The sequence below is a fragment of the Salarias fasciatus genome, chromosome 19 (genome assembly GCF_902148845.1).
Source record: "Salarias fasciatus chromosome 19, fSalaFa1.1, whole genome shotgun sequence".
NCBI classification, from domain to species: domain Eukaryota; kingdom Metazoa; phylum Chordata; class Actinopteri; order Blenniiformes; family Blenniidae; genus Salarias; species Salarias fasciatus.
Window position 1 is genome coordinate 25,002,815 of NC_043763.1, and position 56,491 is coordinate 25,059,305.

The window sequence follows — 56,491 nt, forward strand, 5'->3', positions numbered from 1 at the left end:
ATTGGTATTTAGTTATTTACCTGACGGTTTCGGCAGCTGTCAGTTTGGAAAAGAACCTTTGTTTTTGGATTATAACTTGGAAGACCAATGAACCTTTTTGGACTAAATAAATATTTAAGGTATAATCATACACAGTGAGGTAAAAAGAGGCCTTCTGCATTTTATCTTCATATGCAAACTGAAATCTGAAAAACTGCTCAGTGGGCAACAAAAAAAATTGTCTCCTCCACTCATCCTTTCTGAGGCACTTCCTGTCAGGTGATGTTACTTTCGTGATATCTTTTCCCTGCACCATTTAAATAATCATTAATTCTTCAAAACCAATATTTTATTTGTAACAAAAGAAGGAGTTTGATAAATAATTGTGTTTTTCTGCTCTCTGAAGTCCCTCTGGCACGCGTTCAAAGCGCGCTCTCGCCGACAGCAACCACCGCTGGCGCGCTTTTCGCCGCTACACCGGCACGCTCCGGTTCGGAGCGCTGTGCCGCCCTCCAGCGGCGGGCTGGCGGAGCTGCGTGGCCGGGCACGGCCCCCTTCTCCCGGCCGCCTCCTCCTCCTCCCCCCGCTGTGTTTGTGTATGTGGAATGCGGGTCAAGCGGAACTCACGGCAGAAACTGCGCTTCGCAACAAACTCAAACAAGCGGCTCGCCTCTGCCTGACGCGCTCCTGTACGTACCGTCCGCTTTCTCCGCGGCGTTCCGCCGCTGTAGCCGCGTTCCAGAAGCTTCTTGACGGGATATATATGCGAGTTTGTGTGTTTGCAGTATGGTCGCACCAGCGGTCCGCTAGGAGAACGCGACATCGTCATTTAAAATGGCGCCAAAGATTAACCTCCGACAGTGGAGCGCTGGTCACTGTGCCACCCTGTGCCCCGCTGCTTAGCCGCACTGCTGCCCGAACTGCACTCTGACATTAAATTACACTTTAATTCACGGCTCCGATTTGTTTTCAGGGAGTTTGCTGGAATCAATAATTGACCCCTCACCTTTGACAGTTAGCTCGGTAGTGACTGAGGCGTGTAAAAACGGGCTACGTTAGCAGAGGTGGCTAATGCTAAACACAAACCCCATGAAACTGGACGTGTAGCCGGTGCTAACGAGCTAACCTGCTGCTAACGAGCTAGCCTGTTGCTAATGAGCAAGCCGCTACTGCTAACGTCAGCCAAATTGAACTGTCGTTATTGTTACCCAGACAAAACCTTCCCGGTACAAACCCGTTAGCTGTGGCTCGATTTTGTTAAACGATGCGATTAATCTCCACCGACTTACACTTATATTTTATGTAAAATTTACGATTGTTATTATAAACAACATCTACAGGGTGGAAGTTAGACTGGATTTGGAGGCTCCCTCGTTAATGGGAAATTTAAGGATTCTTAGTTTTTGTCAGCAGTAAGTGATCCTTTTTTTTCCAGGAACTATTTTAGCGAAGAATATTGACAGACTTTTTTGTTTATCTCTTAATGGCGTTCAATATGCTAGGGAGAGTTCATCTCCAACAAAACACTCAATGTAAATTCTCAGTTCATCAGATCAATTTCACTTAAAGTTCTTTTTTATGGACTAGATCAACCCTGTGAAATGAATGATTACTGTCGAGACAAATTGTAATCAGAAAAAGCTAGTTACCAATCACATTTAGCTATAAGTATTCAATTCAATTTGTTTTTGAAGAAAATTCACTTTTGAAAATGCTTCTACTAGAGGTGAAGTCAGATTTACATTTATTTGAGTTACACTTTTATTACACTCAAGGAAAAATAGATTATATCTGTCTTTGTTTTTTTCCAGCCACAGTGGGCCAGGTCGAGGTAGAAAGCTGTTTAACTTTCTTTATTTCAAGAGTTTTCCCTCAAACCTTGAAGTAACACGTCGAATCGGAGGCTGACTTCAGCGGGTGTGGGTGGGCCCGTGTGTTGCATAACGGCACTGAGGTTAGCATCGATGCTAACCGCCTAACGCTACGTAGCGCCAAGCTGCAGCCTCATTTCAAAAGATGCATCGCTGTGAGGTGTGCTGACAAAATACGGCCACGTTGTTTATACGCGGCAGTCTTGCATGCTGGAGAAGGCTTGTTTAGATGCGGCTAACTCTACTTGGTGCTGGATGAAGGGGCGTCACACACAACCCGGTGCTGGCACCATGCTAGCTTAGCTGCTGAAGTTTGTGTTAGCACGTTTCCATGCAAACGGGACTTTTTCTACCTGCTGTGAGAGTAAACTATGGAGTTTTTCCACCTGCTGTGAGTTGTGTTCGCTCCGTGCTGGAGTTTCTCTGCAGTCTGCTGCACGGTGCTGCTTTCAGGTGCTGTTTTCAGTGTGGGAACTTGTTGTTTTGATGGCTGATTGAGTTGCATGCGCGTATATTTCTGCAGATCTGCGGTGCAGCCTGTGCAGTAGTAACACGGTTTACAGCAAGTGTTAAATATCGAAATGTATTCAGAAATTGTGTGTTCCTGACAGTTTTTATTCGGATTGGATATTATTTTAAATGTAGTTTGTTTTTAAATGAACACTAAGATTCACGTTTGATAATTAAATATGCTTTTTCCACGTGCAACCAACCCTTAACATATTTTGGATGGCTACCAGAGTGTACATTTAGTTTATTCTGATTGCAGTTTCAGTGAGCATGTGCATTATTTACATGCACTCACTTCTTAATTTTCCTTTTCTGAGTGAAACTTTTGTCTCCCTCTCATTAGATCTGACAGCTGTGTATCTCATCCTCACCATCATTATTGTGTGTTTTCTGTGAAGTGTGGAGCTGGGCATACAGACGACATGAAGAGGAGCAGGCACACCAGCAGCAGCGAGGACTCCGACAATGGAAGTAAGCAAAATATCTGTGCTGACTCATTCATCACCGGCTCCAAATATAGACCCGAGCGAGGCTGGAGAAAGTGCCGAGCAGGACTCTTTAAGTTCAGCAAAGCATAAAGACCACGTGATCTTCTCAGCACTTTGTTCTTGCTTCAAAATATCTCCAGGAAGGAAAAGGAGAAAGTGGAGCATCAGATGGAGAAAGTTAAAGGACAGGAGAGAGACAGGCTGCAGTCTGAGGGACAGGGGACAGAGTAGGACCTGGAGAGACGTCCCGGCAGGTCAGACAGGCTCCGATCAGCAGCAGGGTGTGGCTGTTTGTTTTCCTCTGGAGAAACTCTCAGAGGATTCAGAAGGAAGAAAACAGGAGGAAAAAAAGGCAACTTTCACTGAATGTTCAAACACATCATTACTCTGTTTTGAAAGTATTTCTGAGGTCAGTAGGAACAGTTCAGGGAGTGTTCCACCTCCATTCATCTCATCTCTAGGAGTCTGTTTTCCTCCTCTTAGTTTCCAGCTTCATAAATATTTTTTTTTCAAGTTAATTTAGTGTTTCCTATTGTGAAAAGAAGTAACGTTTGAACTTTTTTTTTCTTAAGTTTTGAAGGAATAAACAGGCAACTAATGAAAGGAAATGTTTATCAGTTCATGTGAAAACTGTATATTAGCAGCTTCAGTTTTATACACTTGATGTTTTTTCATCTGTTGACTGGTGACACAGAACATTTTCAGACACTTCTGTTCTGCTGCTCTCAGTGATTTAAGAATGATTCAAATGAGTTTCATTTAGTGAAACAGAAAGTGTCAGGTGCCGGTTTCTCCCTGCAGAGGGGAACTCCAGCCTCTTCTGAAACATGATTTTCATGTGAGAGAAGAAAACGTTCAGGGCAGATCACACACCTGGACGATACTGAAACTGTCCGAAGTCGAACTACGCCGAGGTCTCCAGCGGATTTTTCATCATGTCTTCATTCATCATTGATTTAGACGGGTTAGGAAAGGGTTAATTCTTTTTCTAGCACTCATCGGAATAAAAAAAAAAAGACACACACACAGAGTTCATTTATAGCTCCAGAATCTCTGTCAAACTGACTAAAAGGTTCTGCAGCCTGAGTGAAGTGGAAAACTCCAAAAGGCTCATGAGGATGAAAACGGTTTGAAGTGACTCCAGACTGACGCTCTGACCTCTGACCTCTGAACCGCTCGTCTTGTTCCTCCTGCAGGTAATTCAACCTGCTGGTCTCAACACTCGTCCCACCCGAGGAGGGGGACGGGACAGAAACCCTCCGAGGTACGTGTCACTGTGTGCGTGCGTGCGTGCGTGCGTGTGCGTGCGTGCGTGTGCGTGCGTGCTATCTGTGGCCCACACCGGCCCGTGGGTTTTCAGATGAAATCCTTCCCGTTATCTCGTCTCCACTCTGGACTTGGTCCTCGCAGGCCACTGTAACCCCGCCCCTCCTAAGCTGTGAGCCAATCAGATCAAAGCAAAACAAAGACTCGTGCTGAGGCTGCGTGCTGATTGGCTGGTTCCTCTCAGCTGTTTGTGTAGTGTGTGAGGCTTTTCTTTTTTGGAACCTGTGTCGCCTGACGTCAGATATCAGGATGGAAAAACACACGAAAGACTTCAGTCTCACTTTATGAAGCAGCTTTTTGGAAACTTCAGCTTTAGATTTGGTGGAAATTGTGGATCAGAGTTTAAAGTGAGGACTCTGTTGCTGCCTGCAGGTTTTATTTCACGATGCTTCACACTGGACTGCAGGGCTCAGATCACATCTCTCTGATTAAACTCAAACTTTTCTTTTTAGATCTTCTGGTTTGTTTCTGTGTTTTTTTTTTCCCAGTAAAACTGTGTGTCAGTAAAACTCCTCCTGGTGAATCTCTGCAGGTTTTCAGGACTGACCTGATCACCGCCATGAAGGTGCACGACTCGTACCAGCTGAACCCGGAGGAGTACTACATCCTGGCCGACCCGTGGAGGCAGGAGTGGGAGAAGGGGGTCCAGGTCCCCGTCAGCCCCCAGTCCATCCCGCAGCCCGTGGCTCGGTAGGAAAACCCGCTCGGCCGCAGGCAGAGGGCGCAGCGTTGAGCGTGGCGGTAGTAACGCGAGCGTGTGCTGTTGCAGGGCGCTGGGAGAAAAGGGGAAGGAGCTCATGTTCATCAGGCCAAAGAAGATGATCCGGACGTCGGGGGCCGAGGCGCTCGGCTACGTGGACATCCGCACGCTGGCCGACGGCATGTGTCGCTACGACCTGAACGAGGAGGACGTGGCCTGGCTGCAGATCGTCAACCAGGAGTTCGCGGAGATGGGTGAGCGTCCCGGGGCACCGCCCAGCCGGGGTCTCGGCCTCCTCCCGTCCAGCGTTAGCGTTAGCTTCGGCTCGTCTCTCTGCCTTTTCAGCCTTGCCGCCGCTGGACGAGATCACCATGGAGCGGGCGATGGAGGAGTTCGAGTGCCGTTGCTACGACAACATGACGCACGCCATGGAGACGGAGGAGGGCCTGGGCATCGAGTACGACGAGGACGTGGTGTGCGACGTGTGCCAGTCGCCCGACGGCGAGGACAACAACGAGATGGTGTTCTGCGACAAGTGCAACATCTGCGTGCATCAGGTGAGGAATCCGCCCGACTGGGAGCCGCTCTGAACACGGACCGGAGCCAACGCCAGCGATTGTGTGTTGAACTGTTAAAGGGATACTTCAACATTTTGGCGCAATTCCTTAGTCATTTGGAACAGCATACTTACTTTTTTGTGAGGGCGAGCTGTTGTTTATTCAGAGGTGTGGAACACCAACAAATAATACTGTAGCGTTACGACACTGAAGCAAATACTGGGAACTACTTTTTCTTTTGAAATCACTACGCCCAGACGCCATGTTTAGTAAGTAGTTCCGTTTTAGCAATCTTCGCATAAACAACTCAATCTGGTAATTTTGCATTAATATTTCACAGCGTAGTGAATGTGTGGATTATAACGTGTCCACCAAAGTGTTTTGGGGTTGTTGGATTGTGTATTTGATGAGTTTGACGAGGGGGAACAAAAATACCATCCACTTCCATCGTGTCCGTCCCGAAAACCTTCCCTGACTCACCTCTGGATAAACAACAGCTCGCCCTCACAAAAAAAGTAAGTATGCTGTTCAAATGACTGAGGAATTGCGCTAAATGGGCCAATTTGCCAAAATGTTAAAGTATCGCTTTAAAGATTGAGTTTGCATAAGTAGGTAATGAACCGGTGTTTCAGAAGCTTTAGATTCGACTGGTTTGTAGAGAAACTGCTGAGTTCTGCCTGTTCTGAGGTTCTTCAGAGAATCGATGAGTGTTAGAGGAAGAAACTCTCACACAGTCCGTCCCTCTTTCTGTCTCCCGCCAGGCTTGCTACGGCATCCAAAAAGTCCCGAAGGGCAGCTGGCTGTGCCGGATCTGCGCTCTGGGAATTCTGCCAAAGTGCCAGTTGTGTCCGAAGAAGGGCGGAGCCATGAAGCCCACCCGGAGCGGGACCAAGTGGGTCCACGTCAGCTGTGCCTTGTGGATCCCAGAGGTGACCGCCGACACGTTTCACTGCAGTTTCTCACTAAACTCACGTACTTTCTGAGCCTCTGTAATCCCAGCACTGTCCTGAGGTCTTCATTCATGTTTAGTTTTCACAGAAAAATGAAAGAATTCCTTTACCATTAGGACCTGAAACCGCTTCACCGTCTGAAGCTGTGTTCCGTTTGCGCAACGCGTTTCCTCACGACCCTGTTTGAGGTTCCCGTTGTTGTTGGGTGTGCCGTGCAGGTGAGCATCGGGAACCCGGAGAAGATGGAGCCCATCACCAACGTGTCCCAGATCCCCAGCAACCGATGGGCTCTGATCTGCTGCCTGTGCAAGGAGAAGACGGGAGCCTGCATCCAGGTGACGCCTGCACTCACTCTTCTCACGCTTCGGCCCGAGCCACACACGGCAGCAGGCGTTCACACGTGGAACGCAATCAGACGGATATTTCAGAAGGGAAAAGTCTGTAAAGTGTCCCGAGTCTCTTCCTGCCCCCCATCAGCACACGGACAGCTGAATTCTGCGTCATCTGAAATAATCAGCTGACAGATTCAAACAGGCACAGTCTAACTTCCTGCTGGGACGTTAACCAATTCAAACTCAATGTGTGGGTTCTCTTCTCAAGCTCAATAAACTCAGAAGATACATTTCTGATCAGAATAAATGTCTGGAGTTAAAGTTTTAATAATCCAGAGAGATAAACAAGAAACAAACCCAGTTTCTACCGAGATGTGACATGTTTCTGCTTCATATATACTCCAGGTGGTTCAGGTTCAGCTTGTTCTGTGGAAACGGCATTCTTATTTAAATCTCAAACAAGTCGTAATCAGTTAGCTTTAGCCAGCGGCTACATGGTTAGGTGCTTACATTTACTGTTAGCTGGTTGCTGCTTTTCCTCTCTCTCAATAAGGAGCATGTTAAAGTGACAGTAAATGTACTGAAGCGCCGTTTCGTCCGCAGTGCTCGGCGAAGAACTGCCGGACTGCCTTCCACGTGACGTGCGGCCTCCACGCCGGCCTGGAGATGAACACCATCCTCACCGAGGACGACGAGGTCAAGTTCAAGTCGTACTGCCCCAAACACTCGGGCCTGGAGGGCGGCGAGGCCCGGGACCGAGAGTCCGGAGCGGAGGAGGAAAAGGAGGCCGCCAGAGACAGGAAGTGCAGGAGGAGAGGCCTGGTGAGGGCGGAGGAGGAGGACGAGGCGGCGTCCTCCTCCTCCTCCTCCTTCTCCTGCGCCGCTCCGCCGCTGCCGGACAGAACGGCCGCCGACGCCGAGACGCTGAGCAGCCGCCAGCAGGAGAAGCGGGTCAACCTCCGCAAGATGAAGCTGCAGGAGATGGAGGAGGAGTTCTTCCAGTTCGTGGAGGTGGAGGAGGTGGCGGCGCAGCTCAAGCTGCCGCCGGAGGTGGTGGACTTCGTCTTCCAGTACTGGAAGCTCAAACGCAAAGCCAACTTCAACCAGCCGCTGCTCACGCCCAAGAAGGACGAGGAGGAGAGCCTGGCCCGCCGCGAGCAGGAGGTGCTGCTGCGCCGCCTGCAGCTCTTCACGCACCTCCGCCAGGACCTGGAGAGGGTACGTAGCTCCGCCCCCGTCGGTCCCGGCGAGGCGCGAGGCAGCGTTCGCTTTTTAACCTCTGCCTCTATGTTATTACTGTTAAAAGACTCGAGATCTGAGGCTTAAATTCTAGATTTAATTACAATAACAGTTTCTTAATCTTTTACAGCTTGGCTAAACTCGCTCAGTGAAGGAAATAAGATTAAAAAGTCTGATTGTGGTTTTTATTTAATGATCCTGTGGAGCAGAGCCGACCCTCTGGAACGGTGCAGTGGTTTGCACTGCTGCCTCCTCGGGTTTGAGTCCCTGCAGATGTGCACAGCTGATGTGTGTGTGTCTCTCTCTCTCTCTCTCTCTCTCTCTCTCTCTCTCTCTCAGGTGAGGAATCTGACCTACATGGTGACCCGCAGGGAGAAGATGAAGCGCTCGCTGTGGAGAGTCCAGGAGCAGATCTTCCAGCACCAGGTCCGCCTGGTGGACCAGCAGCTGCTCAGCGGTGAGTCGAGGCTGGGTCCCTCGGCTCCGCCCCCCACAAACTGCACCCTTGACTCATCCTTGGTGTTAACCTGTCCTCCTCCTCCGCAGACGATCCGTCCTCGAAGGACCTGGAGGAGTTCTTCTCTCTCGGCTGGCTCTCCTCTCCTTCTCCGTCTTCTCAGACCAAACGAGGTTCGAAGCAGGAGAAGAGGAGGAGCGGCGAGAGGAGTCGTCTGCCGGAAACTCCCAGCATGCCTCTGGAGAGCAGGGACAGCAGGAGCTCCCGACCCAAAGAGGCGGGGCTTGCAGAGGCCTCGCCCACCGCCCTCCACTCCGCCGTCAGCCTGGAGCCGGACGGCAGGAAAACCCCGCGGCAGACGGTGGCGGCGGCGGGGGCGGGGCCCGAGCAGGAGGCGAGGAGGCGGCGGGAGGACGAGGCGGAGCTGGAGGAGCGGCGCCGCAAGAGGAGGAGCGAGCTGACGGAGCGCAGCGCCTTCAGACAGCTGGAGAAGACGGTCTCCATCCGCCTGGTCGACATCCGCAACTCCGACTCCGACGACTACTTCATCGACGAGGGCGGGACCAGGCGAGGCCCCGCCCCCTCCAACGCCAAGCCGCACCGGGCCGCCGTGTCGGACGCCAAAGCCAACGGCTGGCTGCGCAGGACGCCGGCCAACGGCGCGCACGGCCCGGCGGGGCAGCTGAAGAGCTGGGGCAAGTTCCGCATCCCCAAGAAGGGCGAGAAGCCTTCCACCAGGGGGCCGGACCAGGAGGAGGGGGCGGAGCCTCGCAAGCCTCTGCTCCGCCCGCTCACCGACACGCCCGAGCCGTCGGCCTACCCGAGGACTCGACTCCGCACGGGCGCGGAGAACGAGGAGTTCTCCTCGTCCTCGTCCTCCCGAGGCGGCGGCGGCGACGGCGAGCTGGAGCCCTGCCTGAAGCGCTGCCACTCCCACCAGCTGCGGGGCGACGCCCCCCTGGGCCGCCGCTACGGCTCCGACATCATCCGCAGGGGCGTGCTGGCTTCCTGATGGCGGAGGGGAGGAGCGGCGGCGAGGGGGAGGAGGAGCAGGGAGGCGGCGGCGTGAAACCCAGAATGAAGTCAGAATGTCAGGAAACAAAGTTCCTCTAAAATATTTCGACTTTTCTTTTTTTTTTTTTCTTTTTCTCTTATAAAACTTTTACTTTTTGAACGCCGTTTATTTTCTTTCAGCTTCTCTTTTTGGGCTGAAAGTTCAACTTTTCCCACTTTTTCTTTCATTTTCGTCAGTTTCATTTTCACCAGAAGAAATTATTCTTTTTCAAACTTTTTTTTTAACTTTTCCTCTTTAAGATTTAGATTTAGATTTTTTGTTTTACCTCCAAAGTTTTTTTCATCTTTTTTTTTTTCGCCTTCTTCAGTTTTTTTACTTAATTATTTAGAGAAAATGTGTTTTCTCTTCTGTCCTCTGCTCTTTTTTTAAATGATTTTAATTATGTTTAGTTTATTTTCATGTTTAATTATTGCTTTTCGGCACAATCTGTGGAACATATTTTGCCTTTTCAATATCCTTAAAGAAATAATTTACATTTCTACATTTCTTCTGTATTTTTTAGTATCCTCTTTAAATTTGGATTTTTTTTTTTAACTAATGCATCGTCTTCTTTTCTCCACAGTTTCACTTTATTCTGTTTCTCTTTTTTGTAGTTTCTTTATATTGAAGCCTAAATTGTCCGTTATTATATATTTTTTCGGTGCCACTTTATTTATATAGCGCCAAGTACAACACATTTCTCTGCAGTTTTTCCTTCGTCGTGAACATTTTTCTCCTCATTTTGACTTTATTGCTGAGCAGAATGAAGCCCCTGGCTGGTGTCGGTGTTCGATTCCCTGAAGCCTCCTCCCCTGGCCGCTCGCCGTCTCTGCCTTTTATTTTTCTCAATAAATCCGAGCATAAAAAGCTAGATTACGAAACAGAGCTGATATTTATTTTTTATTTGTAACATATGTAAAACTGGGAAATATTTGACTTTATTTTGAGCTAGTTTGTACGTTTCGTTTTTGTTTTGTTTTTTTTCCTCATGGTAGAAAGATGTCAAGATGCCACTTAAAAAGCTCGCTCAGATATTTTACAAGCAAAAGCATCAACGAGGGAAGAGTTGTGATCGTTGCTTGGGACCATAAGCTTGCATTCTTCTTATTTTTTATAAATAGTATTAAACTCGGCCATGGGTCAGTTGCACTTAGTCAAAGAAGCTGAAGCGGGTGAAGTTTATTTTCCTCTTGAATCGAACTTCATCGGACGTAAACGGCTCCGAAACACCAAGAACTCTGAAGGTTCCCGGAACGAACTCCTTCGTCAGCACTTAAGTGTAATTGAACTGCGATCGTATCGTATCCATCATGTGCCTAACTTTGATTTGAAGCGTTTGCACTACGAGAGGACGGCACAGTGAGGTTTGAGTAGAGTTATTTTTACACTGAAAACTAAGAGTCCAGCGTTTTGTACCCTCGGCCGCTGCTGTACTACTGTTATGCAAAATGAACCTTGTTTTCTTTCTGTTGTTTTCTTCAAGAGGAATAAAAACTCTTAAAGGACTCAAATCTGCGCCTCTTTTTCGATCCACACACTCCAGAAAAACACATTTCTGTATTTAGATTGATGAACAAGGCTGAGGCAGTCTTCATGTGATCAACCCCGCCTCTTTTTGAATCTACACTAAAATACTTGATACCTGACTGCAACACGAACCTGGTTCACTGTGAACAGTTTTCAAATCCTTGAAACTGTGGTGACGGCCATGGTGAGACCGTCTGATGGGAGTCAAATCAGTGACTTCTTGAATCACAGGTTGCTGCTCGACCAAGTGAGCGACAGCCAAACAATGACATCTGCTGCAAAACCACTGCAAGACCATCAATTACTGAAAAATGGAAAAACAGAAAAAAAATTGTTGATGTCAACATGAAAAGGCTATTAATTAGTGAAAAAACAAAAAACATTTTTCTTAATTTTGACTTTAAAAAAGTGGTTAGGCTATAGTAAGACCATTTTTTAGTGAAAAAATGAAAAAAAAAATCATAATTTTGACCATAAAAAAGTGATAAGGCTATTGTGAGACCATTTTTTAGTGAAAAACAAAAGAATTCTTAATTTCGGCCATAAAAAAGTGGTAAGACCATTTTTAGTAAAAAAAAACAAAACAAAACTTTTTTCTTAATTTCGACTTTGAAAAAGTGGTAAGACCATTTATTTGTAAAAAAAAAAAAAAAAAAAAAAATTCTTAATTTCAGCCATAAAAAAGTGGTAAGACCATTTTTTAGTGAAAAAAATTTAAAAAATGTTTTTCTTAATTTCGACCATAAAAAAGTGGTAAGGCTATAGTAAGACTAGTTTTTAGTGAAAAGACAATATTTTTTTTTCTTAATTTCGACCATAAAAAAGTGGTAAGGCTACAGCAAGACCATTTATTTGTTTAAAAAAAAAAAAAAAAAAAATCTAATTTCGGCCATAAAACAGTGGTAAGGTTATAGTAAGACCACTTTTAATGAAAAAATAAAGACTTTTTTTCTTAATTTCGACCTTAAAGAAGTGGTAAGGCTATTGTAAGACAATTTTTTAGTGAAAAAACAAAAAAACATTTTTCTTAATTTCAACCATAAAAAAGTGGTAAGGCTATGGTAAGACTATATTTAGTGAAAAAAACAACAAAAAATGTTTTTTCTTAATTTCGACTTCAAAAAAATGGTAAGGCTATAGTAAGACCATTTTTTAGTGAAAAAACAACAAAATTTTTCTTAATTTCGACCATAAAAAAGTGGTAATGCTATAGTATGACTATTTTTAGTAAAAAAACAAAAAACATTTTTCTTAATTGCGACCATAAAAAAGTGGTAAGGCTATAGTAAGACCATTTTTTTGTGAAAAAAACAAACCAAATTTTTTTTTTTAATAATCTTGACTTTCAAAATTTGGAAAGGCTATAGTAAGACATTTTTTTGTCTGCTTTTTTGTTTGCTTTCGTAAGCCTAAAACTCTAAAAGGGGCAACCCTAAATAAATAAATAAATAAATAAATAAATAAATAAATAAATAAATAATAAATAAACAAACAACAACAAAAAGAACAGTAACCATTATCAGTGAATGACTGAGCTCAGATTGAAAGTGAGATGAGGGATATTTCAATGTTCCTCTGCCGTAAAGACAACACATCCAAACAGAGACACACTATGCCACAGGGATGAAGCGTTGAGAGGATACTGATCATTTGTTTGAGAAAGAAATGTAGTTTTGCCTCCTGAGTGAACTGCTTCAGAAGAGATGTGATCTTTGAGAGGTGAACCGCGGTGCTGAGCTGAACAAGAGAAGCAAGAGCGTTGAGAACATCTGGTCTGTTTGGAGAAATGAGCCAAAGCCGTTCAGAAGGATCTTCACATTTTGGAGGCTCCGACTGGCGACTGTTCATGTGAGCAAGAAACTTAGATTTGAAACCTGAGAGAACAGAAGAGCTTCAGGAGGTGAACGATGGTGTTGAGCTGAACTGAAACGGTTTAGAAAATGTAATTATTTTCAAGAACTGAGACAAACTAAAAGAGCTCCCACAGACCACGGGCGGAACTTTTTAACCAGACCAGTTTGAAATAAAGGGATTAATAGATGGTTTTGGTTGTTTTGGTGTCAACCAGAAATTGAAATAATCAAAACAAAATATTGATTTATTATATTGTGAAACTGTTGAGAAAATGGTAAAATTCATACATTTAACAGTGAATTTACTCTAAAACAGAATGGAGATTAAACTGAAAGCATTTTCAACAACTAGACTTTACTTTGAAAAGGTTTTAGTTATTTCTCTCCTCCCTTCAGGGTTAAAACATTCTCAATATCTTGAAAATGTCACGAAAGATGGAAATAAAACTCCTGAGGCGAGCAGCAGCTGCTTGTTGGAACACTTTTTATTGCACGACTCAGCCGACGTGAAATCCTGCACAAGTGTTTGTATCGCACTGCTTCGAGGGGGGACAACAAAAAAAAACCGAAACAAAAACCACAGACACTGAAGGAACCGGATGATATTTACAATAGATGCATCACTATGACCACTTATACATTATGTACACATTAGCCTCTGCTTTTACTATGACAGTAGTTACAGGATCAAACACTTCAGCTCTACAGGGACCAACAGTGCTGATACACACACACTCTCACACACACACACACACACACACAACTGGCTGGACTACATTCGCTCAGACTCAGGAGAGGTTGGGATGAAGGCGTCGCGACGCTGCTGCTCCACATGTTCTGAGGAGAGACGGACAAATCAGAGGAAGGTGCAGATGTGTGTAGAATTAATAAAATAAAATAAAATAAAAAACATGAGGGACGCCAGCAAGAAAGCAAAGGGGGTCTAAAAGTCAAATGTCTGCCGCCTCGATCTGCAAAATGAAGACGTTCTGGGCGGTTTTTGTAACCGTTGCTCCTGCAGCGATGAAGAGACGGACCGACTGTCTCCAGATCAGCCCAGAGGGCGACGGGGTCGCCGCAGGCTGACCTTTCACCTCCAGACGGGAGGGACAAAACCGGAGAGGCGTCAGCAGCAAGTCCAGAGACCCGACCCGAGTCTCAGGACAAACAACAAAGTTCAGTTGTGGAACAGTCTAGTGGAGGATTCTGGGACTTCCTGTTGGCGACGCTCAGTTTCTGGAAACAAACGGAATCTTTTCACTGCAGCAGATTGAAAGATGAAGAAAGAAACCGGAGATGAGACATGAGAGGAGTGAGAAGACGAAAATAAACCTTCGAACCATCAGTCACACTAAAAGAAAGAGTCTGGACCTCCAGGATCCGGATCCAGTCGAAGGGTCACGAGCCGACACTCATTTAAGACATTTCAGACTTTAAAAAGTCAGAAAAATAGATAAAAACCAAGAATAATTGTAAATTTTCCATTTTGATGAAAGTGAGATTATTAATCCTGTAAATAAGAAAAAAAGGGGAAAAAAATTCCTCTTTAAATTCCAAGATCTGAACATCAACAGGTTTGAAAAAAAAAAAATCTCCATTTGCTTTAAATATTTTCAGTCAGTTTCAACCGTCCTCCTCGTTTCCTGAATATAAACTGACTTCAGTCGGCAAAAAGTTTTGAACTTAACGAGTCCGTAAAATGTCTGACCTTTTGTTTAAGTAACGTCTTTAGAAATAAAGTTCAGTTTGAAGAACCAGGTCGGAATGTTGAGGAATGGAAAAGACAAAAAAAAACTTTTTTAAAATTTTGCTTCAAGTTCAACTGAGACTTTATGAATTCGTCATTCTTGATCGTTTTCTTTAACTTCAAATAAAAAAAATAACTTTCCTTAACGAAGGACTGAGATGAACATTTTAATGCTTCATCATAAGTTTATTCTGAAAATGTCAACTTCCTCTTAGGGTTTCATTTGTTTTGCTTTCTGGAGTGAAAAAGTGAAGCTGTGATTTATTTTTAAGCTTGACGTAGAAAAAACACGAAGCAGAGCTGAAGACGGAAGCGCGAGGGAGGCGGGAAGCGTCGGAGTGTTTGGATTAAAGCACCGTGAGCTCGGCGGCGTTCCTTCAGCGGCCCGGAAAGCCCCGTAGTGTTTTCAGCCGTCGTCTTCTTCAGAGAAACTGGCCTACAGGTCGGTCTGAGCTACACTCTCAGAGGCTAATCTACAGCGTAACGTGATCTAAGGCTAGAAAAACAAGGAGGCCGTCCGTAGTGTCTCAACACTCTACTACAAAATAAAAGCTCGGCTTGGCGGCGGCGTCTCACTCTTCCAGTCATCATAGTTTTGGTCTTTCATATACACATATATAGATATAGCTCTGAGAAGCGGCGCCGCCCCTCAGTGGATCCGGCTACAAAAGTACAAAGTGAGTCGGGCAGTGGGGTCAGAGGTCGAGTTCGGATCCAGTGGATGAAGATCGCTGAGCTGCTCTGCTGGTTGTGCTTCAACACACGATCACCTCAGTGCAGACGAGACCAGAGAAAGAGAGAGCTGGGGGGGCGGGGGCAGGGGCGGGGCTTCAGTCTGGTTTGGTGTCAGTCGGGTCAAAGGTCAGGTCAGGCCTCGGCCGCTTTCCTCTTGGAGCCCTTCATGCGGGCCTTCCTGGAGCCTTTTGGGGCGGCGGCGGCGGCGGGCTGCGAGGCGGCGGTCTGCCCGTCCAGCTCCTCGTGCTCCGAGCAGCAGAGCTGGCCGGTGGGCTTCCAGGCCCGCAGCGCCCCCTCCTGGTGGGCCTTGCAGAAGGAGTTGGGGCACAGCTGGCAGAAGGCCACCGAGTTCTTCCCACAGACGTCACAGTGATGCCACGGGCAGTCCCAGCGACCTGCAGGGGGCAGACAGGCGGCACAGGGTCAGGGGGCGGGGCATCTGGTCGGGGGCGGGGTCAGCTGGTCGGGGTTGGGTGATCCAAGGCTACAGAGATGACACACTTCCACAATTTCACCTCAAACTGATCCCAAGGTGGTGACTGGTTATTAATTAATTGGTGATTAATCTCGTTGACAGATTTAGGGATAATCTCCAGACCAAGACTCGGACTCAAACACTCAGCCGCCCCGTTTACACAACCTTCCAAGTGAAAACCTGCTTTTTGTTTAAAAAGTTCCATGTTCGTATTTTGAAAACAAAATATGACGGGCCACTAGGTGGTGCTGCGGTTTGTTTCTGTCATGATGCCACACATGTTGCAGGACCAGGACCAGTGTTTGCGTCTCCCCTGTTTCCATTGGGGGTTTTCTTCAGATATTCGACGATTCCATGATTTGTTCAAAGAGGCCTGATTCGAAGGTCAATCATACAGTCGAAGCATCGCAAAATGTGGTTATTAAACCAGGAACATTCCATTCCAGCTGTATGGGGGTGCTGAAGGACTGATTTTACATAGAATTGCTTGTTTTTTTTTTTTCCAAATAAACATGACATAAAGCCTATTTGATATACATGTTAGCCTATCAAATATACTGGAAAAATGTACTTAACTTGTACTTTTATTCAATATTCCATCTATTTAGTGTTTGTGAATGAACCACCGTGGTGAGTGGCACAATCCCATTTTGCGCAGAGCTCCGTCACAGAGCAGCGTCTCGGTGGTGATTTGGCTGAACTTTAAAAGGCTCAAAATGTCGGAAAAAACTTCAGAACAAGTCAAAGATGATCCAAAAAAAGTCAAATGCAAGTTGTGTCAGCAGCTCCTTTCATCTCGCTCCACAGCAACATGGCTTTCCACCTTAAACGGGTCAGTAGCCAGATAACTGGGCTAATAACAGACGGTTCTGTCACTCACTTCTCAGTTTTAATGCTGACTTTTATTTCGTTTAATTGCAATATTTTAGGTTATATTTTTTTTTTTTATTTATCTAAAAGGTTTATTCTATTTAGTGTTTTTTTTTTTTGCATGGATTTTGCGCTGCGCCGACCCGACACAGCGCAATTAAACCTATTTCATTTAATTTGAGATAATGTAATAAAGTGAGAAATTGTTTAGCCAAAAATTGTGAGCTTATCTGCAGAGCTTTTAGATATAAATAAATGACATGCTTGAGCCCGTGTGTTAGAAGAGGGTTTGGTTCTGGTCATTTGACCTGCTTCATTTGTTTGTTGTTTAGAGTCACCGACACTTTGTTCCAGTCAGTGTTTCAGTGTGTAGGAAAAAAGTAAAACTGTTGTTTTACCTGCCTGCGCTGTTTTTGTTTTTATTACTGCAACATTCTGCTGTAGCCTATATTCAAATGATTCTACAAAAAAAAAAAAATAAAAAAAATAAAAAAAGATGAAAGATTCGACTATCGGTGGACGATCAGCAGGATCGGACGAATCAGATGCGACTATGTAAATTCTTAGTTTCCACAGAGCATTTTCAAAACGCTGTGTTTTCAGAGTCCCTGAGAGCCGTCGTTCTATAATCTGACACCCAAAATGCTCCCAAGAGTTCCTGTTTCACTTGTAAACGTTGTGTAAAGAGACACCGACGCTGGGAAGCTCCCTCATGCATCCGGGTCAACGGGTAAAAGGTGCGAGTCAATACTGAAATAACTCCAGAGAACCGACAAACAGTCAATCGATATGCTAGATGGAGTGTTACGGTGTCCCCCCTCCCCCGTCCAACCCGGCCGCCGTCTCACCGAAGGGCCTCTTGGTGAGGTTGAGGCAGGACAGGTGGTAGGCCTTGGCGCAGGTCTTCTTGCAGCACAGCACCAGCTGGCCTCCGTCACCGCAGCGGAAACACTCGTCGTCCGACTTCTTCCCCTCCGTTTTCCTCCTCTTTTGTTTCCTCTTCGTCCTCTTGGCTTTGGGCTCGGCCGCCTGGCCGTTGGAGTTCTGTGGAGGACAGGGTGTGAGCGCCCGGCGGGTCTCGAACGGGGCGGCGGACAGACGGACTCACTTTGGGCCGGTCTCCCAGGAAGCCGCTGCAGTTGGGCGCGCCGCAGCGGCACACCGTCTTCTCGTTGCCGAGGCAGTCCAGGTTGTAGTTGAAGGTCAGCTCCGTTCCTACGAGACAAGGCAGACGCCCGATCAGATCCTGGGACGGCCTCAGCGTGACGGGCGGCCGGAGTCCGGACCGGGTCCCACCTGCCGGGATGTCGCAGACGGCGAACAGACCCACTCGAGTGTCTCCGTTCACCGTCCACTTCTGCGTCTCGCAGTTGGGCTGACAGCTGTGGTTCATGAAGCGGGAGTAGTTTCCTTTTGGCCCGGCGTCGATGATCCGGTCCTGAAAGAGTCCAGAACGGCTCCTGAGACACCTGCACCCCACCATGCCTTCGTCCTGAATAACGCTCCGACACTGGCCCCGTTTACATGGCCGTCTTTTCAATCCGATTGCAAACAATCATATTAAACACATTTGTATCCATGGACGGCATAGAAACCGATCCACGAGCGGTCCTGGTTCACCAGGGCCCTGGGTGAAGCGGATTATACGGGTCCTGTGCCATGAGCACCAAGTCTCTCGTGCGATGTTCAGGTTCTGATCTCTGGCTCTGCAGCCAGCCGTCCTCACAGTGTTTCCATCTGCTGGATCTCTGATCAATAATGTTCCATCATGTCGGTGAGACGCTGCTCAGAGAGTGAGCGCTCCCCCGGCTGAAGTTCCCTCCCGCCCAGCGCCACGTCCCCCGGGGCTCTGCTCTGCCTGCCGATGTTACACATTAACTGGAGTCCGTGTTAACTTGTGACCAACTGATGTTGAAAACCCGACTGAGACTTGCAGTCGATCTGGCGAACGTCGGTTTTCTAGTTACAAAAGACTCTAAACGTATAAATTTACTGTAAGTCTGACTTTAACTTCTGCTGTTACCAGCATTTGTTTACAGGAATCCGTCACTCGTTACCATGGGAACCAGTTAATCCTTAACACCAGTGGTCGTCTACCACCGAGCTCTTTGAACAACTCGCAGTTGAGCGATTTGCGGCCGTCTCTCCTCTCCAGTGTTTGTGCTCTCTGGGTTTTTATTGAAGTGTTTCTCAACCACTGTCAAGTTCTTTGCTTCTGGCTTTCCTGCTTCCTGTTTCGTCACGTCATCGCGTCACTACGTACGAGGGAACGCATGTGTGGAACGAATAATCCCCCGTTTAATCCGCTCCGCTGTCAATCGAGGTTTATATGAGACACGGAGCGGATTATCGATGACGACCTCGTACAATTGGATCTGAAATACAATCCGCTTCACCTTTCAATCCCATTATACGGAGGGTTTTGGGCCCATGTAAACGCGGCCACTGTGTAACGGTGCGGCGGCTCGGATCTCAGCTCTGGGTTCATCTGGAGGTCGTCTGTCAGGACGGAGCAGACTGAGGGCTGGTTTGTAGTATTGACTCCTGTAACGCTGCACCCAGCTGCTGTGCAACATTCCCAATGCAATACGGTGATGCTGTAGCTCCCAGTGGAAATGGAGCTGCTGAGGAAACAGGCCCCGGGTCCACCGAGGAGCAGGAACAGGCCCCGGATGCTCTGAGGAGCAGGAACAGGCCCCGGATGCTCTGAGGAGCAGGAACGGCCCCCCCCCCGGCGCTCTGCCCTCACCCACCTTGTCGATGGTCAGCATGTAGAAGTCGGTGATGTTGTTCTCGTGAGCGAACTTGATCCTGGCCCGACACTCCTCCTCGTCGATCAGCTCTCCGATGTACTCATTGACGAACTCGCCCTGTTTGAGAAGCATGGCGGGTGTTTTTCAGAGCAGAGATGATGGATTTACACTTCTGACGGTTCATCTGTGAGATTTCAGAAAACTGATCGCGCAAATCAGGAGACATGAAGCCTCTGAATATCAAGACTGTTTCAGGAAGATCTGGAGGATTTTCAACAACACAAGTCCATCCTGAAATAGTGGCCTCCACTCCGTGGAGGAGGAGAACTTAAGAGGAAACCATCACAGATCATTTCCAGTCTCCAGCCCGGGCCCTGCAGGTGAGCGTGGCGTTCTGACCTTCTTGATGTCCCTCAGCGAGACGAGGCCCCAGCCTTTGCCGGGCGTCTTGATGATCTTGGCCTCGGGGTAGAGGCGTTTGGTGAAGTCCTGGTTGCAGCAGCGCTCGCCGCTGGGACACACCTCGGGGTGGCACTCGTACTGCAGCATGCGGTTCAGGCACTCCGACTCGAAGCCGCACGGCCGCTCCACCGACGGCTTGCAGTTGCACTTGGGGATCTCGGAGATGTCGGCGGTGTAGACCTGAACCCCGCCGAACGGCTTGTTGACCTGCGGGGAGGAGAAGACGCTGCAGGCCGGCTGGAGATCGACGGGAAACGCTTCACGTGCAGGCGTTCGTCTCCAAACCTTGATGGATTTATACGGAGGAGGCTTCCTGCTGTTCTCTTTTGCTTCTATCGCTTCCCGTTTCATCTTCACCTCCTTAAATCGAGCTTCGGCTTCCAAAACAGCTGAAAAAGCACAAAACCAGCAGATTTACTTAAAAAAAAAAAAAGAAAAAAGAACATTGATCCTTTTTTTTCGATATATTTTGTACGTTAGGAAAACTATGGAGCTACGAGGAAACCCATTTTCAGCTCTCTCCAAGTGCAGGAAACAGAATCAGACGGTTACCGTTCTTGAAGAGCTTTCCCAGGACGCTCCGCTGGCTCTTGCTGCCCCGGTCGCCCTCCATGTAGGGAAACACTCGGCCCTGGTGCGTCCAGAAGTAATCCTTGGACCCGAAGAAGAAGACGGGGAACTCTCCGATCTCGTGCCGGAGGTGCTGGATGTTCGTGGGGATGTTCCTGGGATGATGGATTTCTGCCGGCCACCACCTGGACAGTGAGGGCAGCGGTGAGCTCCGGTTCGAACACTCCGGACGGCGACCGGCGGCTGGGCTGCGTCACCTGTACGTCCCCAGCTTGACCCAGATGATGTCTCTGTATTTGGGTTTCTTTCCAGCTCGGCAGTCGTTGCAGAACCAGCTCCCGTCGGGCATGGCGATGTTCAGGCAGTCGGGGTGAAAGGCGGCGGGGCACGACTCGCAGCACAGCAGCTGCCCTCCTGCAACACAGCAGCACGATCCCCCATGCTCAACTGGCAAAGGACGGCGGCAACCAGACAACTCGACCAGAACTGAGACGCTCCAGAAAGCTGAAGGCCTCCTGCTGCCGTCTATCTGGAAAACTTTCATCTTTAAGAAGTTCATGGAGTCTAACATGGATTTTTTCTGAGATGTAAAAAGTGTTTCCATCCGTGACGATTTCATGACGTTTACAAAGCCAGTCTGAACTTTTGTGGTGGTTTTAACCATTATAGCTATTTCTGATATTTTAGCTCCCCCTCTTTTAAAAAGTAACTATTTAAACATTTCAGTTGTTTTGGCGTTATTCCTTCTTATGTTCAAGTGATTTTAAGCATTTTAGAAGTAAAATTTTTTTTTTGTCAGTGAAAGAGCTAATAATCCTGATTCACATGTTATTTTCAGAGGAGCTGAAGAGCTTCGTGTTGATGCTGCGACTCCAGAGCAGCAGGGGGCAGACCCTCGGTCCGAGGCAAACGGGGACGAACGGACTTTTCAAACATCTGTGGCCTGAACTTCTTCTGAAGACAGTAGAAATGTGATCGATCCGGCCCGTTCCTCGTGTGTGACAATGAGGCAGAAGTCGACAGAAGAGGAGTCAGATCACATCTGAAGAAAGCAACAACCTCCTGAACCCTCTGTACAGACACAGGTAAACTCAGGAGCACCGACTGTCTGATGGCAGCAGCAGTGATGAATAGATACAAATACTAGACACCAGCAAAGAGGTCAGGAATAATCACCAAGACCTGCAGTTTGAACAGAACTTCAGCCGTGTGCAAACTCAGATCACACAGAAACTCAGCGGCAGTGAAACCCGAGCTTCCTTTCTGTGTTCCAGTCTCGTCTCACACTCATCATTTTCAAAAACGTCTCCACCAAACTGTCTGATTTCACGGTGACCACAGTCACAGCTGCTGCCGATCAGCGCTTCCTCTGCCGCGGCGGCGCCCTGTGAGGACCGCCGCCTTCGCCCGAGGCCTGGTCTCATTGAGAAGAGAGTGAGCGGAGGGACTCGAACCTTTGGAGCAGACGAAGCACCAGCTGACGTTGACGTGGCTGTGGTGCCTGTAGCCCTTCTTGGCGTGGAAGTGGTTGGTGCAGATGAAGGCGGTGTTGGTGATCATCTCGCTGCCGGCGGCCACGCACAGGTCGCCCACGTGGTACGCCACGGGGCAGCGCAGGCAGCGCATCAGCCTGGCTGCGGGGCAGAGAGGGGGCGGGGTCACACACGTGACGGGGACGGGGACGGGGACGGGGACGGGTGTGGGAGGGGACTCTTACTCTTGCTGGACTTGTGGGACCCGTAGTGGCAGCTCAGGCAGGTGTGCAGCGGGCAGCGGAAGCCGCGGTTGTCGAAGACGGTGAGCGGGTTGAGGCGGACGCACGCCTCGTGGTAGAACTTTCCGCAGTGCGGGACGTGGCAGCGGCGAGCTTTCCCTTCGGACTTCTTACAGATGAAGCAAGCGTGAATTCCTGAGGAGAGGGAGAGAAAAACCGAATCATATCCGTACGAGTCGGGGTAAAGCCACGTGATCCGGACCGGGACCAGATCCCCTCCGGCCTCACCTGAGCTGCACTCCTCACACATCAGCTTGTCTTCAGGTTTGAAGGACTGACCCATGCAGTGGAGGTGAAACATCCCACAGCACTGGCCCTCACAGGGAACCAGCTCCTCACCGGCCTGCTCACACACCTGCACACACACACACCGGTTTCAAACCAGGCTCGACTGACTTCATGCGTCACACTGTTCTTCACCTGACGGCTGGAGGAAGTCAAACTCACCTGACAGACGAACTCTTTCTGTTTCCGTTCGCCTTTCTTCGTCCCGTCTAAGCTGTCGCTCGGGGAGTCGGGACGTCCTTCACTGCCAGAGCCCTGGAGTGCACAAACACACACACACACGCAGACGCACACGCCTGATCAACCTTCAGCTGTCCTCACCTTTTCTTGGCTGCTTTCTGTCTGTTATTTCTAAAGCCTGAGATTTTATTTCAGCATTACTGAAACAAAAAGTCGACTCAGGCACGAAAACGGGTTTGAAAGCCTGAAAGTGTCGGACTGCACGCAGAGAGGGAGGCTTCATGTGATTTGTCCTGCCTGGTAACGAGCGGCGTGACTGTGTGAGGGACGGAGGAGAGAGCAGAGACGTACCTGTTTCTCAGCAGCCTTGCTGGCTCGGCGTCTCTTTTTCGGCTGCTGATCCTTGTCTGTCGCAGAGTCTGTCGCAGAGTCTGTCCGCGGCCTTTTCAGCCTCCTCCTCCGTTCCCTTTTAACTGACAGACGAAAACAAGTCGATGCACGGCTGTCAGACTCGCTAATGTCAAACATTCACAAAAAGACAGACTCCTGGTGTTCTCCGTTCTAATGCAAATGAAAACATAAATCTGCAAAATGTGCAAAACTAGTCAGAAATGGTGAAAAACAGCAGATGCAAACTACAACATGAAGCCAATTCTAACGATGCTCCTCTGTCTTCGGGCCTCTCGCCGTGTTTTGCACCATGTTGCAGCTGCTAACGTCACTTCACCAGCTGTAAACTCGCTTCAGTGAATAACTCACCAACAGCAGCTTTTATTTCTATTGAAAACTCAACCTTGTGAATTTGACACTTGAGATGAGCTGGAAACGTGTGTGTGTGTGTGTGTGTGTGTGTGTGTGTGTGTGTGTGTGTGTGTGTGTGTGTTTTGATATTTCATCCCACTCTGAACCCATTAACTCAACTCACGTGCGTGAAAACATGCCACACAGAAGTTACACTGACGCTGGGACGGACTCATCACGGCTGCTCCAGGATTAGAGAACCTGAAGGTTTAATCGGTGGAAGAATCTTCTTCGCCGTCTGTTCAAACTGAACCAACCTGGAGCGGCTCTGGAGGCGTCGCCGGCTGAGGGGGGCAGCTTGGGTTTCCTCTTCCTCGCGGGGACTCGGCCGCTGTCCTCTGCAGGCGTGGCCTTCCTCCTCTTCCTCACGGTCTTGGGGAGGGGCTGCAGCTGATTCTTCCTCCTCCTCTTCTTCGGCTGGACGTCGGCCGCCGAGGCCGGAGGATTCTGCAAGAAGCGACGCCACACAAAGATCAACGCACTGAAAACGTTCTGAGCTCCGCCGACCAGCGGAGGGAGTTCCAGCGTTCCCTCTCTGGGGAGGCCGTCTGGACGGATCGCAGACTGCCTGCGGGACCCACCGGTTCGGGGACCCGGGCCGGGCCCAGCCGGGACTCCGTCTCCGGACTCTGCTTGGGCTGCAGCTGCTCCAGGACCCGGGGGTTCAGGCGGGGCTCGTCCCCGTCGTACAGGAAGCCGAATTTCTCCAGGCGGCTGTCCGGCGACGCGCCCAGCGCCTCCTTGGCCTGAACGATGCCGGCGTTCCACTGAGCCTGGAGTTTACGGGGTTTGGGAGGAGCCGTCTGCACGACGCACACAGACAAAACCACCAGTTACACAATCTGCTGACACACACAAAACACACACTGACATTTTAAAGTCAATTAATCGAAAAATGGGTGAAAAAAAGACTGATTTGAAAATATTGGCCATGATTTCAGCAGCATGTTGGACATGAGCGATCCCGACGTGTGAAAGAGGTCGAGTCACTTCTTCTTCATAGCGGGTCTCAAACTCCTGACTCAATATTGAAGATATTTTCTTATCAAGTTCTACCCCACAATAAAAGTTTCTTCTGCAATCTAAATCGTTAGAAAAAGTCAAACCTGTGGGAAAAGAAGCAGCAGAAGACAAGTAGTAAAAATGATTAATGACTAGTATAAGAAGAAACTCTGAGCAGAAGAGTGTCGGTGTCCATTAGTTTACTGAAAGGCTTCATTCAGGTACTGAATACTGAAGATTTAGGGATGAATAAATGAGCTTTTTTCTTTTGAGAGACTCAAACAGTGAAGTGGTCCTTTGATGAGACGCCGCGCCCCCGTGGCCCCCCAGCCTGAGGCCGCTGCTCCACACGGCTTCGTTACCTTCCTGTGGACGAGCCGGGACGCCCGCCGTTTGTTCAGCTGGCTCAGCTCCTGGTACTGATCCACACCGGTGAAGAACACCATGTTCTTCTCGAACACGTAGCCTCTCTCCGGGGCGTCTCCGAAATACTGGACGTGGTAGAGGACGCCCAGCCTGCTCCTGGGGGCTGAGGACAGAACCGGGAAAGGTCAAACCCCAAAATACTGCAAGCGTTCATGTTTTATAACACTGGAATTCTTATCAACCGGGAACTTCAGCAGTTAGTTAAAACATGTGGAGTTGTCGCTCACATTTCTGTCTCTGCTTGAAGTGGTTGTTGGATTCGGGGTCTGTGGTCACCATGCAGGGCCACCAGGGGTATCCGGTCACCTTGGTCCAGACCAGGTCTCCCACAGAGAAACGGTTCAGTGCTGGAGACTCTTCTGCTGCTTCCTCTGCGTCTGACCGGAGTTCAGGCTGAAGAGGCAAAACTCCATTAAATAACACGTAAAAACCGGAGAAGAGCAGCATGAAGGCTTCCAGTCGTCATACTAGTCAGAAAAACACACCATTCTAAATAAGAGCGGCACTGAGCTCAACTGTCTAAGGCCGTGCACGGGAATTCTGTTTGTTAAAGGTCTCAACACACATCAACACATCAACACACACGATGTGAATATCAGAAAAGATGGACCGCCATTAACCACTTCACCATGCACGGTGCAGAACACACTTCGGATGTCAGCCGACATCCTGCAGCCCTCGTGTGTTAAACACTTCCCCTGAACGGAAACTTCGCTTAAATTTGGGAAAGATACACAAAAAACAGCATTGCCTCTGCTGGTCTGTATTTACAGGGCACAGAACTGCTGACGTGGGCCAGCAATGCATCTCGAGACCAGCAGAAGAAACTGAAGCACTTTAAATTCCCACTAATGATTATATTTACGTGACATTCACGGAGGAGTTAAGGAATGTCACTCCGGAGGGTTCGGTGATCAGCTACTGTCTTCACAAAAACTCCCAACAGCTTCTGTTCATCAGTTAATCTGCCGGATCTTCTAGTTCAGTTAACACTGATTTCTAAAGTGACTCACTGCACCACCTTGTGGTATACAGTGGTATTACATAGAGGCAGATGGAGCCACTTCATTAACTAACTTTAACACAGACATGGAGACGATCCTGAACTCTGTCCAGCCTGTAAACAACAGCAAAAAATAAGAGTGAAACCTCTTTAGCAGGTCCAGGTTCCTCAGCGGCATCTGTGTGGTCGAGCGGCTCCACGGGGACGACGGACGCACTGAAGTCTGCACGTGGCTTTGGTTTATCAGGTCTCCCCCTCCGGCTCTTCTTACTCTGCGTGTCGTCGGGTCCGGACAGCGAGCCTTCGCTGGGGGCGTCCAAGCTGGTGCCATTAGCGCGGCACGGCTCAAACAGCGGCTGCTGGACCACCTGGGGTACCGTCGCCTTGAGTTCGGGCTCGCCATGCGGAGTGCAGCTGTGCTGATGGGTGCCATTCGTAGTGGGCACCTCGGCGCCCTTCAGCATGGGGGGCTCCGGCGCACAAAGCTTGGGCAGCGTGTCCTGGTCGCCGTTCAGCACCAGGGAGGTGAGGTCCTTGAGTCTCTCATGGTTGTTGTGATTATGGCCAGCCATCTTCTGGAGAACACTGTCCTGTAGTGTGGCGGCCACCTGCGCCGCGGCCTTATCCATGAGCAGAGCCGGGTCGCTCAGCATATCGCCCCGACCCTTCTGTATGCTCAGGGACTCTGGCGGCTGCTTCATGCTGATCGGGTTGGCTGGCTCGGGCATCGAAGGCAGGGAGCTACCAATGCTGTCCATCCCATCTAACCCCCTCCAGGCTCACTGAGCTGCAACACACACACACACACACACACACACACACACACACACACACACACACACACACACACACACACACTTCATGAGGCACATACAGAAAATATCAACGCTGTGCAGGATCTTCAGGATGAGAACTGGCATCAGGGATATGAATCCTGGGAGCATAACGGTGTACAACTTACAAAATGGCCCTCATGAATAGAGGGCTTGTAGGCGATACTGAATACTGCACCTGTCGCAGAAAGAGCAGTCCGGCTAGATTTTTACTGGGTGTGCAAGTTAGGTAGAGCACCCCTGCAAATAATCCCAATCCCGCCGTGAAATCCGGACCTGGCCGGTGCTGTGAGGGGGATCAGGTCAGATACAGTCCGGTCTGCGTTACATCCATGCAGGCGAAAAAACCCTCCGAGCGGCAGTGGACGCTGCTCACCGCGGAGCTGCCCGACTTCCACCCGGGGAGAGGAGCCGCACGCTGCGGTGTGGAGGGAGCAGCCTGCCGGCTCCCGCATGAACTCAGTGCCCGGCGAGTGGGAGGCGATGCGCCGCGTAACCACCGCGTTATTACCGGCTGGAAAAGCCGCGGAAATGGAAGCAGCTGACAAGTCGGAGCAATGCGACCGGGCAGCAGATAATTGCTGGAAGACAACGTAATCCCAGCCGGGTGATGAACCACAAGGCTTGCCGGATCATCACACGACAGAAATGTCATAACGGCGACACGAGCAAAGAAATAGTTAAATCAAGGTTAGCGTGCATAATGTCAACTCCATCTTTAATACCCAGAGGCGAACAACTTTAGCCGCGGGACACTATAGTGTCAGTCAACACACAGGATGCGTCTATTTTCTGGAGCTGAAGCCACGATGTGGAGAATGTCGTGGAATCAAACTGAGCACAAACGGAGAAGCTTTATTCCCCCAAACCACGTCTGTATCATGGCTGGAGTCAGCCATTACATTACATTACATCACATTGCATTAGCCCAGAATCCAGCAAATAGACAAAGCCACCGCACAGTACGCAAAATGTACTCTACCTACCTTCTAACAAATCACAGCAAATACACGATTAAACAAGCGGGCGAACCACTGAACCGTCGCGGGAGCCTGTTTGAACTGTTTGTCTATTGTTTCACAGAAAAACTGAATTTGTAGGCGCCATGACAGCTCCTTTCAAAAAGGCTAGCAGCGTTAGCCGAAGCTAACTCGCTTCCTATTCACTGTGGACGGTGGTGCTAGCACAGCTGGCTAGCTAGCTGCTAGCAAGCGAGTCCTGCTAAAATGGAAGGTCGGCCCCGAACAACGGCACTTTCCGTTAAAATCCCCGCACTGACAATACCATGAAAGAGCGCTTCTGTCCGGTCACCTGTTCGGTCTCCTGTCCGTGTTTAAAGGGAGCAAACGTTCGTATTCATCCTGCAAAGCGGAGGATTTCATTCAAGTCGAACCAAAAGCTTGCGGGAAACTCAAACTCTCCGGCCGACCAGCGCGAAAAATGCTCACTCCTGATTGGTCGAGAGGGCTGAGAAGATCCGACCGGTCCTTTCAAAAAACCAACCGTAGGAAGCGCGTGAGACCGCGGGTCGAGTCATTCACTCTCGCGGCTCTGCACACTCACCACTGCATGGAGGTCTGTCCGCAAACTCCACTGCACGAAGGTCCACTGCATGGAGAATGGCCGCACTGAGATGTAAACTGTGTTTGGGTAATTCGCTGCGCAAATAATGGATCCTTTGTTTGTGCTGTGATTTGCTGATTGCACTGTGCATTTTACTGACACAGTCTAACATGCTGTGGTCTCAGTCTATTGACCTTTTGCATTTTATTAATTTTGAGTTGGGTTTATCAAAAACCCTAATTAAAGATCCATTATTTTCCCAGATATTCACTGGACAATCTGCAAACACCACAGAGGCCCACTGCATGGTCTGCATGCCTCAACACGGAGCCCTGCAAACTCCACTGCAGGGAGCACCACTGCACGGAGAAAGAGCTCCAAACCACCGAGAACAGAACAGAGTCTGAGACGATGCTCTTTATTTCTACATCCTGCTTTTATAAGTTGAAATCATGAGGTTAAAACCAAAGAAACAGTGCTTCAAGTCTAAAATAACTGATCTAGAAAAACACATGGGCTTTCAGATAAAAGAGGAAAATTTCTCTTTCTATTTCTTAAAATTAAAAATGTGATTCCAAACTGTAGATTTACATTGTTGAATAAAAGTTGAATTTTTAAGAATGAAATTCAAATGAAAAGTGATCTTTCAAATTCCAATTGAGAAACAAAACATGGTTGAACTACATTTAAAGATCAGCATGGTAAATCTTAATACAGATTACAGGTAAAAGTTAAAATGTCAACACACTGAGATAAAACTAAAAAAAAAAGATAAAAGGAATAAGATTTCAAAATAGATTTGAAGATGCCCAGACTGAAGTTTGAAAGAAGTCAGACATTAAAATAAATAAATAAATAAATAAATAAATAAATAAATAAATAAATAAATAAATAAATAAATAAATAAAATAAAAATGTTATAATTGAAATTGTGGGAAAAATATTCGGATTTCAAAACATCAGAACTGAGCAAAAACAACTAGTAGCTAGCTGTTAGTTACTACTTGTAATAACTACACACTTTTCAAATCAGTGTCAATAGTTTATAATATAGTTCGAGTTATGATTGTAAGTCAGCTACAAAGTTAAAATATCGATTGAAGTGAACAATTGAAAAGAACTTTTAAAGCTGTCTTTTCTCCAGTAGTCTTACTTTTATAACACATAACTTGCAGCTGTCTAACAACTTCTGTTGAAGAGTTTGCAGGCCTTCTGAACAGCGCCGCTGCAGTACCACATTCTGACAGCAGGCGGCGGTACCATTCTTAAACATTCACGTCTCGTCATAAAGCTAAATACAACTTACAATTTAAGAAAGCTAAATATTGTTCATTTTTTAATGGGATGCACTCATAAAACGGCATCATTCTATTTAAAATGGGCCAACATGAAAACAGCCAGAGCACCAATGACTGCAAAATGTCAAGGTAATGTTCAGATGATGTAAGATGAAATTTATACTCTTGTTGTCAAATGTGATGGTTGTGAAAATGATGATAATGATAAAGATCTAACAGCTACACAAAACAACCACAGACACACAATCACAAAAACTGATGATACTCATAAACAGATGGTAAATATTAAGAAATACACCAGACACTCAACAAAAGAAACTAAAAGAAGCACTGAATACAAACAACTCCACTAACTACTGGAATGTAGACAGATGTTAAATACCAAAAACATTACAATGGGACTACAAATGAACTGAAAACAGACATAAAATGTTGGCATTTTCTCTGCTTCTGATTTTAATTTTGTGCTGCTGTTTCATCTGGGTTTGAATACGATTCTCTCTCTTTGTCACTTTTAGTTTTAGTCATTTATTTAGTCATCTGTTAATATAACTCTGATGACTGTTTTCATTTCATGGATCCGCTTTCTGTCTTTTGTTTTTACACCTGAGATTGTATATTTTTGTTATTTTCTTTGTGTATTTTATGTCTGGATCTCTGTAAGAGAAGCTGACTAATTTTATTTTTCCAATAAAGTATTTCTTTTTCTTTCAGGATGGATGAAACATTCATCTTTGAAAGGCTATAAGTCCAGGATTCTAAACTGATACTTGACCAACGATTTGGGGATTTGGGATCTTGAGGACACCAAATAGAGTTAAAAACAAATGAAGAAAAAAAACAAGAAAAAAACAATAAAACGATCATACAGAATCCAATTAAAAAACATTAATATATAACCCAACACAATTTGATATAGTCTAACAGTTTTGTCACATTTCAAACAGTAACACATTGCCCACAGTTTTTTTAAACAATATTATAATATAAACCCAAATCAAAATAAAAACACATAAATATTATTGGAACATAATCCCACAGTTATTTTACTAAAAACATGATTATAATCGTGGTTCCACGAGCTTTTGTTTTGGAAGCCTCCCGGAAGTCGTCACCGCCTCTCGCAGCACGAGCCGCCTCTCGGTGCGCTGACGTCACGGGGAGCCCGGCTCGCTCGCGCTGGGGAGGAGGAAGGACATGACACGGACACCTTTTCTCCCAGGACTTGACATGGACTCGCTTTACTCCAGAAACACTGAGAAATGCGGCGCAGCTTGTTGACAGACTTCTAGAATCGGAGGATTTCTATGCGCCGCGGTAGTTTGGAGCACTTTGAGGCAGCAGGAGGAGGCCAGCGGGCGAACCCAGCCGCGACTCACTGTTTACTGTTCGAGAAATCATCGACTTCGGAGAAATGGCGTTAATCCTGTTTACGAGGTCCCGGGCACCTTTAATGAAAACCTCCCGGTCTTTAAAGAATGAGTTCCGAAAAGGTAAAGGTAAGACCTCTGTGGCGAACGTGTCTGTTGTTCCTGTTGGTTTTAATGTTTACATTGAAGCTAAATTTTTAGCTAGCAGGGCTGGTGGTCCCAGTTCGACCCCGTTTGTTTTCACGAACCGTCAGATCACAGCAGTTCCGTCTGAAAACTCTCCCCGTGTCACGGTTTCAAACTGATGGTCAGCAGTTGCTTTGTGTGAAGCCACGGCGGACTGTAAAGCATCAATGAGAAAGGCACAACAGAATGAAGCAGCGAGGTTATCCGAGGACAGGCTGGCGAGCGCCCCCATCTCTCCTGCAGGAGGAGGAGGAGGAGGTGGAGGAGGGGAGGATGACAGGGTGAGGGGATGAGAGGATGCTGTTGCTATGGCATGCAGGCTCCTCCGATCATCCAGCATCCTGTGTGTCCTCATGTCACCCCAGCCAGGTGGGAAAACAACAGAAACATGTTTCTGAGGCTCTGCGATGAGCTCGTGGTCATTCAGGGATTCGGATGCACCGTTATACCTTTTCTAAAGGAGCAGTCTCTCCTCGTGCTGCTGCTCATTTGCTGTTGTTGACATTCTGATGCAGAGGAACAGTGATGCTGCAAAATGCATCGGTGCTGCGTTCATAGTGGCTGATATGAAAAATACATGTTTGGCATGCTTTTCTTCTAGCCAAAATACAGTAAAGGTGGTTGTATTTTTCAGCATAACACGTTTTTCAGGCATTAATGGGTAATTAAACATACGTGTACATTTGATTTTCCATATGAAGCTCAGAGCCATCACGTCTACTCATCTCTCCTCAATGAGAATATAGATCACAATAAAAGGCAGTGTGTGAGACGGCTTGTGTCGCTCCCCTCTGGTCCAGCATCGGTTTGGGGATGCAGGCTTGTTTTCTGACTGCAGAAGAAGCGTCTGGCGTCAGAACTGGTCTGCTGTTGAAGCTGCCGTTTCTGCTGCACGTCTGTCAGCTGCTTCTGTTTGTTTTGACGCTCTGTCACGTTTCACACTCACTGGGAAGGAAACACCCAAAAGCTCAAACCCTGCACACTGGCTAAAGCACTAGTCACATGAGCTTCCCTCGGCTCATGACATCTCAGTGCCCTGCAGGTGTGTGTGTGTGTGTGTGGTCTGCGAGTTGAAACGAAGCCCGGGTCTGATTTAAACTGTTGACTGAATATGGAGTTTTGCCAGTTTTCTCTTAATGGATTCTTCTTTTTACTTCCGATGTAACTAAACAGTAACGACCACACTGCTCTTCCACACACTGTCGTGTGTGTGTTTCAGGTTTCTGATAACGGCTGGGTCAGTTTTTAAAATCCATTCAGAGCGTTTTGTAAACCTCCAAATACGATTTATCTAAAATTAGAATTAGAAAACTGGCAAACTGCACACAGAATTAAGCAGATTAATTACTGTGAGATGAGGCTGCTACCCGCTGACTGCACCACCGTGTGCAGTCTCAGCTGATGTTCGAACTGCGCTGTGTGAATGGTGTCCAGTTTTTCTCTTTGGGATGTTATGAATCGTCAACACTGTAAGAGAAGATTCATGGCTTCTTTTGCGTAATAAGGCATGAGAAATTGAAACGACTGTCTCCTTTCTGACTAAAGCAACATGGAAAATGTAGCAAACAACAGCGATGGTGCAGAGCTGTGGCGAAGTTTTAAATGTTCTTTGGCATCACCTTTGAGGCACCTTCATTGTTCTGATGTTGAACACTTTCAAGCAGAACATGAAGCAACATTATTCAGCCAATCTGGTCAGTTTATCACAAAGTGAACGTGTGGTGAAAGAGTTTCTGAACTGCGAACTGAAACCAGAAGCACAAAATCAAGGAAGAAAAGGTCAAAAATAACAAAAAAAAAAAAACCCCAGCAAACTGCTTCTCTATTCAAACTCTGCAGACACAGATCATAATAATTAACTTTATCTCCCATTCATTCTGTCACATCTGGCTGGATTTGATACGATGGTGCCTGTTCTTGATGTTTTTACTTGCATCAGCCCTTCCAATGAGAAACACATCCAGAGTAATCTATAGCGCAGCCTTAATCTGATTCAGATTAGTTTTCCTGGGTAATCTGCCTTCATCTATAATAAGCTGAGTTGGACTCCAGCCCCCCACCAGCCTCCTACTGTATAGGTGCATAATATCAGATTAACTTGGTGTTGGGGGCGACATGTCCCTCATGTCGTATTGAGGTTTACAGCGGCCACAGCGGCGGAGACCTGACGGGATCCATGGAGCCGCAGACACCAACAGCCGGAGCGCCGTGCTTCCTTAATGCATCCGCGCTGCGCTTATAAATAGATAGATGGGGATTTGTCTGTCTGGAGTGGAGAGCGCGCTCCTGGCTCCAGGCCCAGATTATCAGACGAATCGCAGAAGGTCAGCGCCTGGTGTAACGCCACCTGAGACCTGAGGCTGGCCGGCGGAGAGGCGCACTGCTTACACTGCGATGGAATTGGAGCGTTTTCAAGAAGTTCCACCTTGGGAGCCGTTTTTAAAAAAAGCTCTGTTGTCAGTAGCTCTCAGCACCGTTGTCGTGTAAACACACCCTTAAACCCAATGAAGATTTTGTGTTTTCACTTGAAGTCGTGGTGAAAACAAGGCCTCAGGCTGTTGACTCTGAAATCACCACCTTCTTCTCGTCTCGTGCTGTGAAACAAACTTTGGTTGTCAAACTTCTAAATAACTTTGACAATAAGATCCAGTGAAGCAATAAAAACCTGCTCATCGTTCCTGTGTCTTCAGGCTTCCAGTTCAGGGAAGCCTTGACTCTATATTGGAATGATTTTCCTTCACTGGTCCACGTTGTCTCCTCCAAATCAAGCTTTTTAGTCCAGTATTTTTCTGAAACTTCCTCCGATAAGAACAGTAGAACGATGTGTGTGGAGGTTTTCAGGCCAGATGTCTCAACAGAGGGCAGGAAGGTCACTGGTGCTGAAGATTAGAGCTTTATCTAACACAGAGTCAACATGCGGAGGACACGCCATAAAGCTGTGATAAGGTGACGTCTGTGCGCCGCGGCGCTCTAAATGCCTGAGAAGCCTTGAAACGGGAGTCCAGCTGGTTCTCTGTCTGCAGTCGGACGGGAAATGACCCAGAAACGCCATGTTTTATGGCGATGGTGAAACCAGACCCCCAACGCTAAAGACTCCATAAACCTACATACTGTGCACGGCGGACTCACGTGCATGGCAGAGTGACGTGCGCTCGGCTTCTTCCCTCAACTTGAACCGATTTCCCACCACAGCCGCTTGTTTTCAGGTTCTGTCGGATTCTCAGACGACTCGAGTGACGTGTGACATCCCAGTCTCGTCACAGGAGTGGATAAAAGCTGCCGCGGGGCTCGTGAGGACTTTTAATTAGACAGCAGTGTTTGCAGACAGCTGCAGGCTGTGGGTCAAACAGTCAAACGGGAAGATCAGCTCCTCCCCTTCACTCACATCAGGAAACTCCAGATCAAATCGAGAAGCACTGCTGGAGTGTGAAGCTTTCCCCGGTTAGTGTGAACTGTCGAGGACCCGAGCATGAGTCAGAGAGTTCAACACACACACACACACACACACACACACACACAGTCAGCAGAGCTTCTTCTTCCACCTACTGCTAATCATTAACTCGCCATTCATGAAAACGTGAAAACAAACGGCGGCTGCGCCGCGGCAGAGGAAGCTCGCCACACCTGATTCCTGTCGTCACATCAGAGTCTGATGTTTCACCACCAACCTTCAACCTGACAGGAAGTGGAAAGCTCCCGGCTCAGTCGAGTCAATGTTTCACTTCAGTTTGAGCAGCGTTTCTGCACGGCCTCGAGGAGGTCAGGGTTCAGCGGTGCGGCGGCCCGAGGCCCCGCTCTCGTTGCGATGAGATGCCGCCGCGCCCTGCTAATACGTTACCTATGACTGTTTGGCCAACAGCACCTCCGCAGAGGCTTCCTTCATCCTCTCCTCTTCACATTTGATGAACTAGGCTTCCTTTCTTTGATCAAAGATCAGGTTTGGGTTGTGGGGTAAAAAAAAAAAGGCATCTTTGAAAACTTTAGAATTTGGTGCATTTTTTTGATTAAACTTGCGGGATTGTGACTCCTCTCCTGTACATATGCAGACTTACTGCGCTCATCCGTTAATCTTATAGATGACTTTATTCACAGCTGATCCCTGACCAGCTGGCAACGTCATACACACTCCAGCGCTTTCTCCCACTCTTTGGTAATAAATGTGTGAATAAATACACAGAGTAAATTAAGATGGCCTGTATTTACATTACTATCTCATAATCTGTTTGGCATGTTGACAGGAGGCGGTGATGAACATAAACCTGTCCTCCAGGGATGGTTAATCAGTGACGTTAGCCGTTAGTCATTACAGACAATCCAGTGAGAGACAAGGTGGAACATGCACAGAAAAAAAACACCTCATGGATCAGAGGGTGAAGTTTTCTTGGAAAAACTCACTCATTGCTCATTTCTAATCAAAATCAATCCAGCCAGAAGGAGGTTCCTCCCTCTCACAGCTCCGTAGGAAACTGCAGGGTTTTTTTTTGGATGTGTTGAGATTTTGCCTTTGAATTTCTGCTTCCATGTGTGAAATGTTGGAGTTGTGGTGCAGAGTCGTTATTTCCAGAGGGTGGAGGAGTTGAAGGGGGGCCGGGGGCTTTATGAGGTGGAATAACCCACAGAGGAGACGCTCTCCTTTCCCCCGCCCCTTCCAGCGGTTTCTCTCTGTGCTACAGTCGCTGACGCTGTTCCAGTAAATGCTGTAGGTCCCGGCCTGGTCCTGGATCCGCTCCAGCGGGCCATGTGAGAGCTGCTGGAAGGGGGCGGGGCCACGCCCACCGCCTGCCTCCGATTGGCCGAGAGCGCCCCGGGGGCCCGCCTCCCCCCTTCTGAGCCCCGCGCTGGGCCTCTGAGGGTGTGAACCACAGATGAGAGCTCAGATATTCAGAGGAGAGCTTCTCCATTTTACTGCCCCGCAGGCCTCGCCCGTTTCGAAGACCCGAGAGGAAAAACAGCCTCTTCTCCTCAGAACGGGCTCAAATTTATGGAAGAAAAAAAAACTGTGTAGATATTCAGCATTTTCAAACTCTTCACTGCATTTAAAGTGAAAATTGAAGTTGGAGAAAGTGCAGGTTTCTCCATTTGAGGTGTCACAGCCTGCAGCAGCAGTTCCCTGATGATGCCTCCTCCATGCTGCTGGAGCACCGTGCTCCCTGACGGATGACCTGAGGCCTGTGCTGCTCATCCAGAGCTCGATGACTGGAGGCCTGGACTGCTCATCCAGAGCTCGATGACTGGAGGCCTGGGCTGCTCCCTGTACCATTCAGTTCTGCAGACTCACCTCCAGCCGCACTGTCAGGCCTCCACCTCGAAGGACGTTCATTGATCCAGTCCTGGATCAAACACAAATTGCAAATCTTTCCATAGTACTCCTTGTTAGAAAACAAACAGGAAGTTGTGCGAAAAACACTGAAACAGTTGGACATTCAGACATAAATAGAAGGTCACATTAAGGTCACCTGGAAAGGTCAGAGTGCATTTTAGGTTCAGCCTGAAATTTCATCTGAAAGCCCGTTATCACGAACTGTTAATGAGTATTGTTAGTTACCTTTCAGACAGTACAAAGACAAATGACACACACACACACACACACACACACACACACACACACACACCATATCCAGTCTCATATACAAACTGTTACGTAAAAGAGTAACAGCCTGCTGCGTTATTACATAACATGACTTCAGTGCATGTGACTGCAGGCTGGAGTATGATACAGCTGCATATACTCTGTCAGTGTGTGTGTGTGTGTGTGTGTGTGTGTGTGTGTGTGTGTGTGTGTGTCCTGTCTGGAGCTCATGTTTTTTTTTTTCATCTTTCAGGGAAACTGCAGGACGGTTCCTGTTTCAAATGCACGAGCCTCAGACTCTCCAGTCAGAAGTGAGTCTGTCAACAAAACCTGCAGCTTTAATAAACGATTCTCTGAACTTTATTTAATTCAGTTACATTTTCTAAACACATTTTTCATTTTATTCATTACATTTTCCTTCCAAGTTGTTGTTTGTTGAACTTTTTTATTTTCTTTTTCTTCTGTGAGAATACCCTTATTTTATGCTTTTTAAAACCTGTACAGTCATATCAGTCTTTAGGGCCGTGTTATTCTCTGGTTTTAGTATTCCTGTGAACTGTAATTAATTTCTTTTTTCAATTTTTGGGTCCATTTCTGCTTCAACTTATATTCTTTGCACTTTGTATAATTACATCTTTAAACGTTTCAGCTATTTTGGTGCCTTGTTGGTTAGTAGAACATTTGTTTGAATGTATTTTATCAGTTTTTTTTCTAAATCTTACTTAAAATTCAGGTTAACCGACCTGATCTTTGCTTTAGCATTTAAATGTATTCAATGTAAAGTAATTTATTTGTTTTTTTAAGTATATTTATAGAAATATCCCGCTTCATTTCATAATACTGAGTTTGGATAATCTCTGTGTTTTCCCCCCCAGCAGCGCCCCCTAGTGGCCTGACGCGCTAATGTCTTCCATGTTAGCGTTTCTGCCATTTCCGTGTGAACAGACATCATTTTCGAAACGTTGCGTGTGTGTGTGTGTGTGTGTGTGTGTGTGTGTGTGTGTGTGTGTGTGTCTTCAGGTGTGACGGCCTCCGGCTCAGCGGTCTGTCCCAGCTCTCCTCGTTCGGTCCGTCCCTCCCGCCGCCGGACGAGTCCGCCGCTCCCTGCCTGAGCTCGGACTCTCAGCGCCTCTACTGCGCCCTGGTGGCGGTGCCGTCCCCGTCCTCCTCCTCGTCCTCGTACCCCGGCATCGCGGCGGGGGCGCGGTGGACGATAGCGCGACCGCAGGACGTCCGCGGCGTCCGGTGGATCCACGCCTCCGGCAGGAGGTGGGACGACTCCAAGGTGGAGAAGTCTCTGCGCTCGTTGAAGGACAAGAAGAAGAAGCTGGAGGAGGGGGGGCCGGTGTACAGCCCCACGCTGGACGCCGAGCCGGCCCGGCGGACGCTGCGGCAGCGCGTCCTGGACGAGGTCAAGCACTACTACCACGGCTTCCGGCTGCTGTGGATCGACACCACCATCGCAGGGCGCATGCTGTGGAGGGTCCTGAACGGACACCCGCTGTCCCGCCGCGAGAGGAGACAGGTGAGGGGGGGGGGCGGGGGGACACGCACGGTCATTATGGCCACTGCTCTCAGTGAAACGAAGCGTCTCCCCTGCGCGGCGGAGGACGGCGAGGAGCTGAAACATCAGAGCAAACAGCTCAGACGTCTTGCTCCTTAATGTTTAATCCACCGCCTCTAACTGGATCAATTATGGGAATTGGCTGAACGCTGAGTTGTTTACTCACCAGACGCTCAGCAGGTTGAGCCGCCTGATTGAAGCTTGAGCTGCTGACGGGAGAAGCTGTTGTTTAACGTTCGCTTCACGCTGCGTTTATTTTCTCAGCTTAAACCGCGGGAAGAGATAAAGAGCAAAAAGTGAGACGGAGTCCAAAACTTCAACACCTCCTCAGTTCCTGTGGTTCACAGTTCAGCATAACCTGAGTCTGACTGAACTTCAGCTCATACCGACTGTGGGTTCTAGTTTTAACTTCACATTATCTTGTAATTTACTGTTAAATACAGAGTGGAAACCGGTCGATTTCACTTATATGCGATCCTTGCGGTAACTGGATACGCCGGGTTTTCACCGGTGGGGGTGTGTGTGACGTGCAGAGCAGCTGAGGGAGGCCCGCTGCTCTGCAGTAATCTGATCAAGGTTCTGGCACGGAGGCGTCGTTTCAGGCAAGGTGAGCAGGTCGGCCGTGCTGCTCGCCACACGGGGAACATTCAGACGACACGCGAACAAACCGTGATCATCTGGAAGGTGTGAGGGGTCGATCGGCCCCCTGCCGATCCCGGCAAGCAGGTCATTTACATCGACTTCAATGAATGAATGACAAGGAGCAGTTGGAGCACATTTTCCTCGACTTAAATCACAAAAAACATCCTGAAGGGACTTTTTAATTCTTAATTTGATGGTCTTAACTGATCAAATCACTTAAAAGTTCCAATCTGTGGAAAAAAGAAACATCTCAAGAGGTTTACATGATGCCGTTTTGAAGTGATAATGTAAAACCTTTGTGGTGTTTCGTTGTCTGTTTACATGACAACAGCAGTCAGAGTCTGAAAACAGCTGCCAAGATAGAATTAAAACTCTCCGTCTCTGGAAAATGATGAAAATGCAACTTTTATAAAGTTCTCCAAGTCTGTTCACACTGTTTTCAGTGTTTCTGCCGTTTCAATCGATGGACAAAGTTTTCAAAAAGTTTCCCCGTAAACACTAAACTTTTCTAAAAACACATAAACGACGTGTTTTCGCCTGAAACGTCGTCGTTTAGCCTGAACCTTGGACTTTACAGTCATTCAGTACGTTTACGTTTACCACAAGTAATCCCATCACTGGCTGATCTGATTACAGCGGCGCCATGTAAACACTGCAGTCTGACTGGACTGGACCCGTCGATCCCAGTGAAATCGTGACGGGATCAGAGGAGAATGTTTAAGATCTTCAGAGGCCTCGGAGCCTGGCGGTGGTGCTGATGATGATTAAACCCCCCCTGACCCCGCTGACCCCCCCCGACCCCCCCACCCCTCCTGCACCTTTTGAGATGCAGCAGCCTCCCTGTGAGCTTCCTGAACCCCTCCACACCTCATTCATCTGACCCAAACCTGCTTCTCCTCCTTAATCTGCTCCTTTCATATTCACTCCCAACACTCAGGCCTCCGTTTAAAGCCGCTCCTCCTTTAACCCCCCGTCCCCCCGATGGGACACTCTGGGAGACGATATACATGTCAATGGGCCGTGGACAAAGGCCTTTTCACTCCGGCCGGCCCCAATCCTTCACCCCACCGGCCTAGAAAGGACCCGTGTTGTGGCCTCCTGTGTCCCGGGCCGGTCCGTTCAGCCGCCGCCGGGCGCTACAGCGACGCCTTGAGGCCGACCGCCGTCGAACCGCTGCTTCTGTTCACGTCTCGGCAGACTAAAACGCTTCCTGTTGGATCGAATGCGCTGATTTTTTTTTAAACTTTGTGAGGCAGATTGTTCACTTTGGTCAAATCGTGGCCGCAGGGTCAGAAGTGCTGAGTAGAGGAGGGTGATTGGAGCAGGAGACAAAGGAAGAGCGGATCAACACGTCCAGCGTTTCAACCTGTTGCTGCCCTCTGCTGGAGGAACACACACATTACAGCCCAAAGCATGAAAAGTACCCCAAAGAAATGACCCCGGTTTCTGTTTTCTGCTCAGTTCCTCAGAACGTGTGCGGACGTCTTCCGGCTTCTCCCCTTCCTCGTCTTCATCATCGTCCCCTTCATGGAGTTCCTGCTTCCCGTCGCGCTCAAGCTTTTCCCCAACATGCTGCCGTCCACCTTCGAGACGCAGTCCAAGAAGGTGAGCCCGAGCTTTGGGATCCGGTCTGGATCCGATCCGTGGCCTGGACGGGTGTGTTCACTCTCCGGTCATCTCCGTCATCCCGCCGCCGGACGGGAACCGGAGGAGCGGTTTCCCCTCAGCCGCCCTCAAACCTTCCCTTTTCTTTTCTCTTTTGAAGGAGGAGCGGCTGAAAAAGGAGCTGAGGGTCAAACTGGAGATGGCCAAGTTCTTACAGGACACCATCGAGGAGATCGCTCTGAGGAACAAGGTGGCGCAGGACACCGTGACCGAGGAGTTCTCCACCTTCTTCCAGAAGGTCAGTGTGGCTCCAGGAGGCAAACACACACTCATACTCACTGCTGCCACCTGGTGGTCAATACAAGAACTACAGTCTGTTTATTTCATCCACATTGAAGCATTTCTTTACTCTATCTGCACACATTAGTTCAATATAGATTTGATTGATTTCTGATGCATTTAGATAATTATTTAATGTACATTTTGTATAAAAAATATTTTAAAATGATAATTTATTCTATTATATAATTACATTTGTGTTACAATAAACATATTCTGGAACTGGATCTGATCCCATCTGACGATGCAGGTGGTTGAATAACATAATAATAAGAAATGTAAGTAACTAAGAAGATTTAGGTGAAAACTATCCGCCTGAACTCATGTTGAATGTCTTTCAAGTTACTTTTGCATTAAAATCTGACTTTGAGGGTTTCTGCACTGTAACGTCTCCGTCGCTGCAGATCCGTGACTCCGGCGAGCGTCCCAGCAACGAGCAGATCATCAAGTTCTCCAAGCTGTTCGAGGACGAGCTGACCCTGGACAACCTGACCCGGCCTCAGCTGGTGGCGCTGTGCCGCCTGCTGGAGCTGCAGTCCATCGGCACCAACAACTTCCTGCGCTTCCAGCTCATCATGAAGCTGCGGGCCATCAAGGCCGACGACAAGGTGCCGGCGCCTCCCGTCTTCACTCTGCCAGAGGAGGGTAGCTCCCAGAATGCCTCATTAACACAGCTCTGTGCTGTCGCTGCAGCTGATCGCGGAGGAAGGAGTGGAGAGCCTGAACGTCAACGAGGTGCAGGCGGCCTGCCGAGTCCGGGGGATGAGAGCTCTGGGAGTCACCGAGGAGCGTCTGAGGGAGCAGCTCAGCCAGGTGGGAGGACACACAGCTGGATGGCCAGAAGGGGGACACACAGCTGGATGGCCAGAAGGGGGACACACAGCTGGATGGCCAGAAGGGGGACACACAGCTGGATGGCCAGAAGGGGGACACACAGCTGGATGGCCAGAAGGGGGGACACACAGCTGGATGGCCAGAAGGGGGACACACAGCTGGATGGCCAGAAGGGGGACACACAGCTGGATGGCCAGTGTTAGAGTTCACATCTGGACACACATCTGGATTCACATCAAACTCAACTCAAACACATACTTATGTAAACACTACATTTCCTTTTTAGGTTATCGTTGATTGTAGTGATTTCATTTCTCCTCTGGTGTTTTTGTGTCTGCAGTGCTCCAGCTGGACTGCTGGGTTCGGTTTCATTGACTTTTCATAAATGAAGCTGAAGCGATCTGAGTGAGATTAAACAGTAACTTGTGATGGAGCAGACCTCAGAGATCCCTCCAATCCCTCATAAAGCAAACGGCTGTGCAGAAGCCACTCCAGCTCTATGTTTATGCTCAACAACCTTAGAATTAGTTAAAAAAAAAAAATCCAAGCAAGAACTTGTCCAATTTGTAACTATTTTATCGTCAAAGCACATGAAAGAAAAAGAAAAAACATGGAAGTTCTTGCTGTTTGGACTCATTGGATCTTTTTATCTGAAGTTGTTTGGCTAAATTTGAGCGGTTATTTAAAGTTTTAACACAGATGGATGTCAGGAAGTGTGTATTTAAGAGTGTAAAGTGACTGTGCGGCTCTCCCTCTTTGCAGTGGCTGGAGCTGCACCTGAACCAGCAGATCCCCACCTCGCTGCTGCTCCTGTCCCGCGCCATGTTCCTGCCCGACACGCTGTCGCCTGCAGACCAGCTGAAAACCACGCTGCAGACGCTTCCTGAGATGGTGGTACGTCACCGCGGCAGGGAGTCCGCCGCGTCCGGCGCCGTGAGCCGAAGGCGAGGACAATGAAAAGGCCGTTTCTCCTCCCTTTCCAGACCAAAGAGGCTCAGATGATGGTGGCGGAGATGGAGCTGTCCAAGGTGGACAACAAGACCAAAGTGGAGACGACGCTGCAGGAGGAGGCGGCCATACGCCAGGACAACAAGGACCGGGAGATGGAGAGGCTGGCCGACGCCGCCGAGAAGGCTGCCAAGGTAACGGCTCTGCGGGGCGTCCGGGAGGCGAGGGCCCTCCTCCCTGCTTCTGACTGGAGGAGGATGGATTCTCTCATCTCCTCTGCTTTTATGGTGTCGTGTCGACTGGCTTTGGTCTTTTCCTTTTTGCCCCCCGAAGTTTTCCCTAAAGCAGATCCCAAAGTGTCGTCCACAGAAGACCGTAAGCGGGCACTTACTGTTAATATATAAAGTTTTATTGTTTTTCTTTTTACTGTATAAAATACACAGATGCATATTTCTATGGACAAAGATTAAATCAGAGGATCCAGGTGATTAAACTCCATAATTCCTCATTTATCTGACTGATAATCACCAGTTTACTGTTGGAGTTGGTTTCTCATTAGGTCTGTCTCCCCTAGACCGTAAACTACAGTGGTGTGAAACCAACTTCAATACAAGATTAAAGCTACATGACTTTCCCTGATCATGTTCATTCAAAGAGAAACTTGAACCTTTTTCTACGCGTCTGTGAAATCACTGACCACAATAAGTGTTTTCTGATCTGTCTTGAACAGTTTGCAGTGAATTCCTGGCGTGTGTTACTTCAGTATGTTTTGTGGAGGAGATATAATAGACATTCATTGAGTCTGCTTTCTGAATTTAGCTCTTAGATTCTTTATAAATACATATTTAACGCACACTTTATAGTCATTAGCTGCTGTTCTGCAGTAAATGTTTCAAGGAAATCCATTCTGGTGTCATAATGTAATCAGATTGTGGGGTTTGTTTGGGCTTCAGAGGAGTCTGTAAGGGTGATGTTAAGTGATGTTTATCACCCATGTTGTGGATGTTTGATCCGCTGCGCTGTGTCCTGCAGGGGGAGGAGGTGGGGCTGGAAGCCGACAGGATGAAGCGGAACGGGGCCGCGGCGGCGCTGTCCAAGACCGAGACGAGCTCAGAGACGCTGAGGGACGTGGCGCCGGTCATAGAGAGCATGAAGGTGAGAAACACACATCCGGCAGCAACGCGGCTACTTCCTGTACGAGCAGATGTGATTCCGGGATATTTACAAGTCAGAATGTTCCTGGTTTTATAACTTTTGACTCCTACTTTAAAGCCATCACCAATAATATGCAATGATTCTGAACAACATTCATATTTAAAATGAGCACAAAAAAGTGAGAAAATCTGATGAAATAAATAGTGGAATTGCAGAAATATATCAATGCATTTTGCATCTCAGCACATCAGCCGAAGCAAATTAACACTTTTTGTGGCGTTTTTTATGCAGATCTCACATCGTACTGTGGAAAAGTAGCACCTGGTAGTTTATAAACTGGAACAGAAGAACCTTTCCCTCATATCAAAAAAGAAATAAATCCTATTTGAAGAATATTTTAATCTAGAATTTGTGATATTTATCTGATTTTAGTCTGTTGTGCATCATACAAGAGATTTTATTTAATTGTTTTTATTGCGACTGACTTGAAAAACCTTTAAAATCCACCAGTGATTGGACTATTCGGTTTCTCTGTAAACTAAACTCCTGAAACATCCGTTTCCACACAATGCAGACTCATAAATTCAACATTTCCTCAGTGATGGTGCTGTTTTCTCTGTTGGATGATAACGTGTTGTGACTGAGTGAGTTCGTGAAAAGCTGAATATTGACGTTTTGTGTCGTCTCTCGCTGTTTTTTTGACCTCGTCACGCAGTTTGAACAGTGGCAGGCGTTCCTGCGCTTCCAGGTTTGGTTTTATTGAACTCCCTGAGTGTCTCCTCCCCGACGGACCCCGTTCATAACGCCGGTTCCTCTGAGCCTCGCAGACGTGGGTCAAACCGCCCGGGAGTCCGCCTCGTTCAGACACCAGAGAAGAAGAGAGTAAAAACCACACGCTCCACTGGGTTTGATGAAAAGCAGGCGGAGGGAGTTAGAGGCGAGCTGTGATGGCTGGGATCTGATTATGGTTGTTTTCTATTTAGTTGTCAACATTCAGGCCAAACCTCCAGACGTCACAGCAGAAAGGACGAGGACAGATCTGGAACGAATAGAATGGAAAAGATCAGAACGTCGAGGAAAGTAGAGCAGAGTAGAATAGATGGAATAGAGTCATGAGAACACAGAACAGAATCAAACTGTGACTGAATGGATAAGAATAAATCTAATACTACTGATCAGAATTAGAGCAAACAGTTTGATTCTATTCCAGGATGTTTTATTCTATTATTCTAGTTGAATAGAATCTGAATTCAATTAATTTGAATCATATTAAATTACATAACATGGATAAAATAGAACTAATTAGATTAGAATGATATAATTTAATACACTATAATAGAATTAAAGGGAACAGATTCAAATCGAATTGGAGGATAGAACTGAATAGAAATCAGAATGTAACTAAGTGGAATAGTTTTGATCTGAATAACGTGGGCAGAACTGAAGCCAGTAGATTAGAGAGAGTTACAGTTGAAGAGTAGAATCTAATGAACTGGAATCGGTTGAATTAGAAGAATAATATAAAGTGGACCAGAAGGGAAAGAACTGATATGAAATGAACAGAAAGCCGAATAGACTTAAATAGAATAGAATGAAATAATAGAACAGAACTGACCTAATAAAGTGAAATAAACTGGAGAAACAGGATGGAATAGACCAGAATAAAAAGTGACAGAACTGAAATCTGCTTCATTTGATGCATTAAAGCCTCATTGAACTCTTTCACCCAGACGTTTATTATTAATGTAAACCGATCCCACACGTCTGTGAAGAAGCGCTCAGCTGGCGGCTGTCACTGGATCTCAGGTCAGAGTTTCCAGAATAGATTCGCTCTGCTGACGTCGTTTCCTGCTGCAGCTTTAAATACTTCAGACCTGGATCAGCAGAGGTGCAGGGTCTGTTTGACCCCCGTCTGCGTGGACTGACCCTCCCTCCTCCGTCCTGGGGCCGGTGATCCTCCCACTACCCTCCCTCTGTAGCCCCTCATGTCCTCCACCCGGTGCTGGTGTGTGTGTGTGTGTGTTCTGAACTGGATTTAGTGTTAGATTTAGAAAGTTGGAAATCCTAATTCTCATTTTACAGTGTAGAATGAAACTAGAGAGCGACGCGTCTCAATGGAGACAAATTAATAAATGGATCTCAAGTAGCAGCACACTGAATATTCTCTCAGTATTTGATACAACAAGCTTCATTTCCAGCTGTGAGCAGGTCTTCTGTTTGTTGAATCAGCAGATAAACAGTCTTAGTGTTCTCTGGACTGTTAGTGGAGCTTGTTTTGGTAGTTTTACTGGTCATGTGAGACAGAAGTCCGGTTAGTTCAGCTTCACGGTGTGTTTCAGGGCGAGGAGATCACCAAGGAGGAGATCGACATGCTGAGCGACGCCTGCTCCAAACTGAAGGAGCAGAAGAAGCTGCTGACGCTGGAGAAGGAGGAGCTGGAGGAGCTGAAGGACGACGTGCAGGAGTACAACGAGGTGAGTCCGCAGCCCGCAGCAGGCTGCAGATAGGCTTCAGCTCGCTGTGCACCTGGAACTTGATGAGTGTGTGCGTCGGTCCTTCGTGCACGTGGGGCCTCATGCTCGTGTGTTTCAGGACCTGGAGGAGATCAAGAAGGAGCTGTCCAAGACCGGCCAGGAGAAGGCTCTGGAGGAGTCCAAGGCCAGCAAGCGTCTCTCCAAGAGGGTGAACCGAATGATCGGCCGGATCGATAAGATCATCGGGGAGCTGGAGAAGGACAAGGTCATCCTGGACGGCCAGGTGGACAGCGGTTCCACGCCGCCCGTAGGGTGAGTGGCTCCTCTTCGCTCCCAGCAAAGCTTCGCCTCTCAAAAATCCACTGTTGACTCTGATTCTGGAAAGTCGCTTTTCGCCGTTCTGCAAGCTGCCGTTAGGAGGCTGTGCCGCTTCGCTCAGGTGGAAATCATCTCTTTATCCCACATGACTTCCTGCTCGTTATTAAATTACCTGAGATTTCATATAATCAAGCTGTCGGCTCCGGTACAACCGGAGGAATCACCAAACCTCCAGGAACTAAACAGACCTCTCTGAGTATCATAGCATATCATAACTTCATTTTTCATATTGACTTATTAGACTGTTTCAGGTGAAGTGAAGCTTCATAAAATCTAAATCTTACACAGTATGTTTCCCACAATATCTTGTAGCTACTAAAATTTTTATAATTTTGACGGATCTGAAATCATACAAACTGCAAAAACAAAATCTTACCAAGATGTCTGTTAAAATATCGACTGTAATGTGAGAATTCTGACCATTTCAAGTGTGATAAAGCCAACGAACATGATAAAAATGGTGACTTATGGTCCAGAATATACAGTAATTCCTTCACTTCACCAACAGCAGCTTTAATCTCCTGATAACTGAACATTTACTGGAACATAATCTTACTTTTTGTGAGCATTTTCGCTTCAGTTAACCAGAGCAACACCTGCAGGCAGCGTTACAGTTTTCAGAAGCCTGTACTTGGTAAGAATTGTCCCTAAATCAGCCGCCTCGGCCGCTCGGCCGTCTCCATCTCCATGGCTTTACCGCTCGCCGTCCCCGCCGCCCGTTTCCACGGCGGCCTGCTCGTCATGTCGAGCATCAGAACTGAAATCCAGCCGATTCCAGGTTCTGGGGAACGGCGGCTTCATCCCAGCGGCTCGGAGAAGTGTCTGGTGTTCTCAGTGGATTGTTTGTTACTGCAGCTCTCATGGCAGCTTCGCCCTGTTTCCTTCACCTTCACCTTCATCATCCTCATCCTCATCTTTCATCTCCTTTCATTGTAAAATGGTGGTGGAGATCAAACGTGAACAAAAAGAGAGATTCCCCCTGAAAAGCAAACAAATTTTAAATCAATTCTTTTATTTTTTTTAAATTTCCAAATTCTAACAGATGTGAAATTTTGCAGATTATTCTTTGCTAAATATCGCGATGGCTCGAGGTAAGCCCCGCCGCGGCGAACGCCCGCCTGCTCGTCACACTTTCTAACATCACATCCTGACTGATTGGAGATCAGCGTTTTACTAAGCCGTCTGTAAACGACTGAAATCACCTCAATCTGCTTGACGAGACACGTTTTTTTGAAAAACGTGCTGTTAGACGTCAGATTTTGATTGCTAGACGCACTAAATGTCGCTAACAGGACCCTCGACTCATAAGACTAATGGATCCGGTTGTTGAAACCCGTCTGGTGCAGCTGTGAGTGTGAAGACGAGCGTTCTGCATTCAGCTGCAGCTGAATCCACGTTCCAAACCCGGCGCCGTGCGCCCAAACGAGGCGGCCCCAATCAGACCTTGAATGCAGCATGCTGGCCTCAGGCCTTCTCCACCGCATTTTACCCCCTTTTCCCGGGTTGGTAACCGCTTCCTGTATGCAGTCTGTTCTACACCTTCAGGGAGAACCTGATCAGCATCGACGAGCTCATCGCCGTCATGCGGCAGATCCAGAACATCCCCGAGCACAAGCTGCAGAGCATCGCCGAGGCGCTGGACGACAACAAGGACGGCAAGATCGACATCGACGACGTCATCAAGGTGCGTCTCCACGGGGGGGGCGGCGGGCTTTAAACAGTGGAGACACTGGAAGGGGACAGTTTCTGTCTCCGTGTCTCCTTAAGGACACTTTGACACATGGAGAATCAAACCTACAACCTTCAGTCTGCTCTAACTACACAACCACAGCTGCTGCTGGCTCAAGGCCAGATATAGGTTCCAGGTTCACAGACTGAAGGTTCCAGGTATTTCAGCTGATGTTTGTGTGTGTGGTGAAGCCGTTGCGTCGATCGCCGGGCGGATCTGATGGGTGTGGTTCTCCGTCCAGGTGGTGGAGCTGATCGACAAGGAGGACATCGACATCTCCACCTCGCAGGTGGCCGACATCATGGTGATGCTGCAGAAGGAGGAGAAGCTGATGGAGAAGGAGAAGGCCAAAGAGAAGGCGGAGAAGGAGCAGGCCGCCACGCTCAACAGCTAACTCCACCAGCTCTGCTTTCTGTCCTCGCATGCAGAACAAACAAACAAACAAAAAAACAAGAAGCCAGGTGTGGCTGCTACCTGGTAGGTGGAGGACGAGCCGCTGCCTTCACACAGAGACGACGCCTCCCTGGAAAAATAACTTCTGAAATAGGTTTAATAATAGATTATAAAAAAAAAACAAACAAAGGCTTTTTGCTCTAAAATGCACAATATGGAGGAGAATATAATGCTATATGTTCATATTTAGTTTTGTGTAAATCTACACAGTGATTTATGGAAGCGCTGCCTGAAGGCGTCCAGCCGGGAGATGAGGGTCGCAGGTCAGACCGCCTTGCCTTTTCACCTCATTCACGCCGTCATCTCAGAGAAATGAGCGATCATTTCTGGACTTTTGCACAGTGAACATCGCCACCGCCATTCCACCCTCTTTTCTTTCATGGTGTTTGTCCGTCCTGTGTGTTTTTCTGGGCCGTCCTCAGACGGTGTAGCTGGTTAGCGGCTAGACGAGGTCGACACGCTTCCTCCAACCAAAGACGTGGGTCCAGCTCCGCCGCTGGAGCTGGACTCACTCTGAAGACACATTTCTTATCATTCCTTCACACATCCAGTCCCGGTGAGGTGGAAACCAGCTTCTCCTCCTTCAGTATTAAAGAGAAATACTGTAATTAACGTTGAATATTGGATATTTCGGGTGAATCCGTCACCCGGGCGACGTGCAGCTCTTCAGCATCCTCTTGTAAAGTAGTCCAGTTGCACAGTATCGAGCAGATTGTGGTTATTTTCTATCCTGACGGAGATAAAAGAATAAAATGAGCTGAATGTGTGTCAGAAGCTGCCGGGAAGCTCGTCTCTCACGTCTGAGCTCAGGAGTGGAGGACTGATTGCGCTAAAGTGGCCTTCTCACATATACTTTGGTTTATTTATTTAGTTTTTTAGTATTTCCAGGATATATTTACGCTCTGACCTAACCGTGAGTTAGTTTGAGGAGTTCGTCTGTATATGATGGAGAGTTTGAATTGATCCGCTCCTCTTTTTTTCTTTTCCTTTTTTGTTCTTTGCACTGAATGTTTGTAGATTCCTCAGGATGAATTCAGATTAAACGGCAGAGCAGCTGCTTCTTTTCTAATCCACAACTTTCACAGTTCATCCCCATAAAATACAGTAAAATACTGCGCCGAAGAGTGGAGACGGAAACCAGCCGGTCAGGAATCGTTTCAGCGGCTCAGTAACCATCAAAACACACAAACAAAACGTATACGCACATTAATAAGCATGCCGATTTACAAATTTGTGTAACGTAACAAAAAACACAAAGAAATGAATGCAAGACAAACAAACATGCAGATAAACATATAAACAAAATAATTACGCAAATAAACATACAAACATTTGAGCACACAAAATATCTACATACAAAAACAGGCAGGCAAACATACATAAAAACAAAAAACATGCAAATGAACAAATAAACACCAGGTATCGACATGCAAAACACAGACACACACCTGTTTTATTTTGAAAATCTTGTTTTTCAGACTAAATCAGGCAACATAACGATCAAAACCTTGATTGGCTTCGGAGTGTAAACATTACAACGCAGAGAAAATCTCATTTATTCCATCAATTCACAACGGATTAACTAATCTGACGCTTCAGCTGCAAAGTTCAAATTATTCATGGTGAAGATTTTATGTTAAACATTTTCCCTTAAAATGGAGAAAGAATAGAATTCGAGTCATTTTATTGATCTTCAGTAGTTCAGCTAATAGTGTTTAGTTTGTTTTATCATTTATGATGAATAAATTCAGTTTGTGACACGGTATTCACATTTTCCACATTTATAGTGGATTAAAAACACGGTCTGACATTTAAATGGTTTTGAAATAATCATTTAAGAGAGACTTTAGTTATAAAAAAAACCAGAAATGCTGAAATTCTGATTTAAAAATGAGCTTTAAGTGAGCGAGCGTGTGGGGAAAGATGCCTTTTTCATCAAGTCTTCAAAGAAATCGTGATGGAAACAAATAAATGGGCAAAAACACGACTTTAACACCAAACCATAACGAACAAAAATTAGTTGGTTTTTTTTAAGTTGTAGATTAAAATCCTATCTAGGTGCTGATTTAAGACGTGCTGCTCTGAGTTGGATCTGCGTTAAAGAAGACGGCATTCTGCTGCCATTTTTTTTTTTTTTGGAGTAGAGAGTCTAATTGTTAAACGAGGAACATGCAGGGATCTGGAACTTGAACGTCTCGCGGTGCGTTCAGGGACACACCAAAGTTCGTCCCGGACGGAGCTTCTGTTGCTTTTTTTCCACTTTGCATCCTTGTCTTCACGACACGCCGTCGTCTCTGCTTCAGCTCACAGGAGATTAACACACACACACACACACACCACACACACACACACACACACACACACACACACACACACACACACACACACACACACACACACACACAGACTTCTGGGAATAAAAACACACTTTTCTACTAAAACAAACTCAATCAAAATCTAAAAAAACACACAAACAAAAGGCTATAATCATATCCTACTGGACGTTTTGGTCATTTTAATATGAGGTTAATTTATTCGTCAGGGACTCGTCTGACAGTTTTCTCTTATTTATTTATTTATTGGATCAGGTTTTTTTCCCGTTTTCCTCTCGACACTCGGAGTCATGCAGGGCAAACAGACGAGCGGCTCTTTGGTTTTACTTCATCTTCAATTGAATGTATCCGTTTGTTTTTTTTTCTTTTCTTTTTCACACAAATTTTGTGTTAAAAAAATCATAGTTTTGAATAAATTGTGAATAATCTTGTGTTACTTTTGGTTTGATTTTTTTTTATTCTTGTTTCTTTTCTTCAGAAGAAAAACAGTCACATTTTCAGAATTGATTGCTTTTTATTAAAAGGTAGGAATCGCAGAGAAGATATATTTGTTTAAATCAAGGGGAAAAAACACATCTAAACCTTATTTTTAAAAGAAAGACTTGATTAAAATGAACAGTAAGAGATAAAATCTAAAAGATTCAGCTGGAAAAAGTGTTCATACATGTTTTATAAATGTTTTTGGATGTTTGTGAAAGAGTAAAAAAGGAATCAAAATTATTTATGGAGAGCAATAATGAAAATTTAAATATAAATAACAATTGTTTGCTATTACAAAGAAGATATTCTTAAAAAGATTTTAGCTTTTTGTTTCTTGTTTTTCCGTCGTCTCCACCTCCATGCTGCCTTTTCTCACGGTTGATTTCAGACTGTTAAATGTCCGCTGTCCCTTCACCCCGTCTCCATCCTCCACGCATCCCAGCATGCATTTCACCCGGGAGCGGGGGGGGGGGGGGGGGGGGGGGGGGGGGGGGTCTCAGATTGAAGGGTCTCTGGGCTCCAGAGGTAAACAGGGTTCCGAGGTTCTTCAGTGTGAAGAAGACAAGCCGCCTGTTTCAGAGCCGCGCGAGGAAACGTGAATTTTGGAGAAGTTTTAACGTTTGTATGACTTTTGTAAATACGACACGCAGCCGTTCAGCAGACATGGGACAGGAAGTCCGTCCTCTCGGTTCCATCCTTCACTGCTTCAGAGCCTCAGTTCATCTGTGAAGCGGCTCTAGAGCAGGACGATCGATTATCAGAGCGCAGAAGACTCCGGCTGTGGATCCTCTCATCATGTTCTTTAAACAAATGTAAAAATAAACTGATCTGTTTTAGATCAGGCTAATGCTAACGCTAAGGGAGACAGCAGCTCTGCAGCTCGTTTCATTAAAGCAACGGTTTGATCAGACGCTCGGCATCAATCAGCGACAGTGATTAAAACGTTTCTAATGTGAGGAAAGAACGTTCAGCTGTCAGGATCTCACGCGGAGTCTTTTGGACGACAGTTCCACTTTACTCAACATTTAGTGTGCAACATTTTTTTCAGATTATCAAGGGTAATTTGATCGTTTTCGATAATATCTATCAATCGTTTGCATGTTTTTTTCGGAAAAACCAAGTCGATCAGGTGTTTTCCAGAACTGGTGGAGATTCTCAGTATCTGGTGAAGGTCTGCTGCTGGAGCCGCTGTGGATCAGAGAAGACCTGCGAAACTGCACTGGAGTGGGCGGGGCTTAGATAGTGAACAAGCTGTTTTGATTGGCTGCAGATTAAGGACACGCCCACTACTGCAGAGAGAGTTTAAAGTTCTGCATTTTTCTTAATTACTTTGTAAAGATCAAGAAATAATTATCTAAAAAACAAAATTAAAAACTGGGAACATTAACAATAAAAAAAAATAACGGTTTGACTGCTTCATGAACCGTTTCCCTGAGAATCAGCTGTAAATCAGACACTGCTGGGGACGTGCACGCCTCACATGCACTGTCGTCACGTTGCCGGCGTTCTCTCAGATCTGTGGACTGAATGTGAGGATGGGACTGCTCAGACCGGATCTTCACGGCCGTCAGAGCCAGAGGACGACAGGAAGAGAGCTTCTCTCCGGCGCCGTCACTTCCTGTTTGTTCCCAAACAGTCTGATTTTGAAATTCGTCTCTGTTTTTATTTAGTGCTTTCAGGACTGCAGTCCTGTGCTTTTTGATTGAACACACTGATTGTTCTCTTCTTGATGTTTCTCCTTAATTTCTTGTTTCCGGTCCATCTGGGAAACCAAGTGGGACATTCCCAGATCAGCTGGGAGCCTTGATGGGAAACAAGTCCTCCTTTTAGAAAAGTGACATAAGACTGTTATCGCCTGGAAAATCCCACCTGATGGAGGAAGAACTCTCTTCATGTTCATGGAAATCCCTCTTTGTCCCTCAGATCGTCTTCACGCGTCGTCACAGGTGCCTCGTTTTACTGTCACGTTCGAAGTCCTTACATTGTGTAAAATCTGCACTTTAGCTTCACTTCTCCAAGCCTCCCTGTTTTTCTGCTCTCAAAAAGAAAGAACTGCGAACATCTTGAAGGCGACTGAGGTTACAGTGAATTCTTACGACGCTGATTTCATTTGAAGCACAGATGGAAACTCTGCTTGTTTGTTTGCTGGAGGGAGGAAAATAAATCAAGAGCTGTGATTCCGCATTAAAACACAACAAAAGCCTGTAAAGAGCGTGAAAACGGCGGATCGGTGTCGTCACGCCTCCCAGAGCTTAAAGAGCCGCTTTGAACTCCTTTTACTGCAAAAACAAAAGTTTCATTTATGATTTCTTGGAAGAATAAAAGCATCATCTGTCTTTCCGCTCAACTGCTGTTCCCACGGCGACGAAGCGGGAGGCGGGCGAGGCCCGAGCCACCAGGCGGCGAGCAGAGAACACCAGAACCACTGCTGGACACGGCACTTCAGTCAGGCTGGACGGAGACGGGATTACAGGGTTTATGGGGATCGCAGGAATCGCAGTGATCGCCAGGTTTACAGGGATCTTGGGATTACAGGGGTTGCAGCAATCACCAGGTTTACAGCTACTGTGTGATAGCAGGGATTACGGGATCGCAAGTTTTACAGGGATCTCGGGGATTACAAGGATCATGGCGATCACTGGGATCGGGGGAATCACGGGGATTATGTGCATTACAGGGTGGACAGGGATTACAGGGATCGTAGACATAACAAGGATTACAAGGTCTGAGTCACATGACTGGATCTTCTTCTTCTTCTTTGTCAGAATTCAGCAATTTGACTCCAGATTTTCTTCATTTTTGAAGTGATTCTTAAGGCTGTGAGTCTCTAAATGTGAAAAACAGACAAGTAATCGCCCAGTTTAGATCCGGAGCATCGAGCACTGTTGTGTCTGCTACTATAAAGACATTTATTTAATAAAATAAATTACTGTTTCATGTTTTTTTTGTTGTTTTTTTTACCATTGGCGTAATGGTTTGGCTGGTTTGGAGAGTCTTACGGGCCAATTTCAGCCCACGAGCCTCATGTTTGACACCCCTGATCATCACCAGTCAGACTTCCAGTGATCTGTTTTGGATCAAGAAGCTGGGACTTTTATGCAAAATGTCTCCAGAGTTAGAAGATGCACAGAGAGACGATGTGACCGACTGAGTTCTCGCAACCAAAACTCGGGTTGAACCAGACTAACCGACCCGTCTGGTTCAACCGAGAATCTTCTTCTTCTTCTTCTTCTTCTTCTTTCTTCTTCTTCTTCTTCTTTCTCTTCTTCTTCTTCTTCTTCTTCTTCTTCTTCTTCTTCTTCTTCTTCTTCTTCTTCTTCTTCTTCTTCTTCTTCTTCTTCTTCTTCTTCTCCTCCTCCTCCTCCTCCTCCTCCTCCTCCTCCTCCTCCTCCTCCTCCTCCAGGGTTAAAAGGTGCAATCTGTAAAAATAAAACAGTTAATTAACTGAACCTGAGAACACACACACTTGTCATCATGCAAATAATTAACCACTGATAAACTTTAGCGGCCCCTACACTGAAATCTGTTTATCTTTAATAAAAACAGTTTCTGATTTTTATTAAATACATTGCATTGATTTGGGGATCTGATCCCTGTTTTTTTTTTTAACTCAGAACTTTTAAAACTGATTTTTTAAATTTGTGCACAAAACAGAATTAAGTCCAAAAAAGTTTACAGGAACAAAACATGTCGTTTACAGCAGTAGTCGATAAAGGTGATAAAGAAAAGTAAAAGTGACAAATAAAGTAAAAATGTTCATTTATGAAAACAGAACGGTGTTTTTGGGACTGAATGCTGGGCTGTGCTGCCTTGCTCAGGAGCAACTCAACAGGGCTTTCCTGCAGTCTGCAGGCTGGCCACTAGATGTCAGAGTCTGCCTGTTCAGATGAGTGAATCCTGGTGAACTGGAGGAATGTGATGAGGAGGGAGAAACTTCTCCTTCTGCTGGATTTCAACTCTGGAACTGAAGCGCTTCCACTGTGAAGGAATGTGAGGAATCGAACCAGCCACCCTGCTCATCGCCATGTTTCGTGACTCCACCGCTTCGCTGCTTTGAACCATTAAAACGGACTGGATGAGTTTCAGATTCCCTCAAAACCACAGAATTCTCTTTATTTTTATGAACTCTGATCTCAGACTGAATCTAAAATCTGAACCAGATGAAAAAAGGCAGAAACTTTAATGACGAAGAAAAAGAAAATTACCTCAATTTAATCCCAAAAGATTTATTTTTTATTTATTTTTAAATGAGAGAAAAAAAAAAAACACAATAGAACAGCTGACATTATTGAAAAACTGCAGCGGACCTCATGTTGCCCCAGATAAACTGAGTTCATGATTAAAAATTTTAAAGAGTAAACTTTTTAAATATGTTCTCACTTTCTGGGATCAATCGCATTTCTGTGTTTCAGCACAAATTTCAAATCCAATCCTAAACACTTTTCCACATTTTTAACCAAACAAGGAAATGATGAACAGAATGTAGGAAGCTTTAAATGAAATATTTTAACTTAAAAAAAACAAACAAACAAAAAACAGACTCTTCCCCCCAGTAGCATCCAGATTGAGCATCTTCCTCCGAATAAATGATGGAATTTAGAAAATAAAGGAGCCGCTGAGTAAGAGCATTAAGATTAAAGTAAAAGCTTCTTGTTGCTTGAAGGCCCGGTCACACCGCCCGAACTGTGCTGCATCGTTCCTGGAGCGCTGAAAAAAATTCATCACCGCTCGGAACCGTTCACCACCATTTGACAGAAGCTGGCCCCCGTTAAAGCAACGCCGTAAACGCTCGGCCACCGCTGATGTTTCTGG

General features: G+C 46.8%; 3 protein-coding genes across 8 annotated transcripts; 2 read left to right on the plus strand and 1 right to left on the minus strand.

Moving 5' to 3' along the window:
* The first annotated feature begins 521 nt into the window (after positions 1-521).
* jade1 (jade family PHD finger 1) lies at positions 522-9,569 on the plus strand. Of its 3 annotated transcripts, none has more exons than XM_030116289.1 (11): positions 522-668; positions 2,704-2,831; positions 4,045-4,112; positions 4,707-4,864; positions 4,944-5,128; positions 5,220-5,431; positions 6,193-6,360; positions 6,600-6,716; positions 7,317-7,931; positions 8,292-8,409; positions 8,499-9,568. In XM_030116289.1, exons 2-11 carry the CDS (start codon positions 2,783-2,785, stop codon positions 9,419-9,421), a joined length of 2,613 nt encoding a protein of 870 aa, XP_029972149.1. In that variant the 5' UTR covers positions 522-668; positions 2,704-2,782; the 3' UTR covers positions 9,422-9,568. The 3 variants fall into 3 exon arrangements, with proteins under 3 accessions (XP_029972149.1, XP_029972150.1, XP_029972148.1); XM_030116290.1 differs by having other exon boundaries at positions 524-668; positions 2,759-2,831; positions 4,707-4,861; positions 4,941-5,128; positions 8,499-9,569; XM_030116288.1 differs by having other exon boundaries at positions 527-668; positions 2,759-2,831; positions 8,499-9,567.
* A 4,870-nt stretch (positions 9,570-14,439) lies between these two features.
* nsd2 (nuclear receptor binding SET domain protein 2) lies at positions 14,440-28,220 on the minus strand. Its single transcript, XM_030117307.1, has 20 exons — positions 28,071-28,220; positions 26,073-26,713; positions 25,151-25,316; positions 24,860-25,026; positions 24,077-24,298; positions 23,753-23,942; positions 23,046-23,167; positions 22,677-22,769; positions 22,458-22,584; positions 22,173-22,364; positions 21,910-22,089; positions 20,713-20,869; positions 20,438-20,640; positions 20,171-20,274; positions 19,823-20,092; positions 19,424-19,540; positions 17,967-18,108; positions 17,779-17,885; positions 17,519-17,714; positions 14,440-15,720 (listed from the first exon to the last, which is right to left on the minus strand). The coding sequence occupies exons 2-20, from the start codon at positions 26,682-26,684 to the stop codon at positions 15,458-15,460; spliced, it is 3,630 nt and encodes a 1,209-aa protein (XP_029973167.1). The 5' UTR covers positions 26,685-26,713; positions 28,071-28,220; the 3' UTR covers positions 14,440-15,457.
* Positions 28,221-30,797: 2,577 nt separating this feature from the next.
* On the plus strand, positions 30,798-51,635 carry letm1 (leucine zipper-EF-hand containing transmembrane protein 1). 4 transcript variants are annotated; one of them, XM_030117135.1, is made up of 14 exons: positions 30,798-31,119; positions 36,999-37,056; positions 37,766-38,270; positions 40,413-40,556; positions 40,717-40,854; positions 41,300-41,503; positions 41,589-41,708; positions 42,492-42,623; positions 42,713-42,871; positions 43,710-43,832; positions 46,172-46,306; positions 46,425-46,618; positions 48,212-48,368; positions 48,655-51,635. In XM_030117135.1, the coding sequence occupies exons 1-14, from the start codon at positions 31,035-31,037 to the stop codon at positions 48,805-48,807; spliced, it is 2,307 nt and encodes a 768-aa protein (XP_029972995.1). In that variant the 5' UTR covers positions 30,798-31,034; the 3' UTR covers positions 48,808-51,635. The 4 variants fall into 4 exon arrangements, with proteins under 4 accessions (XP_029972995.1, XP_029972997.1, XP_029972996.1 ...); XM_030117137.1 differs by having other exon boundaries at positions 48,230-48,368; XM_030117136.1 differs by having other exon boundaries at positions 30,798-31,113.
* The last annotated feature ends 4,856 nt before the right edge of the window (positions 51,636-56,491 follow it).

Coding starts and splice junctions, on each gene's coding strand:
- jade1 (XM_030116289.1), top strand. CDS start 2,783: ATGAAGAGGAGCAGGCACACCAGCAGCAGCGAGGACTCCGACAATGGA. Junction 6,361..6,599: donor GTGCCTTGTGGATCCCAGAG/GTGACCGCCGAC, acceptor TGTGCCGTGCAG/GTGAGCATCGGGAACCCGGA. Junction 7,932..8,291: donor TCCGCCAGGACCTGGAGAGG/GTACGTAGCTCC, acceptor TCTCTCTCTCAG/GTGAGGAATCTGACCTACAT.
- nsd2 (XM_030117307.1), bottom strand. CDS start 26,684: ATGGACAGCATTGGTAGCTCCCTGCCTTCGATGCCCGAGCCAGCCAAC. Junction 22,770..23,045: donor GCAAGGCTGCTGAGAAACAG/GTACGTCTCTGC, acceptor TGTGCACTCCAG/GGCTCTGGCAGTGAAGGACG. Junction 15,721..17,518: donor CCTCACCAAGAGGCCCTTCG/GTGAGACGGCGG, acceptor TGCCCCCTGCAG/GTCGCTGGGACTGCCCGTGG.
- letm1 (XM_030117135.1), top strand. CDS start 31,035: ATGGCGTTAATCCTGTTTACGAGGTCCCGGGCACCTTTAATGAAAACC. Junction 40,557..40,716: donor TCGAGACGCAGTCCAAGAAG/GTGAGCCCGAGC, acceptor TCTCTTTTGAAG/GAGGAGCGGCTGAAAAAGGA. Junction 42,624..42,712: donor AGACGCTTCCTGAGATGGTG/GTACGTCACCGC, acceptor CTCCCTTTCCAG/ACCAAAGAGGCTCAGATGAT.